Source organism: the organism of the source record quoted next, unplaced genomic scaffold, assembly GCF_019419815.1.
Source record: "Pyrus x bretschneideri cultivar Hongxiangsu unplaced genomic scaffold, Pyrus_bretschneideri_v1 Contig99, whole genome shotgun sequence".
NCBI lineage: Eukaryota > Viridiplantae > Streptophyta > Magnoliopsida > Rosales > Rosaceae > Pyrus > Pyrus x bretschneideri.
Genome location: NW_025999841.1, coordinates 498,337 through 570,425, shown reverse-complemented (window position 1 = coordinate 570,425; position 72,089 = coordinate 498,337). Strand labels below are relative to the sequence as shown.

The 72,089-nt window shown below is 38.1% G+C and overlaps 3 protein-coding genes and 1 pseudogene across 4 annotated transcripts in view; 2 read left to right on the top strand and 2 right to left on the bottom strand.

The window, feature by feature from the left end:
- The first annotated feature begins 17,271 nt into the window (after positions 1-17,271).
- On the top strand, positions 17,272-22,656 carry LOC125473811 (glycoprotein 3-alpha-L-fucosyltransferase A-like). 2 transcript variants are annotated; one of them, XM_048577106.1, is made up of 7 exons: positions 17,272-17,783; positions 18,435-18,595; positions 19,107-19,348; positions 20,939-21,046; positions 21,457-21,613; positions 21,735-21,962; positions 22,188-22,656. In XM_048577106.1, exons 1-7 carry the CDS (start codon positions 17,406-17,408, stop codon positions 22,441-22,443), a joined length of 1,530 nt encoding a protein of 509 aa, XP_048433063.1. In that variant the 5' UTR covers positions 17,272-17,405; the 3' UTR covers positions 22,444-22,656. The 2 variants fall into 2 exon arrangements, with proteins under 2 accessions (XP_048433063.1, XP_048433064.1); XM_048577107.1 differs by having other exon boundaries at positions 17,275-17,783; positions 20,942-21,046; positions 22,188-22,648.
- A 22,913-nt stretch (positions 22,657-45,569) lies between these two features.
- On the bottom strand, positions 45,570-45,680 carry LOC125473816 (annotated as a pseudogene).
- Positions 45,681-62,876: 17,196 nt separating this feature from the next.
- LOC125473814 (polyadenylate-binding protein 8-like) lies at positions 62,877-69,021 on the top strand. The gene is made up of 9 exons (XM_048577110.1): positions 62,877-63,454; positions 65,962-66,080; positions 66,196-66,852; positions 66,976-67,053; positions 67,346-67,435; positions 67,647-67,775; positions 67,901-68,074; positions 68,151-68,366; positions 68,476-69,021. Exons 1-9 carry the CDS (start codon positions 63,196-63,198, stop codon positions 68,719-68,721), a joined length of 1,968 nt encoding a protein of 655 aa, XP_048433067.1. The 5' UTR covers positions 62,877-63,195; the 3' UTR covers positions 68,722-69,021.
- A 422-nt stretch (positions 69,022-69,443) lies between these two features.
- Positions 69,444-72,089, bottom strand: part of LOC125473813 (probable E3 ubiquitin ligase SUD1) — a 5,387-nt gene continuing 2,741 nt past the window's right edge. The window contains exons 3-9 of the mRNA XM_048577109.1: positions 71,829-72,089; positions 71,528-71,739; positions 71,072-71,434; positions 70,626-70,786; positions 70,386-70,549; positions 70,148-70,294; positions 69,444-70,030 (exon numbers count right to left, since the gene is read on the bottom strand). The exon at positions 71,829-72,089 is cut by the window's right edge and continues 507 nt beyond it. Coding sequence (XP_048433066.1) covers positions 69,524-70,030; positions 70,148-70,294; positions 70,386-70,549; positions 70,626-70,786; positions 71,072-71,434; positions 71,528-71,739; positions 71,829-72,089 — 1,815 coding nt within the window. The 3' untranslated portion in view covers positions 69,444-69,523. The remainder of the gene's footprint in view (positions 70,031-70,147; positions 70,295-70,385; positions 70,550-70,625; positions 70,787-71,071; positions 71,435-71,527; positions 71,740-71,828) is intronic.

The following is a 72,089-nucleotide window of genomic DNA, read 5'->3' as shown; positions in this document are numbered from 1 at the left end:
TTGTATCTCTATTATGATGTCATGTAGGGAACTTTTGAAGAATGCTTTGGGTTGTCGTATGATGTCATCCAATCCAATAACTTAAGGAAAATCTGAGGGTTAATTAGTGATGTCACGGTTAATCTGGGGTGTTGAGGTTCATGGTTTATCGAAAAAGCAACTGGAAATCAATTTGTGTTTGAATGTATCGTGTGTGGAAAAGTATCCTCCAGCTATCTAATCATCCATTGGTTTTCCCAAATTCGTCCAAATCTCTTTTTAAGTCTTTTAGTTACTTGTTTTTTTCTCTTAAATTAGCCAAAACCCAATCCCCTTTACTTACTTGTTTAAAATCTGTTCTAAAGTGTGTTTTTGAGTCTTTTGAGTCAAAACCAATTCTATTTTCGTCCAAATTAAGTCCTAGAGTCTAAATTGAGTCTTTTTGATTGTTTTGTGTTGTTTTGAGTCTTTTAAGTTTGTTTTGAGTCATATAAGTTTAGTTGAGAGTCTTTGAGTTTGTTTAAGTGATTTTAAGCATATTTTTGTACCCTTGAGTTAGTTTTCATTAGATTAGCAATCCCTCCTAATCCCTGGCCTAGAACAATCCCTACTTATATCTATACTACAATTGTCAAAAATAGGGTTTAATTTGAGTGCTATTATTTATCACATCAATACTTTTGCTAATCTTTATGCAATTAATTGTTCCTTCAAGCAAAATTTGGAAGGTTAGATGTCATTAACTATTAGTCATAGTATACTTGTACTAGTGTCTATAATGTTTGTGGGCATCATTGCTGTAAACCCTCAGGAGAAGCAACTCCTCCTACTAGGGACACCTAGAGGTTTAAAGGCTTGTTGCATATGCCTAGTGCAATCATTTTGTCAACGAAAGTGGTTCAGTTAGATTTTATTGTTTGTGTTGTTTTCTTTTGCTTGGGGACTAGCAAAAGTTAAGTGCTGAGGAATTTGATAGGAGCATATCTATGCGATTTGCTTATCTTAGTTCTCTATGTTTACTTAGTTACTTTCCAATTGTTTAAGTGTTTTATGGTATTTTGCTGTTATTTCCTGTGCAGTTGCGAAAATTGACCAAAAAAGATTAAATTGAGTATAATGGAGCTATTTTGGATTTGGATTGGATGGCATGTGTAGACTACACTAGGGATGAGAATTTTGGAGTCTAAATGAAGTCCATAGGCTACATAAATGAAGCTCATCTTGCATTGGTAGCTATTCAGATTCGTAGTTTATGATCATCAGTTAGGTTGTAAAGTCCAAAATGTCAAGATCAAGTGCTCAAATGAAAAACAACTTCTTCATGAAAGTTACCCCAAATTGTGTCTACATTAACATATCCAAATTTTGGGATAATCTATTTAATGAAGCAGTCTAAGTGATTAAATACCAAGACCTATCTAAAGTACCTTTAGCATCTGTCCTCCAACTACTGTTATGAACGGAAAACAAGTTGAGAGCTGCAGCCTTTGTGGAAGAAATGACATGTGGTGTAAGGCCAGAGCAAAGAAGGAAAAATCTCCAACTACATACACCTGGCAGCCCCCATATTTGAATTGAAGTTGCAAAGTTTGACTTGGCCGCTATAATTTTTGACTCACTTCTACTCAACTTGATTTTCATTTCTCTTATAAAAGGAGAGGAGATGCAATATGAAATGAGTAGTGATTAGCAGGGATAGAAAAATAGAGATAGAGATACTGATAGATAGAGTTACAAATCTGTTGTGTTGTAGTTTTTCCTCTTTATTTCAATTCAATATGTATGCTATGTCTAGCTAATTTTATGTACTAAAGGCTATTTTGAAGCCCCAAACATGCTAGATTATATGTAATAACATTCAGTTTGTATTTCTTATGATTCTTGATTGAAGTATTGTCTCACTGGGCTTAATAACATGATTTCCAGTTTGTTTGTTTAGGTGGCCAACTATATAAGCATGCTAGGATTCCAATGTTAGTATCATATGTGTAATCAATAATTGTTATGCATGTGTACACTAAGTAACAACTGTTAATGGTCTTAACATGTGAAACAAACTCTAGATTCAGCAAGATTCCGTGAGTACTTGTAACCCTAGTATTGTCACTAAGTAGCAACTGTTAATGGTCTTAACATTTGAAACAAACTCTAGGTTCAACAAGATTCCATGAGCACTTGTAACCATAGTATTGTCTTAGACCCTTTTTTGTGTGCACTGATTCTGGTTTGTTAAATCTTGCGAGCTTATGTCTTGATTGCATATTTAGAAATAAATTAAGTATCGAGCTTGTGTATGCTTAACGACTAACTAAGAAAAGGGTAATAAACTACTTCAAGCTTGTGAATTAGTTTGGGATGATTTCAATCAAGTTTCTAAGGAATGTAATCTTAATATTGCATGTAATTGAATTTGTTTGGTGGTGGATAACAGGTCTTTAGTTGCATCTTTTTATAATTTCATCAAAACATTCAAAACTCCCCCTTGTCACACTTTCATTATACGTTGCAATCTTGATTTTATTTTCTTTCATTCTAAGATGTTCTTTTTGAACATTTTAGTGTATTCAGTTAGTAATTTACAACAATCCTCTGCGGGAAAGACCCTTGCTTCGATCTATGCTAAATAACGACTTAATAGTGCAAGGTAAATACCTTGTCTATTTTAGGTAAACCAGTTCTGCGACCCAACAGCCATGGTAAGGCCACCAAGCCATTGCCCAAGTAGCAGCATTGTTGCCCTTGCAGCTAGCTAACCCTCAAAACCTTGGGCAGGAGGCCCAGGTCCACTTTTGGGCCTACGGGTAGGAGGCCAGAGCTTGGCGGTTGTCACAGTAGGCCTAGGGCAGGAGGCCTGGCCCATTGCAGCAGCAAGCCTAGCTTGCTGCATAGTAGGCCCACTGAAACTCAGCAGAACTGGCTCAGCTAGCGGGAGCAGCCCACAGGCAGGCGACTCGGGTCCGGTTCGCTGCCAATCGAGCCCAGCCCATTGCAAGCCGAGCCCAAGCTCGCGATGAGCAAGCCGCGACCCAGCACGCAACGCAAGTCTAGTGTCAACTAGCCCATGTGTGACCTTAATGCACCCTCATGCACGCTCCGACCACTCAGCTGAGTTGGCCCACTGATAACTCATATATTTCACAGATTTATACCATCCATTCCTAGCCTCTTTGTGGCATTTTTGAGTTAAAATGGTTGTGTTTTACTCTCTTTTGTGTTAATGTGCAGTTAATTGTATTTTAGAGCCATTTGAGGGTAAATAAACGAAAATGGTGCTGAAAGTGGAGAATTGAATAAGGATTCTGATGTAGAGAGAGATTCAAAGTGTACAACTGAATATGGTGATGAATATGGCCCTTTAAGAGACCAATAATAGCAAAAAAAGGTCTGAAATAAATGCTCCATTACTGGGATGTCTTGGCATTCTATAACAGCCTTTTTAACCTTATAAAACTTAGAGTTTTAGCCACTTTTACAAAAAGCTTCCCCTTGGGGACGCCCATAGCTCTCTCTCTCTTCTCTTTCTTTGACCTTTCTTCTAGAAGAAAATCCTTTCTCCATTCACCATCCGCAGCCACCAAAGAAACCATGCGACCACATTGTTCTTGGAGAAGTTCAACATTAGAATTGCTTGAAGGGGGTTTCTTCTATGAACTTTAATTTCACTCATATTGTTCTTGATTTTTATATATTTTGTAATCTTGTTGGGTAATTAAATTCATAGCTGGGGAATTCGATGTAGCCTTTGATGCGAGATTTATACGCACACAAATTAAACCCTCTTTTTATCAATTGTAGTATAGGTGCAAGTAGGGATCGTTCTGGACCGGGGATTAGGAGGGATTGTTAATCACTTGGATTTGACTTAAAAACGTAAAAACATAATATAAAACACTAAACTAGACTCAAAGAATGTAAAACTAAACTTTAAAACACTAAAACAAATCAAAAGACTCAAAATGCTTTTAAAAACACAAACTAAAATGCTATACTAAACTCGAAGAATTCAAAACTAAAAATAAGAAAGATTAAGACTAAGACTTAAACGAAATATGGGGGGATTGATTTTGGACGAATTTAAACTAAAATGGATAGATTGTAAAGAAAACAAATTGTAAATATGAAATTGACGGAAATGAATGGATGGTATGGTTAGCTAAAGGGTTCATCTCCATACATGTTACACTTGCATAATAAAATGATTTCCAATTGCATTTCAATAAATCATGAATTCTCAACACCCCGGGTTAATTAGGTCCGCTTAAATTAACCGTCAAGTTTTCCTTAAGTTAATGAATTGGATGATTGCATACGACAACCCAAAGCATTCCTCACAAGTTCCCTACATGAATTGCATAATAGAGAAACAAGCAAGAATCATTAAGCATCATGAAAACTATAAGTGTTGACGAGGCATTCGTTACTATGATTGCATGAAACTTATGCCAAGAATTCGTTTAACGCGATTGTTTATAAGCAACCTCCACTACTTGTGAATATAAGTTCATAACGATTAGGTGAAACTCACTTATATTCTAGCGTCATATTCATGCATGAAAATTAAGCGCGCATTCTTAATAAACATACATAAATAAGTTATCAATCAAACGGTTAAACAAATTGAATCCACAACTTATGAAACGCAATTAGAAGTAATCAAATCAAAATGCAAGCATAAACATATATTTTGAATCCCCCCCTAGCTAAAGGGGGGTTTAGTTCCTCATACAAAACAAAGAGAATTGAAATTAAACATTGAAATCAAAGAAACGCCTAAACATTCCAACAACTCAAACTTGAATTGTATGAACGTTTAGGCCCTCTTCTCTTCCTCTTTATTGTAGCATAAGGTCTAGGGATAATTGGTTTGGGGGATGGAAGTGTGGAATGGAAAAGGAGTGGTGTTTGGATTAGTAGGGAGGGGGGACTCACGGCTAAGGAAATAATGGAAGTGTTTAAGGGGTGTTGTGTTGTGAATGAGATGGAGAGATGGAATGGGGAGTGAATGAATTTTGAGGAGTGTTGGATGCTTATTTATAGGTGAAATGGGGGGACCAAAAGAGGGAATATTGCAGCTAGGAGGGGATGAATGATTATGGGTGCATGTGTTTGGAATAATGAAGGGGGAATGTATGTAATAAAACAACTAGGAAAAGTTATGGAAAGCTGGAAATGGGAGTGGGAACTTACGGCATTGTTGGGTTGTTTATGGGAGAATAAATGTATGATAATGGCTAAATGATTAAAGGGAATGAATGGGAGTGACACTAGGTTGGTTATGCATGTGGAATGTGGCTGAATTGTTGGTGAAATGATGAAATGGAATGCTGAAAAGGTAGGGAACTCACGGCAACAAGGGGTTTGGTGCTGGAAATAAATGTGTTTGCATGAGAAATAAAGCTAATGGTGAATGAATGTGAATGCATGTGAATTAAAGAAGGAATGCTTGTTTGGAAATGAATGTGAAGACATGTGAAAGCTGGAAATGCATGTGAAAATGTTGGAAATGGGAATGAAGGTCACGGCAAAGGTTGGAGAATTGATTATGGATGCATGTGTTGAATGATTTCTTGGTGAGGGATGTGGAGTGGTTGAATGTGGTGCAATGATAATGTTTTGTGGCTGAATTGGTGGTGGAATTATAATGGGAGTGCATATGATTAAAGAGTGGGAGTGCATGTGGGTGAATGTGAAGGGAATGCATGTGTTGATGACTAGGTTAGTGGGTGGAAATCTGAAAATGGCATAAGGGAATGGGAGCTCACGGTTTTGAGTTGTTTGTTTGTGTGAAGTGTGTGTGAATGCATGTGAAGATGCTAATAAATAATGCATGTAGGGTTAGGAAATAAAATCATAACTTAAAGGGAGATGATTAAAGGGTGTTGAAAGGTTTGAAATGCATGTGTTGAATTGGTGGTTGAATGATGAAAGAATAAGATAAGTGATAAGTGAATGATTATGATAAGTGATAAGTGAATGATTATGATAAGTGTATGATATGTTAAGTGATAAATGAATGATATGTTAAGTGATAAATGAATGATATGTGGTGAGTGATAAGTGAATGGAAGTGATAAGTGATAAGTGAATGGTTTGATAAGTGAATGATATGATAAGTGAATGCTTTAAGTGTTTAAAATAGGGAACAAAGCCCTTCCTTGCATGGCAAGGAAGGGAGACACAAGGAAACACACGACAATGTCCTAAGGTTGCAAGGAATGTTGTTTTTGTGTTCTAAAATGCGTAGGAGTCTTCAATGATGCTTAAACATGAGGTCTTTTAGGATTTAACTTTCCTACTTCAAGTCTTTAATTTCGTCCATCCTCTTGGCTCCAAGCATATGATATCCATTCCAATCTCTAATTTGCTCCAAAAGGCTCCAAAAGGCATCCTTTTGCATACCTTGCCCTTAGAACCTGAAAACACACAAAAGAAGCATAAAGGACTAAAATAACTAGAGAAACATAACGTAAATGCACGAGAACAAGCCATTTAAGTCGCATGAATATGCTCCTATCAGCCTTGCAAACTTACTTTATGTTATCAAGTTAAAGTACTCAAATTACCAATCTGTGTTCTTGTTTCATTCACTGATTTATAATATAATTTGTTTGTTAATCTTAATGTTTGATCACCATTAGGGTTGTGATAGGAGCATATTTATGCAAATTAGTTAGCTTATTTCCTTGCATTTAGGTTGTTAGTTCCTAGTTATTTTAGTATTTTAAGCTATATTTGTGTGTTTGTAGGTCCAAAGGGGGCAAGAAAGTGCATTTTGGTGCATTTTGGAGTAATTTTGGGCTTGGAATGGATAGCACATGCATGGAGCAAGGTGGATTGATGAAATTGAAGTTCAAGAGACGCTAGGAATGTGCTAAAGAGATGGAAGAAATTAATTCAAGACTTGGAAGACAAGGAATCAGCTACAAGGAAGGAAACAAGAGCCAAACTACCTTATTTTGACATAGTCAATCCTAATCCTTTTCCTACTTAATTTCCAGCTACCAAGAGTATTCCTAATTATATTAGGACACTCAATTACAAGATTCTATAAGGTTAATCCCAGTCAAAGTAGGATGCCGCACCAAATCTGCAAGGAAGCACATTCCCTTTCCCTTTAGGAGCTGCCGTATATCCTTTCCCTTTATCCCTAGGATTCTGACATTTATTTCTCCTTTTCCTTGTGGATTTGGGATCAAACCTGTTTACCAAATTAAGTTAGGCCTTGTTTTTCTTAAACCTATAAATAAAGGCCCTTGCCGTAGCCTTTGGGGGAGCCATTCACTAATATTCATACTTGCAGCCATTCTTTCATACAATTCATCACTCAAACCTTCACCCATACCTTGTGCCGCAGCAAAGAAGAAGAAGAAGGACCGTGGGACGTGCCTTCCATTCAAGATTGGATTGTTGGAGCATTCTTAGGTGTAATCTATCTTAGTTCTTGTTTTGCTGTGAACATGAGAGGCTAAACTTGTTTTAGCTATGAAACCATGATTATATTTGCAATATGAATTGAATACTTCCAATTGTGATTTCATAAATCGTGAATGCAATTTACTTAACTGATTGATTAAGAACTTATTATTGTGTGTTGATTAAAAGGGCCCGCTTAGTTTGCATGCATGAATTTGATGCTAGAATATAAGGGAGTTTCACATAATCGTTACGAACTTATATTCACAAGTAGTGAAGATCGCTGGTCATGATCGTGTTAAGTTAAATTCCTGGCATGAGTATCATGATGTCATAGTTACAAATGCCTTGTCAATGCTTTTGATTTTCACGGAGCTTAATGAGCTTTGCTTGTATCTCTATTATGCAGTTCATGTAGGGAACTTGGGAAGAATAATTTGGTTGCCGATGCGTTGTCCGTCCAATTCAATGACCTAAGGAAAATCTGAGGGTGTCATATGTGGAGAAGGACCCTCTAGCTAGCTTGTCACCCATTAATTCACCAAATTCGTATTCCTTTAGTTTGTTATTCAAATTTGTTTGTTTAAATTTTAAATTCCTCAAAAACCCAATCCCCCTTACTTTGTTGTGTCAAATTAGTTAGAATCTGTCCAATTTGTGTTTTTGAGCATTTTGAGTCAAAGTTAAGTTAGAATTTGTCCAAATCACCCTTTAGTGTCTAGTTTGAGTCTATTTGATTGTTTTGTGTTGTTTTGAGTCTTTTTAGTTTGTTTTGAGTTCTTTAAGTCTAGTTAAGTGTTTTTAAGCCTAGTTTTGCGTTTTTAAGTCAGTTTAGAGAAGATTAGCAAGTCCTCCTAATCCCCCGCCTAGAACGATCCCTACTTACATCTTTACTACAATTGTCAATAAAAGGGTTTAATTTGAGTGCTAGTTTATAACACATCAGGTTGCTTACAAATTATTTGATCAAGGTTATAGTACACATCATGCTTAATCTTGATGGACATGTGAATGAATGAAGAAACTGCTATGCATACATCCTGCCATGTGATTTCTTTGGTTCTTTTAAGTTTTCTTGTTCTTAATGGATTCTTATTTGGTAATCTAAGTTGAACATCACAACTAGGTTGTAGATTAGGAGAACTTGACAGCAACCACACATCAAATGGATGATCATAAATGAGTAAAACGAACCCTAGTTGCAGATTGGAAAGTTGAATGTGTTTTGACTTAAATTTTCATGGAATTGGCTTATAATGGTGAAATCGGTATCCCTAGTTCCATTTCCATTGTTTCTGAATCATTCTATTATTCATATTTACATTTTCTTGCATTTTAAGTTACTTTACTTCTCAAAAAAAAAAAAATCTAAATTCAGTTTTCATTTTCATTGTGTAGTTTGGGTTCACATAAAGCTAGTAATTTGTAGAGTTCTAATCAGTCCCTATGGTTCGACACCTTTACTTGTACCATTATACTATCCTTATATTTGCACTTGAAAGGAACACAACACCCGCCCCACAACCCACTCGAGTGACCCGACTCGTGATCGAATCCAATCCGAGGCCACTTACAAAGATCCAAATTCCGACCACCGATATCGCGATTGACCTAGGGTTATTTTCACCCCACTTTTCTGCAGGAATGCCCACTCTTAACTTAAGCTTTGTACCTACAAGCCATTACATTTCTACCACACATGGAGACGCCCATTCTCTAGACTTTCCAATCTAAATGGTGAGCACCACCAGCCCCAGCAGGTTACTAATTTGACAAGTGCCCTTGCACATTAGACCACCTTATTGAATCAGCTTCTTGAGCGCATCGAGACGCAGCGCGCCCCAGATGAGGTGTCCCTAAGCAGGACAAGGGCAGAAGAATGTGACTCATTCTAACATGTCGCGGCAAAGAGCCACTCATCCCGTCACAAACTGTGCGTTCGAGTAATGTGCATTCTCGTATGGGTGATAGGAGCATATTTATGCTACTTAGTTATGTTATTTCCTTGTATTTAGTGAGTTAATTACTATTTATTTTAGTCTTTTAAGCTATTTTCGTATGCTTTTAGGTCCTAATGGCAAAAGGAGCAAGAAAGGGCATTTTGAGGCTATTTGGAGCAGTTTTGGGCATGGATTGGATAGCTTAACCATGGAGCAAAGAGGATGGACGAAATTGAAGTCAAGAAGAGCTAGGAAAGGCTAGAAATCTGGTGGATGAAGGCCTAATGCAAAGAAGATAAGGAAGTAGCAAGAAATAAGGAACCTTATCCAACCTTATCTTATCCTATCTTATCCAACCTTATCCTTTCATAACTCTAACATTATCCTATCTTACCCTATCTAAATCAGGTTATGCCTTAAATATAGCTATTTAGGAGGGATTAGTTACACATTTAAACACCTATGTTAGTTTCTAGAAGCCTTATCCATTTGTTTGCCGCATGTGGACCATTCCTTGTAGGTTTAAGAGTTGCAATCCTTCCTCTACACCTACATCATATGTCCTTGTCCCTTTAGGTTTAGGAATCTGTCCTAAACACTCTTTCTAGAACACCTTATCTTCCCCCCTACAAATGTGCTGCACCTATCTTTCTAGAAGACCCTTAAACCTAGCCGTGCATTACCTATACCATTCCCCTTTAGTTTCTGCCTAGACTTAACCCTTTTCCCATGGGATTGTGCAATCCTTTTCCTTCACTAAGTGTGCAATCCGGTTAATGTTTCTTAAGGCATGAATGTGATTTGCTTATCTAAGTTATTAAAACTGGTTTATATATGTGGGTTGGGGGTTGACACTTAATTTGCATGCATGAATTTGATGCTAGAATATAAAGGTGTTTCACATAATAGTTATTCACTTATATTCACGAGTAGTGGAGGTTGCTAGTCATAATCGCGTTAAGTAAATCCTTGGTATAAGTCTCATGCGTTTCATAGTGATGAATGCCTTGTCAATACTTATGGTTTTCACAAAACTTAATGACTTTTGATATGTATCTTTGTTATGCGTTTCATATAAAGAACTTGAAAAAAGATAATTTGGTTGTAATGCGTTTTCATTCAATTCAATGAAATAAGGAAAACTTAAGGGTTAGTTGTGCGATGCAACTAACTTGGGGCATTGTCATTCATAGTCTAAAGGAATAATAACTGGAAATTGGTTCGTATGGATATATCATGTGTGGAGAAGGACCCTCTAACTAGCCTTTCACCCATTTATTTCACTTAAAATCGTTTTTCCAAAGTGTTTTCTATAAAGTTTTTGTTTTAAGTTTAGAATTCGTCAAAAACAATCCCCCTTTCATTTAGTCTTGTTATTTGAGTCAAAATCTGTTTTCTTTGAGTCTTTTGAGTCAAGTCAAGTCCTATTTTCATCCAAAACACTTGTTAAGTCTAAAATTGAGTCTTTTTTTTATTGTTGGTTGATGTTTTAAGTGTCTAAAGTTAGTTTTAAGTCTATAAAGTCTAGTTTAGTGTTTTTTGAGTCTTATTTGTATTGATTAGCATCCCTAGTTAATCCCCGGTCTAGAACGATCCCTACTTACATATCTACTACAATTGTCACAAATAGGGTTTAATTTGTGTGTCAAGTTAATTTTTACATCATTGGGCCATCGGAAAAACATCTTCTCCCACCTCAGTGCTCAAAAGTCAGTATGTATTCGAGGTTGGGTCCACATTTTGATGAGCACTCAAGACATTCCAGGCGAAGCGTCCACACGAGGCCCGGAGTAGGTAGCCACATGATAAATATAGGAGAGCACGAAAGCAGTCCAGCTCAAGTTCCACTAGCAGCCCGTGCCATACGTGACGGCAAGCTGCATAGAATGAACCCCGTGCACCGCAACCATGGCACAGACCAGCAAGACATGCCGAAGAGTAATATGGATTAGCAAGTCAATACTAGGGGCAACCGGAGGCTATGTTGCCCCATCAAGCGCAAATCTAGAAGGAAGTACAAAGGCTCATAGTAGAGCAGTTGCGTGGATTCTAGCTCATTGATACTACCGACGATGCCTTTCGTAGAGACCTGGCCAACATGAGCAGGTCATCGTTTATAGACGAGATCGAGCAAATCAAACCACCACGGTTGTTTAGCCCGCCATATTTCACCTTGTTTAAATGAGATGAAGATCTGGACAGACACCTGATGCACTACCAAAACACCATGACCCTTTACGCTAACAATGACGCTTTCATATGCAAAATATTTGCCACAACGCTCCAAGACGAGGTGCAAGACTGGTTCCGCACCTTGTTGCCACGATCGATCTGGAACTTCATCGAACTTTCCTTGGTCTTCACTAAGGAATATTTGTCCTACTGCTCAATTAAGAAGAAGTTTGACCACCTATTCAACATGAAGAAAGACCCGAAAGAGTCACTCTGTGCATACATCAACAGGTTCAAGATGGAGAAGGCAAAGATCGTTGGATGTAATGACAACATTGTAAGCTCAACCTTCCGAAAAGGGTTCCCAACAGATCACCCATTTTTTGAAGAGCTGATCATAGATGAGAACTTGACCCTAGCTGATTCTTATGCTTTGGCAGAAAAGTACTCCCTTTGAGATGAGGCTAAACGCTTCCAGAAGCAGCCTGAGCAGCCGTGCAAAAAGGCAAAGCCAACTCAGAAGAAGGCGGGCGATAAACCACTCAATAACAAAAGTAAACCAGGAAGCAGTTAAAGGGACCGATCCTCGACAAAAGGAGGCACGGTGCCCAAAACATACACCAAGTTCTCACTCCTGATCAACTAGATTATTCGCGAACTTAAGGACAAACATTGGTTCAAAATGCTGCAACCTATGAGGGGGGAGACCTCCAAGATGGACAAGCCTTAGTTTAAATTCTGTGTGCTCCGACATGAACTTAAGAATAAACACCCCTTCAAAAGTTGTAGGACTAGAAAATTCAACCAAATTTGGTGTTTTGAGAGTTATCACTTGTCTCGTGTCATAAAATCCAACTTCTTTGGGAATTATTGTCTCAAGTATATCCTTTTTAATGAATTCTAGACATTCCCTAGCCACTTCTTGCTCTTGATTCTTTGGGAAGGTTTCGAAGATGCCTTTCTCACCCTCTTCTTCCTTGGATTGCATGATCCTGCAAGGAATAGGGACATTTGGTGGAACGAGGTCAAGACAAATTGAATTTGGGCTTACCTTTGTTGTAGTGGACGGCATAGAAGGCATATGTGGCTACGGCAAGGGTGTTTCTTCCTTTGCCGTGGCCTTGTTATCCTCTTCTTCATCAAGCAGCAACTGTTCATCCATCTTTTAGCTTGGTTTGGATGTCTTGGGTTTATCTTTAACCTCCATGCCACTTTCCAAGGTGATAGCTTCAGCAATTTTAACAGTTCAGTCGGATAGTTCACTTTGTTCTTGCATTTGCCCCATAAATTCCGCAATCTCTCCCATTTGATTCTTCAATTCGCTCATCACTTGGGCTTGATTTGGAATTTCTTTGTTTGATTTTGTACTTCTTGTGCCAAAGAAGTTAGTACTGGAAGAATTTTATCATAATCCAATGACGAGCCTGAATTTGGTTAGTATTGTTGTGGGGGAGGTTGTGGTAGTTGCATAGGCGTTGTATAGAACTCCTCATATGGCTGCCAATATTCTCCTTGTTGAGCCTCATTGGCTTAGTTTTGTGAGCCCTACACCAAAGAAATTAATTCAACAAGAATTTGATCATAATCTATTGACGAACCTGAGTTTGGTTGGGCATATTGTATATGATGTTATGGTGGCTGCATAGGTGTTGAATAGAACTCCTTATATGGCTGCCAATATCCTTTGTGTTGAACTTGTTGAGATTCCCACCACATAGAGTTTGAATGATCACTCCAATCTCTTTGTGGACATTGATTTGCTTGATATGCTTGCCTATAAGAAACACCAAATGTAGGGACACTTTGCATTGTGGACCCTTCGGCATACTGTGACAACTGAGAAGTAAGATTCGCTATTTGAGCTTGAAGATTAGCAATTGCCATGTCTTGCTTCTCTAGTACCTGAAATCAAATAAATAAAACTAAATCAAATATCAAAAGAAAAATAACAAACAAACAGAAGGATTAACAATTTTACTAGTCCCCGACAACGGCGCCTAAATTTGATGTGAAATATTCTAACACTCAAATTAAAACCCTATGATTGTAGTATATGAAAGTAGGGATTGTTTTAGGCCGGGGATTAGAAGGGATGCTAATCTACTCAAATTAAACTCTAAAACACTAAACTAGACTCAAAAACAGAAAACTAGACTCTAACAACTCAAAACAAACTAAAAAGACTCAAAACAGCACAAAATAATCAAATAGACTTAAACTAGACACTAAAGGATGATTTGGACGAAAATTACTTTTAACTTGACCCAAAACACTTAAAAATACAAGTTTGGACAAATTCTAACTAAAAGACACAACCAAGTAAAGGGGGATTGGATTTTGGACGAAGTTAAGGTAAAAACAAACAGATTTGAAGACTTAAATAACTTTGGATGAAATTAGCGAAAAATATGGTGATAAGCTAGCTAGAGGGTCCTTCTCCACACATGACACACTTGCATATAAATTGATTTCTAATTGCTTTTCCAATAAACCATGAACCTCAACACCCCAGATTAACCGTGAACAGCACTAATTAACCCTTAGATTTTCCGTAAGTCATTGAATTGGATGGAATACGCATCAGCAACCAAATTATTCTTCAATAGTTCCCTACATGAATAGCATAATAGAGATACAATCAAAGATCATTAAGCTTTGTGAAAATCATAAGCATTGACAAGGCATTCGTAACTATTGAAAACCATGATACTCTTGCTAGGAATTTACTTAACATGATCGTGACTAGCAACCTTCACTACTTATAAGTATAAGTTCATAACGATTAGGTGAAAGTCCCTTATATTCTAGCATCAAATTCATGCATGCAAACTAAGCGGGCCCTCTTAATCAACACACAAGAATAAGTTCTTAATCAAACAGTTAAGTAAATTGTATTCACAATTTATGAAATCACAACTGAAAGTAATCAATTCATATTGCAAATATAATCATGGTTTCAAAGTCCCCTCTAGCTAAAACAAGTTTAGCTCCTCATGTTCGCAAAACAAAGATAATTAAACTTAAACATTAAAAACAAAGATAGAATACACCTATAAACACTCCAGGTGGCTCCTCCTTCCTTCCTTGCTGCGCACAATGGGGATTTGTGTGAATTTAGGCTCTTGAGGTGTGGTGGATGGTGTGGTGTGAAATTATGGTAGAGGGTGGTGGTTTATGAGTGTTGCAGCATCATGTATTTATAGGGTGAAGGGAAGGCACGGAATTGGGCTGAAAAGGAGAGGAATTAGGACTCCAAATCACCAAAGAACAATGACACTTTCAATCAGATTCCAATGAGGACAAGGAATGGTCCTTGTGGCAGATTCTAGAACTTCTAGAAGGGTTACATGTGGCACAAACTTAGGACACAAAAATAGGGCTTCTAGAACCTGATATTTAGGTGATTTAATGTGAAAAGGAGTCCTCTTTGAAGCTGGAATTAAGGTAGGAAAAGATTAGGATAGGATAAGATAAGATAAGGTTGGATAAGGTTTGGATAAGATAAGGAAATTTGGATAATATTCCTTCTTTGTAGCTGATTCCTTATCTTCCAAGTCTTCAATTTAATTCTTCCAGATGTTAATCACATTCCTAGCCTTTCTTGATCTTCAAATTCATCCATCCACCTTGCTCCATGCATGTGCAATCCATTCCAAGCCCAAAACTGCTCTAAAATGCTCCAAATTGCACTTTCTTGCCAACTTTGTCAATTGAACCTGAAAACACACTAAAATAGCTTAAAACTCTATAACAAGTAGAAATTAGCTATGTAAATGCAAGAAAACAAGCTAACTAAGTCGCATAAATATGCTCCTATCAAAGATTAGAGCGGTGACCTCGATCCAGTATCAGAAGATCAGATTTTGCATCCCGGGAGGAGTAGTTAGAGAGATCAGCTTTCTTTCTCACGCAGCACAGCCCAAATGCCTCTGGTCCTTTATGCATGTGGCCTCTGCCACGCAGCCCAGAAAGGGAGGAGGCCTTAACCTCCTTCCTTTCTCCTCATTCGTACCCAGCGTGCTCTAGCAAGGCCCATGCCTCTTAGCCCAGGCCATCAGGACCTAAAAGCTGGCCCATGCTGGTCTCTCCTACTCTCTCTCCTCTCACATGCACAGGCCAATGCCCAGTAGCCATGGAGACCTAGCCCAAGCTGGCCTCCCCACGCCCAGCGCACCTGTCGCCTCAGCCCAAGCCGAGCCAAGCACCTAGCCCACGCCAGCCGACCCCCGTGTCCCTATGGCACCTTTGCCACGTGTTTCACACATCCTCCACCTCCACCAAGCCAATTTTTCAAGCCCCAAGATTCCCAAAAAATCAAGAAGAAGAAAATTCAAATTTTTTCTTGCCTTGGTGTAGCATGGAGAAGAAGAACAACAACGAGAGATAACTCTTTGCAAGGGTAAGAGAAGAAGAAATCTAGGGGAGGGAAAAAAATTTCCTCTAACTTCTCTTTTCCTTGCTGGAATGATGATTGTTCTCCAAATTTATTTAATCCCCTGCTTACGGCAGAATTAAATAGGTATTGGGGGCAATTGGTTTCCTTTTCCTTGAAGAAGTCTATCTCCAAATCAAAGAAGGAGATCAAGTTCAAATTGGGGAATAATTCTACAAGCCCATGCAGCTTGGGATTTCCACACCTACTGCCTTTTTTCTGCGTGCAGCCCGGTAGGTGTGGTGGCATTTGTGGAGCCTAAAATAATCTCAAAAATTCTAGAGGTGACATGTGGACTTTTGCCAAAAGAAAACAAGATTGCCCTCAATAAATGGGTAGGCTCCTTAGATACTCCCATGCGTAGCTCACAACCCTGAAGGTCTCAATAGTTGAATACGACTGCCCATAACTCACCAACCTTTGGCAAGAAAAAGTCAAAGCATTAAAGATAAGTATTAATTACCCAAATCCTATCTTTAATACATTCCCCAATTGAAGATTGACTTCAATCAAGTAAATAATCCCAATTTAAATCAATTAGGGATAATTACTCCATTATCTCTAGATATTATTTCCTATTTAATATTTTGAGAATATTTCTCCATAAACATTGGCCGATAGGATGCCGCCATGTGTAGGGTAAAACCCTAACACTATGGCTAGCCCTCCCCTCCTATATATACCCCATATTCTACCAAATTTCATAAGCTTTTGCTACCCCTAAAAGCCCTAAACACCTTACTCTTCTTAGAGAAACTAACTTATGCATCGGAGATTCATTGGCCTAACCCCCCCCTCCCCCAACCTTGTGGCTGCTTGAGGCTTAGGTCTTTGATCAAAGATGTTGATTGTTTTGTAGGTGTATTTTCGTCAAAGCTAGAGACAACAGAAATTTGCATCGAGATACATCATCAGAGGATTCAAAGTTGTAAAGAGATTGTAACCCTAAACTCATTTACACAAAACATTTATTTTGTACTTCTTTTATTTGCTACAAGATTTTAGTGTTTGCGCATGACAGACAATGCATTTTGTATGCCTGATTGCTACTCCAAAAACAAATTGAATATTCTTCATAAGTGGTGTTATTCACATTTTTATTTTTATTTTTATTTTTACACATATTTTATTAATTTCTGTCCTTTTATTTTTATTTTTTTTCAATTCATTCTAACAGTCATAATTAAAAAGATATAAAAAATTATAAATAAATGTGTAGATAACCGTGAAATGTTACGGGACTCTTCACCCTTTGTGGTTGTTTGACTTGCAACTAAAGAAAAATCAACCTCTCGGTGAGACCATCGTCATGATTAAACCCATTTCGTGATTCCCATCGAAGCCCGCACAAAACCCCCATCATGTTCCTCCGTTGAAAACCTTGTTACAAGTCCCGACTTTTCTATCACTTTCTCGGGAAAGTCAGAATATCCCCAGAAAAAACAGAGCGACCAATTCTGGTTAGTTTGATGGGCGTGATTTCCACTCAGAGAGGCTCGAGACCAGCGGCGACCCACGAAGGTGGCTTACCGGTCTCTCTTGGGGCGGGTTCGGCGGCGGCCCCCAAGAGAAAATGGTCCAATCTGATTCCTTTTTTTGTTGCCCTTGTTGTGATAGCAGAGATCGCGTTTCTGGGTAAGCTCGACATCGGAAATAACGCAGGTTTAGTAGACTCGTGGGCCGACTTGTTCGCCCGGACGCCGTTGACTCATGAAGTGGCGGTGCCGGCGGCGGAGAGTGGTGATTTGGAGTTGCTGAGTTGCGAGGAGTGGTTGGAGAGAGAGGATGCTATAGAGTACTCCAGGGATTTTGACAAAGAACCGGTTTTGGTTTCTGGTGATGAGAAGGTAATTTGCAGCTTTTTATTAGTTTCAATTGTGTTCTTAATACTGTGTAGTTTTCTAATACACACACTCATATATATATATATATATATATATATATATATATATATTTTTTTTTTATTGGGTTTTAGTTTAAAATTGAATTGTGATTGTACGTGACAATAATGTCATGACACGAGTGAGGAAAATAGTGCAAGCGAGAATTTTTGTAAGATGTTTACACTGCTTAAGCTGTTGATTCTTGTCCTTGAAAGCAGGATGTGAAATTTGATATTCGCTTTTCGACTGCCTTGTGTTAGTCACTATTTGAGCAATTGATCCTTGACATCTGAAGCTGGTTAGGAAGTTTGATGCTTTTGGCTGCATTATGTTTTTTATTGTTCAATTTTAGTCTGCATTATGTTAGTCTTGGTAGAATGTAGTCTAGCGGCGGTGGAGGACCCTTAAGTTCCATCTTCTAAATCTTGTTGAGTTAAATGAACAAGAATGATTTGTAATTGGAAGTAACTTGAATTGGATAGTCCCATTTCTTACCCTACTTTTACGATACTCTCTAGGGACTTAAACATGGAGTTTTGGGATATAACTGACACATTTCACTTTTGTCACGTCTTGCATTTGTTCATAATTATTTTTGTCTTGTCTTCCACATAGGAATGGAAATCTTGTTCTGTGGGATGCCAGTTTGGATACAATCCTGCAAAAACACCTGATGCTGCTTTTGGTTTAGCTCACCAATCTGGGACAGCCAGTGTTCTCCGATCCATGGAATCAGCTCAATACTATGCTGAGAACAATCTTGCTCATGCACGACGGTGGGTAAGCACATACAAATATGGCTTAATTGCAGTTTTTGAAGATGGCTTAATTGCAGTTTTTGAAGATTTTCTCTTTTTCATTTAATGTTGTTTGTGGACATGTTATCCCTTTATCATAGGAATTGCAATCTCGTACAAGTATTGAGTAAGGTTTTAAGATTTTTTAAGGCTTATTTTCTTGAAAAAATGGTACCCACAAATTTGAAGAGCTGAAAACAAATTATTTTATCTTTTTAACATGGTTTAGAATATCTCATATGCTGTGCTGCATATTGCATAGTACTACTTTGAATTGTGTCTATTAACTATAAGCCTAAGTGTTCTGGTGGGGCATACCAATCATTCATGCAGTCAATTGGAATTACTTAATATAATCATTTCTCAATCGCATTCCTGACGGATGGTGTTCTTCTTTTCCTTTGGGGGGAAACCCTCAGAATGCAAACTTCATCTGTTCTAAAACTTGTTTGTCATAACTAATAGTTTTAACTGCTTTCATTTGTACTAGGAGGGGATATGATATTGTTATGACAACTAGTCTCTCATCGGATGTTCCTGTTGGATATTTTTCTTGGGCTGAGTACGACATCATGGCGCCCGTACAGCCAAAGACTGAGACTGCACTTGCAGCTGCATTTATTTCCAACTGTGGTGCCCGCAACTTCCGCTTGCAAGCTCTTGAAGCACTTGAAAGTGCTAACCTCAAGATAGACTCTTATGGCGGTTGCCATAGAAATCGTGATGGAAGAGGTGTGACATTTAGATGCTTTTTTAAAGTAATAATAATGATATTTTGCTAATTTTCTGGTTCAAGGCATTACAATTGGGAGTTGTGACTCTCTTGCATGCTTTCTTAGCGTGCCGTATGAGGTTTGCAACAAACTGGGGTTCAGTTTGTGGCCTTTATTTTGTTTTTGGTTGAAAATATTCTGTGTTGGCTTCAATGTATTGAAAGGTGATGGCATAGGTGAGGCGTCCCATGGATAGCCCTGCCCAAGCGTGAGGCATGAGGCAAAGCCTCACGGTACCTAAAATTTTATTATATAATTTATATTTATAAAATAGAATACTTTGTAAAACAAATATAATTATAACTAAATCAAATATAATAACATCTTCTTCATTATTAAGTCTACTTGTACTTAGAAACTATGTCATAGTCTTAAAATGTTTTAATTATTTTATTTTACTGTAAGCAATTATAGAGAACTTCAAGAGAAATAAGATTGAGTGGCCACAATTATAGGGAATTTCAATGAAAATAAAGGCTGAATTTTGCAATTATACGCAATTTAAAGGAAATAAAGGTTGAGTGGAGCAATTATAGGGAATAAAGGCTGAATTTTGTTGGAATGTTACGAGAATATCCATAAAAATATGCTTATCTATAAATAATAAACACATAAAGATACTTATCTATCTATCTAATAAATAATATAAAAAATAAAAGTGAATAAAAAAAAGATAGTGCAATAATAAATGTGGGGACTATTAAAATTTTAAGGAGAAAAAAATATAGAAAAATGAAAAGTCAGGAGAAAAGATAGCCATCGCCATCTGTCTTCTTCATCTTCCCTGGTACGGTTTTGCAACTCAGCTTCGTCACTAGGCACGGCTTTGGTTTGGGTATTTTTACCAAAAAAACAAAAAGCAAAAAATGGGAATAAAAAGAACGCTTGGACACCCTGAGGCGCACCTTTGCCGTCTAGGCTTGCTCCAGCGATGCCTTACGCCACACCTGGAAAACAGAGGCGGCAAGCTACTCACCCAGCCTTCGAGACCGCCTAGGCGCGCTCCAAGGCGAGCCTTTTAAAACACTGGTTGGCTCTATAGTGTCTTGTAGGTAATTCAATTTGTTGGATTTTGACGGTAGGTTTAATCTTGCCTAATGTTGTATTGTTTGGTCTGAAATAGATTCACAGGCGCATAAAATTTTTCTTTCTCCCTTGCCATTTTTTCGTTTATAAGTTACTTTCCCTGGCTATAAGGATATAGAATTTGGAAGTTTGAATTGTAAGAAATTGTTTTTGATCTAATGGGCAAGGTAAGTCAGACCTTAGTTGATTATGATATCACTTAAACAAGCTGCATGTGCTTGGAATTATTATTATTTTTTCCGATCATGTCTATCAGTTCTAGACTTCTGGTTGTGCAATCAGAGAGGGACTGGATGTTTCATTATTGGCTAAATAGTTGGCATCTTGAACCAAATCCAGTATTTGAACCAAATAAACACATATAATACACTACTAAGATATATTATGGCTTGTATTCTATAGTTATAAGATATACATAACCTGTAATTGTTTAATAATTTGCTTCTGTTTTAAATGAATCTGGCAGTTGACAAAGTTGAAACTCTGAAGCGCTATAAATTCAGTTTGGCATTTGAGAATTCCAACGAGGAGGATTATGTTACCGAGAAATACTTCCAATCGCTTGTTGCTGGTATGAAACTACTCTCTCTCTCCCCCTCCCCCTCTCCTCCCTGGTGTGTTGATTATGTAGTTGTGATGCATAATATGAAAACTTCTTGTGGAGGAAAAATTCAGAATTTAGGGGCAACCAGGATTCTTTTAACCCAGATAAATGTTGTTTGAATATATGTAAAAAATCTTGGTAATAGTTCATAAACAAATTTAAGAGATTTAGTATGGATGGAAAACTATAAGTGTGGGCATTCATCTTTGAAATTGCAGTGTTTTGCCTTTTAACATCTATAAGATCTAATGGATTACATTTTCGCATTCAACATGAGGGAAAAAATTGCATTTCAGATTCCAAAAGCAAAATTGTCATCTATGTACTGAAATTCAAGAAAGATGTTGGGTATGGACGTTGATATTTTATTGTTCCAGGATCTATACCTGTGGTTGTTGGTGCTCCAAATATTGAAGAATATGCTCCTGCTCCTGGTTCAATTTTACATATTAAGGAGCTAACCGATATTGAATCAGTTGCCAAGAGAATGAAATTTCTTGCAGATAATCCTGAAGCATATAATCAGTCATTGAGGTAAATCATTAGTTGTTTGTTTCTTCTCATTTTCTTCTTTTCTGTAACATGTCAAATACTTTTCTTTTTCTATGTTTCAGTATTGTTTCTGTATGAAGATTGAATGATGTTTAATGATTAGGTGGAAGTATGAGGGTCCATCGAATTCTTTCAAGGCCCTTGTGGACATGGCAGCAGTACATTCATCATGCCGTCTTTGCATTCACCTGGCAACAATGATTCGCGAGAAAGAAGAAATGAACCAAAGGGTCAAAAACAGACCCTGCAAGTGCACCAGAGGCGAAGGAGTCGTCTATCATTTATATGTAAGAGAAAGAGGGAGGTTCAATATGGAATCTATTTTCTTAAGGTAATTTCATTTCCCTAACACCAATTACTACACTAGCAGCCAAGACTGCCGGGAATGGGATCTGTCTCTGCACATTGTTTACATCCTTACGAGTTTCATCATGCTGAAGATTTCCGTCTAAGTTTATTTTATATTTCTAGAAGAGGGAAAAATAAAACTTGTAGTGTCATTGCATGATGAAAAATTAAATAAATTTTTGTCCCCCAATATCTTTTTCTGTGACAGGTCTGGCAATTTGACTCTTGGAGCTTTTGAGTCTATGGTGCTCGCGAAATTAAAGTCCCAGAAACATGTGCCCATTTGGAAACCAGAAAGACCTGAAAGCATAAGAGGAGGAGACGAATTTAAAATATATAGAATATATCCTGTTGGCATGACGCAGAGGCAAGCGTTGTATACCTTCAGATTTAATGGGGATGCTGATTTTAGAAGACACGTTGGAAGCAACCCCTGTGCAAAGTTTGAAGTCATATTAGTTTAGACTGAAATATGCATTCTGTCAACATTGATCATGGATATGCTGATTTTAGCAGCTTACTTTTGATATATTTGTCAAGAGAGATCGAGGTGGTCTCGTTCGGGCAATTTGTTATGCCTTCTTTGTACACACTGATTTTTGGAGGAGTGAACTGCAATATCTTTAGGGAAGATGGTGCCGAGGACATGTGGATGATTGATTGTATGCCCATTGATTCAGATCTAGTCGTATTTTAGTTGTAAGATTCTGTCTTCTCGTCAGGTGAAGTTGATCAAAGCACCCGAAGTGTTCTTTTTCGTTTTAGTCCATTAACAGTCTTGGAAGGAACTGTTTCGGTTGCGAAGACTGAAATCGGGTTCATTTTGTAATTCAGAAAGAGTAGCACGAGACTAAATTTGTAGACAAAATTTCGTAAATTAAATGACCTGCAAGTTAATGATCAGATTATTCCTGAGACGATGATAAACGTCCTTAATCTTATTGGTAACACATGATTTAGCTTATAAATTTTGTCTACAAATTTATTCTTTCTAGTAGTATTCATTTAAAACATAGTTGCCTTCTTATATTTAAGGATTTGTCAAATTATAAAATTTTCGTTTACTAAACAGTGTTTATCGGGATAACTAGATTCACTATAATTCCAAAGACAGTTGGAGCAATGATCACTAAACAAAGTAAAATCAAAATCAACAATTCTTATTAATTATTTTGCTATTCTTTTATTTGCTTCATAGGTGATAGGAGCATATTTATGCTACTTAGTTATGTTGTTTCCTTGCATTTAGTTAGTTAATTACTACTTATTATAGTCTTTTAAGCTATTTTCGTATGTTTGTAGGTCCTAATGGCAAAAGGAGCAAGAAAGTGCATTTTGGAGCCATTTGGAGCAATTTTGGGCATAGATTGGGTAGCTTAACTATGGGGCAAAGTGGATGGACAAAATTAAAGTCAAGAGAGGCTAGGAAAGGCTACAAATCTAAGGAAAGAAGTTCAAATGCAAAGAAGATAAGGAAATAGCAAGAAATAAGGAACCTTATCCAACCTTATCTTACCTTATCTTAACCAACCTTATCCTATCTTATCGTATATTATCCAAATTATTTTGTGCCATAGTTCTAGCTATTTAGAAGGGATTAGATGTACAGTTAAACACATAATTCAGATTCTAAAAGCCTCATCCCTTTGTATGCCGCATAGACACCATTCCTTTAAAGTTTGGGAGTTGTAGTTCATATCCTACACCTATGCCGTGTGTTCTTATCCCTATCTTACCCGACACTTGTTTTTCTACAAATTGTAGATCAAAAGGGGTTCCCTCTAAATCATGCTCCACTACTTTAAGAACAAGGGTATGGATAGTCCTATTCTAGGCTAGGTAAGGATAATATGGCTAACAAAGAAAATAAGTTAACTAAGGCTCAAAGGGTTAAACCTACAATACATATGCAAAGGGTAGGGCTTTTTGGCTCTGGTTTTAACTAAACAACTTCATCTTGTTTTATGTTATGCACTCAATTTGATGCTTTGAATGAAATGGGCATGAGTTCTAGTATTTGGAACTATAGTGATGAAACGCATTCTAAGTAACAACCAAGCAAAGAAATAATGAGATCATGCAACGACTTTAGAAAACAAAAATATCTCAGATTAATAACTCTCCAAATAAAGTTTTGGCTCATGTCTTTCAAGGTTGTAGCGTTAGTTTGAGTTTCATCCTTCAAACATGTTATAAAAACTGAATTTTTTTTTTCTTTTGTGATTACATGTGAATTTGTAAACGACAACTACAACTATGCATAAACCAACGAGTAAATCAAACTTCCATCCATGTTTGTAACTTTCGTTAATAGTCATGCAATTAAAAACCAAATCCTCATCATTGTGTTGGAAGGTATCCTAAGACACAAACAAACATAAAAACAAAAACGACGCTAAAAACGACTTTTTTTGGTTTTCTTTTTTTAAACACTTGTTTCGATTTTTTTTTCTTTTTCAAATTTTGGATTTTCCATTTAAGACATATAAAAACACTTCCAAACACACTAAAAACACTTAAAAACAGTGAGAAACAACTTTAGAAGTGATAGGTGATAAAATCCCACGAAAATTGATAGGAGCATATTTATGCTACTTAGTTATGTTGTTTCCTTGCATTTAGTTAGTTAATTACTATTTATTTTAGTCTTTTGAGCTATTTTCGTATGTTTTTAGGTCCTAATGGCAAAAGGGGCAAGAAAGTGCATTTTGGAGCTATTTAAAGCAGTTTTGGGCATGGATTGGATAACTTAACTATGGAGCAAAGTGGATGGACGAAATTGAAGTCAAGAGAGGCTAGGAAAGGTTACAAATCTGGAGAAAGAAGTTCAAAAACAAAGAGGATAAGGAACGAGCAAGAAATAAGGAACATTATCCAACCTTATCCTATCCAATCTTATCTTATCCAACCTTATCTCATCTTATCCTATCCTAATCTTTTGCTACCTTAATTCCTGCTGCAAAAAGGACTTAATTTGACATTAGAACACCTAAATATATGGTTCTAGAAGACCCTATCTCCTCCTAAATAGGTGCCGCACCCTTTATCCCTTTTAAAAGTCCAATTTCTGCCACAAAACACATTGTTTCTAGAAACCCTACAAAAGTGGCGCCTCCCCCTTTTCTAGAAGCTCTAGAATCTGCAATCTTTTTCCCTTTCTTCCTTGGTCTTTGCCATGGAATCCTAGTCCTTTTACCCTAGGATTGTGCAAACCTTTTCCCACCTAATTTATACCACACCCTAATCTGATTTCCCTAAGGTTTAAGCCCTATAAATGCAAGTGTTTGCCGCACCATTCAAAGCATCCATTCACTCATTCATTCATTCATACATTCAACCACCCTCTACCACAATTTCACACCACACCATCCACCACACCTTAAGAGCCTAAATTCACACAAATCCCTATTGTGGGCAGCAAGGAAGGAAGGAGGAGCCACCTGGAGTGTTTCTAGGTGTATTCTATCTTTGTTTTCAATGTTTAAATTTAATTATCTTTGTTTTGCGAACATGAGGAACTAAATTCGTTTTAGTTAGAGGTGAATTCAAAGCCATGAACATATATGTGATATGAATTGATTTCATCCAATTATTGTTTCATAAATCATGAATGCGATTTACTTATTTGTTTGATTGATAACTTATTCTTGTATGTTGATTAAGGAGGCCTACTTAGTTTGCATGCATGAATTTGATGCTAGAATATAAGGGAGTTTCACGTAATAGTTATTCACTTATACTCACAAGTAGTGGAAGTCACTAGTCATGATTGTGTTAAGTGAATCCTTGGCTGGGGTCTCGTGCGTTTCATAGTGATGAATGCCTTGTCAATGCATATGATTTTCATAGAATTTAAAGATTTTTTATATGTATCTCTATCATGCGTTTCATATAGGGAGCTTGAGAAAGATAATTTGGTTGTAATGCGTATTCATTCAATTTAATGAAATAAGGAAAATCTGATGGTTGGTTGTGCAATGCAATTAACTTGGGGCATTGCCATTCATGGTTTAAAGGAATAATAACTGGAAATCGATTTGCATGCATATGTGTCATGTGTGGACTCTAGCTAGCTTATCACCCATATTTTTCCCTAATTTCATCCAAAGTTGTTTAAGTCTTGAAATCTGTTTGTTTTTACTTTAATTTCGTCCAAATCAATCTCCCCTTTAATTAAGTGTGTTAGAGTAGTTAGAAACGTGTTCAAATCAGTCCAATTTAGTGTTTTGAGTCTTAATAGTCTAAAATTCGTCCAAATCACCTTTAGAGTCTAGTTTGAGTCTTTTTGATTAGTTTGTGTGTTTTGAGTCTTTTTAATTTGTTTTGATTCATATAAGTCTAGTTAAGTGTTTTTAAGTTTTGTTTTGTGTTTTTAAGTCAGTTTAGAGTAGATTAGCATCCTTTCTAATCCCCGGCCTAAAACGATCCCTACTTTCATATACTACAATCATAGGGTTTTAATTTGAGCATCAAAAATCAATGCAAAATCATTTGTTTACCCCACCCCCCCCCCCAACACTTAAACCAAACATTGTCCTCAGTGTTTCAAACATAGACTCACAAGCAAACAATCAAACACACTACTAATAAACATGACAATTATGGCAAAGTAAAAGCAATAAAGAGTAGGTAAAAGAAAGCAAATCTGGTTGTAGGAGCCAGAGATTCCTAAGTCTTCTTTATTCGAATACATGGGTTGCCTCCAAAGAAGCGCTTGCTTTAACGTCTTGCAGCCGGACGATACCTCCTTTTAAGCTCCCCTAGGTCCCATGGCTTGGAATTGATCTTTGAATGGGAGGTGATACTTGAAATGATCCAGTAATGGTTTAATTCTAGAGTGGGTGCCTGAATTATTAACAATATATTAGTAGAAAATGATGCGAGATTTATACGCACACAAATTAAACCCTCTTTTTGACAATTGTAGTAAGTATGTAAGTAGGGATCGTTCTGGACCGGGGATTAGGAGGGATTGTTAATCACTTGGATTCGACTCAAAAACGTAAAAACACAATATAAAACACTATACTAGACTCAAAAAATGCAAAATTAAACTTTAAAACACTAAGACAAACCAAAAGACTCAAAACAAGTTCAAAAGACTCAAAACTGCCTAAAAACACTAACTAGGCAGTTTATGACCTTAAACCCAATTTTGGACGAATTTAAGATTATGGCTTGATTCAAAACATTTTAAAACATAAACTAAACAGATTCTAAGCACTAAAGAACAAGAAAGTAAAGGGGGGTTTTGATTTGACGAGATTAAATTAAAGCAGAATGTAAATATGAATGTGATGGAATTTAATGGATGGGAACCTAGCTAAGGGGTTCATCTCCACACATGTTACACTTGCATAATAAAACGATTTCCATTTGCATTTCAATAAACCATGAAACTCAACACTCCGAGTTAATTAGGTCCGCTTAAATTAACCGTCAAGTTCTCCTTAAGTTAATGAATTGGATGGGTTTGCGCAACGCAATTCACAACATTCCCCACAAGTCCTCTACATGATTGCATAATAGAGATACAAGCAAGAATCATTACGCTCTAAGAAAATTATAAGTGTTGACGAGCCATTCGTTACTATGATTGCATGAAACTTATGCCAAGAATTCGTTTAACGCGATTGTTTATAAGCAACCTCCACTACTTGTGAATATAAGTTCGTAACTATTAGGTGAAACTCACTTATATTCTAGCGTCATATTCATGCATGAAAATTAAGCGTGCACTCTCAATAAACATACATAAATAAGTTATCAATCAAACAGTTCAACAAATTGAATTCACAACTTATGAAACGCAATTAGAAGTAATCAAATCAAAATGCAAGCATAAACATATATTTCGAATCCCCCCCTAGCCAAGGGGGGTTTAGTTGAATTTAAACATTGGAATCAAAGAAACACCTAAACATTCCAACAACTCAAACTTGAATTGTATGAACGTTTAGGCCCTCTTATCTTCCATTCCTCATTCGTACAAAACAAAGAGTATTGAAATTAAACATTGAAATCAAAGAAACACCTAAACATTCCAACAACTCAAACTTGAATTGTATGAACGTTTAGGCCCTCTTATCTTCCTCTTCGTTGTAGCACAAGGTCTAAGGATAGTTTGATGGTGTGAATGGTTTGGGGAGTGGTGAAAATGGAAGGGGGATGGTGTTTGGATTAATAGGGAAGGCACGGCACAAAGGTTGTGTTTGTGTTGGTGTGAAGTGTTGTGAATGGAATGAATTGTATGAATGCATTACATGGTTTTATAGGGAGAGAATGGAGGGGAGAACATGTTAATGGCAGCTAGGATGAATGATTAAAGGGGTTGCTAGGTTGGAAATGATTAAAGAGTGAAGGGATGTATGTGAAAAACAGCTAGGAAACTTGGTGGAATGCTGGAATTGCAAGGGTGGCCACGGCATGGGTTGTTTTTGTGTGTTGTGGCTGATTTGTTTGTTGGTTAAAGATGCATGTGGATGGATTATACAATGGGAAAGTATGTGATTGACAACTAGGATGAATGGTGGCTGCAATGATGAAGTGTGATGGCTGAAAATGGCAAGGGAAGTGCACGGCATGGATGGATTTTGGTGCATATGGCTGCAATGTTGTGTAATGATGAAGGAATAAGTGCATGTGGTTGAATTGGTGGTGAATGTGCATGGCAAAGAATGGATTTGGCTGCAATGGTGTGTAATTGGGCTAGGGTTTAAGTGCATAAAATGGACCCAAATTGCTCCCCCTTGCATGGCAATGAATGGTGTTTGTGTTAAGCCCATGGCAAGGTGTTATGTAATTGGGTTAGGGCCATTGTTTTGTGTCCTCAAGTGCATACAAGGCCTTCAATTTCATCCAACACTTGGGCTCCAAGCATAAGCTATCCATCCTTAGCCCAATAGTGCTCCAAAACATTCCACAATGCATCCTTTCGTCAAACACGTCTTATTATCCTGAAAACACACAAAAGAAGCATAAAGGACTAAAATAACTAAAGAAACATAACGTAAATGTACGAGAACAAGCCATTTAAGTCGCACGAATATGCTCCTATCAAATACCCCCACACTTAGCTTTTGCTAGTCCTCGAGCAAAACAGAAAAACAAAACAAAACGAAACGAAACAAACCAAAGACAATTTTAAACCTTCCAACTTTGCCTCAGGGATTTCCAATGCACATGACATGTCAAAAATCATCATTCCCACAGATTTTGTTTATCTTGACACTTAAGTACATACTTAATCATAGTCACCACATATTAGTTCACAATTAAGCATTTAAAACCATGTTTTGAATGTAGTAACATGCCTTAGAGAATTTGCTCAATTCCTTACAAAATATGCACTCAATTTTCACTCAGATTTTCTGACTACACACCCTAATCTAGTTATATGTGAGAAGATTGTTGTAAGCATAAAAACGAACACTCACATATATGTATCATAAGGAGAGCAATTTCTGGAGTTAATAAGCATGTTTAGGTATGATCTCATGAATGGAATGCTACTACTTAGATGCGAGAACCAGTGATACCATAAGCTCAAACCCACTTTAAACTCCACATATTGAAACACATAACAATCAAGATAGAAGTCAAAGGGTTGTAACGGGGCTAGGGTATTGGCTAACAATGAAAGGTGAAGGATAAACAAACATTCTTAAAGCAATAGTGAGCAAAGTATTGAATTAGGCACTTAGAATTCCCTTAGAACGCATAAGTCAACTTTGAACACCCAAGGGGAAGTCACACAAAACTTAGGGCCATATTCAAACTTTTTGGGCCCTTTCTTCAACAATCACACTTGTGAGTCCATTCTCACTTATTTTCACTCTTTTTCTTTCTTTTCTTCTTCTTTTTCTCACATTTTTTTTTCTTTTTCCCGTGCCTTCTTTAAGACTTAGGCACATACATACACACAAAAATCCCTTCCCCCACACTTGTTTTCTGCAATAATGTCACTCAAAAAGAATTCCTTCTAAGTCATGCTCCACTATACTCAAGAACAAGGGTATGGGAAAGTCCTACTCTAAGCTAGGTAAGGGGTGATGTGGTTAACAAAGAAAATAGGCTGAATAAGGCTCAAAGGGGTTAAAACTTACAACAAATACGGAATATGGGAAGTAAGGCTATTTGGCTATGGTGGCAACTACACAACTTCATCTTGATATATGTTATGCAATTCCAATGTCATGCTTTGAATGAAACGGATATAAGTTCTAGCATTTAGTTCTATCATGATACAATTGCATTCTAAGTAGCAACCAAGCAAGGAATAATGAGATCATGCAACAACTTTAGAAAACAAAGAATCACAGAAAAATAACTCTCCAAAGAAAGTAATGGCTCGAGTCTCACAGGGTTGTAGCGTTTGTTTGAGTTCCTTCCTTCAAGCATGTTACAAAAACGAATTTTTCTTTTATGATTGTATGTGAAGTCATACATTATAACCATAACCAAGCATATACCAAGAGTAAATCAAACTTTTCTCTATGTTTATAACTCTTTTTAACAGTCATGCAATTACAAACCAAATCCTTATCATTGTGTTGGAAAGTACCCTAAGACACAAATGATGCGAGATTTATACGCACACAAATTAAACCCTCTTTTTATCAATTGTAGTATATGTATAAGTAGGGATCGTTCTGGACCGGGGATTAGGAGGGAATGCAAATCTCTTGAAAACTGACTCAAAAACGTAAAATAAAGTTTAAAACACTAAACTAGACTCAAAGAATGCAAAATTAAAGTTTAAAACACTAAGACAAACCAAAAACTCAAAATGCTTTAAAAAAAACACAAACTAAAATGATTTCTAACTAAATTGACATTAAAGTAAAGGGGGATTTAAGTTTATACGAAATTAAATTAAATGAACAAATTAAAACAGAATGTAAATATGGAATTGATGAAATGGAATGAATGGATGATAGAATAGCTAAGGGGTTCATCTCCATACATGTTACACTTGCATAATAAAAAGATTTCCAATTGCATTTCAACAAATCATTAATTCTCAACGCCCCGGGTCAATTAGGTCTGCTTAAATTAACCGTCAAGTTTTCCTTAAGTTAATGAATTGGATGGGTTAGCGCAACGCAATTCACAACATTCTCCAAAAGTCCTTTACGTGAAAAGCACAATAAAGATACAATCAAAAATCATTAAGCATCATGAAAACTTTAAGTGTTGACGAGGCATTCGTTACTATGGAATACGCATGAAACTTATGCCAAGAATTCATTTAACGCGATTGTTTATAAGCAACCTCCACTACTTGTGAATATAAGTTCGTAACTATTAGGTGAAACTCACTTATATTCTAGCGTCATATTCATGCATGAAAATTAAGTGTACACTCTCAATAAACATACATAAATAAGTTATCAATCAAACGGTTAAACAAATTGAACCACAACTTATGAAACGCAATTAGAAGTAATCAAATCAAAATGCAAGCATAAACATTTATTTCGAATCACCCCCTAGCTAAAGGGGGTTTTAGTTCCTCATTACGTTGAAATCAAAGAAACACCTAAACATTCCAACAACTCAAACTTGAATTGTATGAACGTTTAGGCACTCTTCTCTTCCATTCCTTATACGTACAAAACAAAGAGAATTAAAATGAAACATTGAAATCAAAGAATCACCTAAACATTCCAACAACTCAAACTTGAATTGTATGAACGTTTAGGTCCTCTTCTCTTCCTCGTTGTTGTAGCACAAGGTCTAAGGTGAGGTTTGGGGGATTATGGAAATGTGGAATGGAGTGAGGAGTGATGGAAATGGAAAGATGGTTTTGGATTCTAAGGGGACTCACGGCAAAGAGAAGGAATGGAAGTGTTTGTGGTGTGTTGTGTATGAAATGAGATGTGATTTTTGTGTATGAATGCATGGGTTTTTATAGGGGGAATGGGAGAATATGTGGGTGATTGTTTAAGAGTGAATGTGGTTGTTATGATTGAGAGTGCATGTGGATGAAATAATGATGGAAAAAGAGCTAGGTTGTTGGTGTGTGAATGCATGTGTTGAATTGGTGGTGCAATGATGAAAGAGTAAGTGCATGTGTGTGTGAATGGTGGTGCAATGATGAAGGAGTAAGTGCATGTGTGTGTATGTTTTGTTTGTTGGTTAAAGCTTGTGTTTGCATGTGAATGTTGTTTGTGTGAAGTGTGTGTGAATGTGCATGTGTTTTAAAGAATGAATGGTGGTATAATGATGAAGTGTGATGAGTGATAAGTGTATGATATGTTGAGTGATATGTTGAGTGGTAAGTGAATGATAAGATAAGTGATAAGTGAATGATATGTTGAGTGATAAATGAATGATATGTTGAGTGATAAGATAAGTGGTTATTGATATGTAGATGAATGAATGATATGATAAGTAATAAATGAATGATAAGTGGTTATTGATATGTAGATGAATGAATGATATGATAAGTAATAAATGAATGATAAGTGGTTATTGATATGTAGATGAATGAATGATATGATAAGTAATAAATGAAGGAGTGGAATGTTGGAATGTTATGCACGACTAAGGATATAGGAAAGGTTTAAATATCCTAAAACTAAAGGGAACAAGGTTCCAACACTTTGGTCTTCAATTAGGTTTTCAATTTCGTCCAACACTTTGGCTCCAAGCATAAGCTTTCCATCCTTAGCCCAAAAGTGCTCCAAACGTCTCCAAAATGCATCTTTTTGCTCCTTTAGCCCTTTTGGCCTATAAACACACGAAAATAGCTTAAAGTACTAAAATAACTAAAGAAACATAACGTAAATGCACGAGAACAAGCCATTTAAGTCGCATGAATATGCTCCTATCAAATACCCCCACACTTATCTTTTGCTAGTCCTCGAGCAAAACAAAACAAAAGAAACCAGAAACAAAACAAAACGAACAAGTAAAACACAACCTAAACCTTCCAACAAACGTCTCAGGGATTTCCAAAGCACATGACAAGTTAAAAATCATTATTCCCACAGATTTTAGCCATTATTACACTTAAGTACATTCTTAATCATAGTCACCACATACTAGTTCACAATTAAACATTTAAAACACATTTCGAATGCAGTAACATGCCTTAGAGAAATTGCTCAAATCCTTACAAGATATGCACTCGTTTTTCACACAGATTTTCTGACTACACACCCTACACTAGTTATATGTGAGAAGATTGATGTAAACATGTAGACGAACACTCACATATGTTATAACAAGGAAAGCATTTTCTGGATTTACGATAATGACATGAATATGATCTCATGAATGGAATGCTACTACTTAGAATGAGAACCAGTGATTCCATAAGCTCATATCAATTTCAAACTCCACATTATTGAACACATAACGATCAAGATAGAAGTCAAAGGGGTGTAACGGGGCTAAAGGTGTTGGCTAACAATGAAAGGTGAAGGATAAACAAACATTCTTAAAGCAATAGTGAGCAAAGTATTGAATTAGGTACTTAGAATTCCCTTAAGAACGCAGAAGTCAACTTTGAACACCCAAGGGAAAGTCACACAAAACTTAGGGCCATATTCAACTTTTTTGGACCCTTTCTTCAACCATCAACGCTCGTGAGTTCATTCTTACTTATTTTCACTCCTTTTTTTTTTTTTTCTTTTTTTTTTTTTTTTTTTTTTTTTTTTTCTTCTTTTTCTTTTGAATCTCAAAACATACATATAAACGTAAGAACAAACTTTTACTCCCCCACACTCATTTTCTTGCATAATGTACTCAAAAGGAATTCATTTTAGTCATGCTCACTATCAATTAAGAACAAGGGTGTGGACTGTCCTACACTAGGCTAGGTGAGGATAATGTGGGTAAACAAAGAATAAAGGCTAAACAAGGCTCAACGGGGGTAAAACTTACAACATATACGAAATATGGGAAGTAACGCTATTTGGCTATGGTGGCAACTACACAACTTCATCTTGATATATGTTATGCAATTCAATGTCATGCTTTGAATGAAATGGATATAAGTTCTAGCATTTAGTTCTATCATGATACAATTGCATTCTAAGTAGCAGCCAAGCAAGGAATAATGAGATCATGCAACAACTTTTAGAAAACAAAGAATCACAGAAAATAACTCTCCAAAGAAGGTAATGGCTCGAGTCTCACAGGGTTGTAGCGTTTGTTTGAGTTCCTTCCTTCAAGCATGTTACAAAAACGAATTTTTCTTTTATGATTGCATGTGAAGTCATACATTATAACCATAACTAAGCATAAACCAAGAGTAAATCAAACTTTTCTCTATGTTTAGTATCTTTCTTTCTTTTTCTTTTTTTTTATTTTTATTTTTTTTTATTTTATTTTTTTTTTTATTAACATAAATAAAATCAAACGGCATGGAATTTATCTTTGAATGGGCGGTGATACTTGAAATGATCCGGTAATAGTTTAAATTCCAGATTGGGTGCCTGAATCATTAACCACATGTTAGTATAAAAGAAAATTGAAATTCGGGGAGGCGGCTTACCTGTGTGCTCCAAAATGAACTCCAGAATAAACACCCCTTCGAAAGTTATGACTTGTCCCGTGTCATAAAATCCAACTTCCTTGGGAATTGTGGTTTCAAATTTGTCCTCTTTGATGCCTTCTACATCTTCTCCAGCCACTACCTTCTCTTGAATCATTCTTCTTGGTGTACAAAGTCCTTTGAAGAATTCAACACCATCTAAAACTTGCTGTGTTGCACCAAGAATTGGAATAACATTTTGCACCTTTGGGAAGGCTTCCACGATGTCCTTTTTACTCTCTTCTTGGTTGGGAATCAAAAACCTACTAGGAAAAGGGACATTGGGTGGAATAACATCAGAATAACATGGAATTGGGACGTCCTTACTGGTGGTGGGTGGTTTAGAGGGCTTAGGGGGCTGCGGCAAGGGTTGTTCTACCCTTGCCGTGTGCATGTCTTCTTCCTCCTCCTCAATTAGCAGCTCTTCATCCACTTCTAGGCTATGTTTGGACATTTTTAGGTCAGCTCCAACCTCCATAGCACTTCCCAAAGTGATAGCATTATGGATTTCAAAATCTTCCTTCAAGTTTTCAATAGTTGAGTTGGAAAGTTCACTTTGCTCTTGAATTTGTTTCATGAACTCCATAATCTGCCCAAATTGCTCGTCCAATTTACCCAACTTCTTGTCTTGATTTTGTTCGTCCTGCGTCAAAGAGGTTAGTAATTGAAAATTTTTATCATTATCCATGGACATACTTGAACTTGATTGGAAATGTTGTGGGGGAGGTTGTGGTGGCTGCATAGGTGTTGTATTGAACTCCTCATATGGTTGCCAATATGCTTCTTGTTGAGCCTCCTTGGCTTGATTTTGTGACCCCTGCGCCAAAGAATTTATTTCATTAAGAATTTGAATATAATCTACTGGCGAACTTGAATTTAATTGAGCATATTGCATATGAAGTTGTGGTGGCTGCATAGGTCTTGAATAGAACTCCTCATATGGTTGCCAATATGCTTCACGTTGAACTTGTTGATCTTCCCACCATATAGAGTTTGAATGATCCCTCCAATCTCTTTGTGGACATTGATTGGCTTGAAATCCTTGCCTATATGAAGCACCAAATGTAGGGACACTCTGCATTGTGGTCCTTTCGGCATACGGCGACAATTTAGAAGTAAGATTTGCCAATTGAGCTTGAATGCTAGCAAAATCCATATCTTACTTCTCTAGTACCTAAAATCAAAGAAAGAGAACTAAATCAAAAATCAAAAGTAACAACAAACAAAGAAAACAACACTAAGTTAGAAACTAAAACGAAAACAACTAAACCAAAAAAAAGAAAAGAACCAAGGGATTAGCAAAGTTGCTAATCCCCGGCAACGGCGCCAAAATTTGATGCGAGATTTATACGCACACAAATTAAACCCTCTTTTTATCAATTGTAGTATATGTATAAGTAGGGATCGTTCTGGACCGGGGATTAGGAGGGAATGCAAATCTCTTGAAAACTGACTCAAAAACGTAAAATAAAGTTTAAAACACTAAACTAGACTCAAAGAATGCAAAATTAAAGTTTAAAACACTAAGACAAACCAAAAACTCAAAATGCTTTAAAAAAAAAACACAAACTAAAATGATTTCTAACTAAATTGACATTAAAGTAAAGGGGGATTTAAGTTTATACGAAATTAAATTAAATGAACAAATTAAAACAGAATGTAAATATGGAATTGATGAAATGGAATGAATGGATGATAGAATAGCTAAGGGGTTCATCTCCATACATGTTACACTTGCATAATAAAAAGATTTCCAATTGCATTTCAACAAATCATTAATTCTCAACGCCCCGGGTCAATTAGGTCCGCTTAAATTAACCGTCAAGTTTTCCTTAAGTTAATGAATTGGATGGGTTAGCGCAACGCAATTCACAACATTCTCCAAAAGTCCTTTACGTGAAAAGCACAATAAAGATACAATCAAAAATCATTAAGCATCATGAAAACTTTAAGTGTTGACGAGGCATTCGTTACTATGGAATACGCATGAAACTTATGCCAAGAATTCATTTAACGCGATTGTTTATAAGCAACCTCCACTACTTGTGAATATAAGTTCGTAACTATTAGGTGAAACTCACTTACATTCTAGCGTCATATTCATGCATGAAAATTAAGTGTACACTCTCAATAAACATACATAAATAAGTTATCAATCAAACGGTTAAACAAATTGAACCACAACTTATGAAACGCAATTAGAAGTAATCAAATCAAAATGCAAGCATAAACATTTATTTCGAATCACCCCCTAGCTAAAGGGGGTTTTAGTTCCTCATTACGTTGAAATCAAAGAAACACCTAAACATTCCAACAACTCAAACTTGAATTGTATGAACGTTTAGGCACTCTTCTCTTCCATTCCTTATACGTACAAAACAAAGAGAATTAAAATGAAACATTGAAATCAAAGAATCACCTAAACATTCCAACAACTCAAACTTGAATTGTATGAACGTTTAGGTCCTCTTCTCTTCCTCGTTGTTGTAGCACAAGGTCTAAGGTGAGGTTTGGGGGATTATGGAAATGTGGAATGGAGTGAGGAGTGATGGAAATGGAAAGATGGTTTTGGATTCTAAGGGGACTCACGGCAAAGAGAAGGAATGGAAGTGTTTGTGGTGTGTTGTGTATGAAATGAGATGTGATTTTTGTGTATGAATGCATGGGTTTTTATAGGGGGAATGGGAGAATATGTGGGTGATTGTTTAAGAGTGAATGTGGTTGTTATGATTGAGAGTGCATGTGGATGAAATAATGATGGAAAAAGAGCTAGGTTGTTGGTGTGTGAATGCATGTGTTGAATTGGTGGTGCAATGATGAAAGAGTAAGTGCATGTGCGTGTGAATGGTGGTGCAATGATGAAAGAGTAAGTGCATGTGTGTGTGAATGGTGAATGGTGGTGCAATGATGAAAGAATAAGTGCATGTGTGTGTGAATGGTGGTAGCTAGGGTGAATTATGATGAATGCATGTGGAATAAAGATGGAGAAGGTGGTGTAATGATGAAGGAGTAAGTGCATGTGTGTGTGAATGGTGAATGGTGGTGCAATGATGAAAGAATAAGTGCATGTGTGTGTGAATGGTGGTAGCTAGGGTGAATTATGATGAATGCATGTGGAATAAAGATGGAGAAGGTGGTGTAATGATGAAGGAGTAAGTGCATGTGTGTGTATGTTTTGTTTGTTGGTTAAAGCTTGTGTTTGCATGTGAATGTTGTTTGTGTGAAGTGTGTGTGAATGTGCATGTGTTTTAAAGAATGAATGGTGGTATAATGATGAAGTGTGATGAGTGATAAGTGTATGATATGTTGAGTGATATGTTGAGTGGTAAGTGAATGATAAGATAAGTGATAAGTGAATGATATGTTGAGTGATAAATGAATGATATGTTGAGTGATAAGATAAGTGGTTATTGATATGTAGATGAATGAATGATATGATAAGTAATAAATGAATGATAAGTGGTTATTGATATGTAGATGAATGAATGATATGATAAGTAATAAATGAATGATAAGTGGTTATTGATATGTAGATGAATGAATGATATGATAAGTAATAAATGAAGGAGTGGAATGTTGGAATGTTATGCACGACTAAGGATATAGGAAAGGTTTAAATATCCTAAAACTAAAGGGAACAAGGTTCCAACACTTTGGTCTTCAATTAGGTTTTCAATTTCGTCCAACACTTTGGCTCCAAGCATAAGCTTTCCATCCTTAGCCCAAAAGTGCTCCAAACGTCTCCAAAATGCATCTTTTTGCTCCTTTAGCCCTTTTGGCCTACAAACACACGAAAATAGCTTAAAGTACTAAAATAACTAAAGAAACATAACGTAAATGCACGAGAACAAGCCATTTAAGTCGCATGAATATGCTCCTATCAACAAACACACAAAAACGACTCAAAACACTTTTTTTAGGCTCTTTCAAAACATGTTTTTCAAATTTTTATGTGATTTTCGGAGTTATAAAAACAAAACATACTAAAACACTCTAAAACAACTTAAAAACACCTTAAAACAGTAAGAAACAACATTTGAAGTTATGGGTGATAAAATCCCACGAATTTGCATCAAATAAACTTAGTTACCCCCCCCCCCCCCCCCCCACACTTAAATCAAACATTGTCCTCAATGTTTTAAGCATAGATTCACACAAAACATAAGTAAACACACAAAAAGCAACTAAACATACTAAACATGGCAGAATGTAACTAACAAAGAGAAGAGTTTAAGGACGCAAATCTGGTTATGGAGTGTAAATTCCATCTTCTCCTTGGTAATTGCATTGAGGCTTTGATCCAACACTTGGGCTCCAAGCATAAGCTATCCATCCTTAGCCCAATAGTGCTCCAAAACACTCCACAATGCATCCTTTCGTCAAACACGTCTTATTATCCTGAAAACACACAAAAGAAGCATAAAGGACTAAAATAACTAAAGAAACATAACGTAAATGTATGAGAACAAGCCATTTAAGTCGCACGAATATGCTCCTATCAGAAAACGAAAGTGAAATTGGAGGAGGTGGCTTACCTGTGTGCTCCGACATGAACTCAAGAATAAGCACCCCTTCGAAAGTTGTAGGACTAGGAAATTCAGCCAAATTTGGTGTTTTGAGAGTTATGACTTGTCCCGTGTCATAAAATCCAGTTTCTTTGGGAATTGTTCTCTCAAGTATATCCTCTTTGATAAATTCTAGACATTCCCCAGCCACTTCTTGCTCTTAATTCTTTGAAAAGGTTTCGAAGATGCCTTTCTCACGATTTTCTTCCTTGGATTGCATGATCCTGCAAGGAATAGGGACATTTGGTGGAATGGGGTCAAGACAAATTGAATTGGGGCTTACCTTGGTTGTAGTGGACAACATAGAGGGTATGTGGGGCTGCGACAAGGGTGGTTCTTCCCTTGCGGTGGCGCAGTAGCTGTTCATCCATGTTTTGGCTTAGTTTGGACGTCTTGGGTTCATCTCCAACCTCCATGCCACTTTCCAAGGTGATAGCTTCAGCAATTTCAACAGTTGAGTCGGATAGTTCACTTTGTTCTTGCATTTGCCCCATGAATTCTGCGATCTTTCCCATTTGATTCTTCAATTCATTCATCACTTGGGCTTGATTTTGTAATTCCTGCGTCAAATAAGTTAGTACATTAAGAATTTGAGCACAATCTATTGACGAACTTGAATTCGGTTAGAATTGTTGCAGGTCAGACTGTGGTGGCTGTATAGGCGTTGTATAGAACTACTCATATGGCTGCCAATATTCTCCTTGTTGAGCCTCCTTGGCTTGATTTTGCGAGCCTTGCACCAAAGAAACTAATTCATCAAGAATTTGATCACAATCTAATAACGAACCTGAGTTTGGTTGGGCATATTGTATATGAGGTTGTGGTGGCTGCACAAGTCTTGAATAGAACTTTTCCTATAGCTGCCAATATCCTTCGTGTTGAACTTGTTGAGATTCCCACCACATAGAGTTCGAATGATCACTCCAATCTGAATTGTACATGTTGGAAAACAAATTGTTCCCTGATTGATTATGATCTTTATAACCCCAGGAATTGACGTTCTCCCAACCTCTTTGTGGACGTTGATTTGCTTGATATTCTTGCCTATAAGAAGTACCAAATGTAGGGACACTTTGCAATGTGGACCCATCGGCATACTGTGACAACTAAGAAGTAAGATTCGCTATTTGAGCTTGAAGATTAACAATTGCCATGTCTTGCTTCTCTAGTACCTGAAATCAAGGAAATAAAACTAAATCAAATATGAAAAGAAAAATAAACAAACAAACAGAGGGATTAGCAATTTTACTAATCCCTTGGCAATGGCGCCAAAATTTGGTGTGATATATTCTAACACTCAAATTAAACCCTATAATTGTAGTATGTGTAAGTAGGGATCGTTCTAGGCCGGGGATTAGAAGGGATGCTAATCTACTCAAATTAAACTCTAAAACACAAAACTAGACTAAAAAATAGAAAACTAGACTCTTATGACTCAAAACAAACTAAACAAACTCAAAACAGCACAAAATAATCAAATAGACTCAAACTAGACAATAAAGGATCATTTGGACGAAAATTACTTTTAACTTGACTCAAAACACTTAAAAACACAAGTTTGGACAGATTCTAACTAATTTGACACAACAAAGTAAAGGGGGATTGGATTTTGGACGAAATTAAGGTAAAAACAAATAGATTTTAAAGACTCTAAACAACTTGGACGAAATTGGGTGAAATATGGGTGAATGGCTAGCTAGAGGGTTCATCTCCACACATGACACATGCATACAAATCGATTTCCAGTTATTATTCCTTTAAACCATGAATGACAATGCCCTATATTAATCGTGAAAAACACAAATTAACTTTCAGATTTTCCTAAATTCATTGAATTGGATGGAATATGCATCGACAACCAAATTATTCTTATCAAGTTCCCTACATGAATAGCATAATAGAGATACAATCAAAGATCATTAAGCTTTGTGAAAATCATAAGCATTGACATGACATTTGTAACTATGAACTGCATGATACTCCTACCATGGATTTACTTAACACGATTATGACTAGCAACCTCCACTGCTTATAAATATAAGTTCATAACTATTAGGTGAAATTCCCTTATATTCTAGCATCAAATTCATGCATGCAAACTAGGTGTGCACCCTTAATCAACATACAAGAATAAGTTATCAATCAAACAAATAAGCAAATCGCATTCATGTTTTACGAAACAATAACTGGAAGAAATCAATTCATATCACATATGTATATTCATGGCTTTGAATCCATCTCTAGCTAAAACGAGTTTAGCTCCTCATGTTCGCACTTGAACAAAGATAAATTAAACATTGAAAGCAAAAGATAGAATACATCTAGGACGTTCCAGCAATCCAAACTTGAATGTGATGGCACAGCTAAAGTTCTCCTCTCCTTTCTCCTTGCAAAGTTGTGCCACTAGAGGGAATTTTCTGAATTTAGGCTTTTGAGGTGTGGTGGATGGTGTGGTGTGAAATTGTGGTAGAGGGTGGTGTCTTATGAGTGCTGCGGCATCATGTATTTATAGGGAGAAGGGAAGGCACAAAATTGGGTTGAAAAAGAGGGGAATTAGGACTCCAAATCACCAAAGAACAAGGACACTTTCAATCAGATTCTAGGGAGGACAAGGAATGGTTGTTGTGGTAGATTCTAGAACTTCTAGAAGGGTTACATGTGGCATAAACTTAGGGCATGAAAATAGGGCTTCTAGAACCTGATATTTAGGTGATTTAATGTGAAAATGAATCCTCTTTGCAGCTGGAATTAAGGTACGAAAAGATTAGGATAGGATAAGATAAGATAAGGTTGGATAAGGTTTGGATAAGATAAGGTTGTTTGGATAATGTTCCATGTTTCTTACTCTTTCCTTATCTTCTTTGTCTTGAATTTGTTTCTCCAAATTTGTAGCATGTTCCTAGCCTCTTTTGATCTTCAAATTCGTCCATCCACCTTGCTCCATGCATGTGCAATCCATTCCAAGCCCAAAACTGCTCTAAAATGCTCCAAATTGCACCTTCTTGCCAACTTTGTCATATAAACCTACCAACATACAAAAATAGCTTAAATCACTATAATAAATAGCAACTAACTATCTAAATGCAAGAAAACAAGCTAACTAAGTCGCATAAATATACTCCTATCAAATGTCTCCAGAATGTCTTTTTCAGCCTCCTCTTTCTTAGATTGCATAAACTTGCTAGGAAAGGGCATATTTAATGGAATAGAACTAAAAAAATTCAAATTTGGACTTACCTTGGTGGTTTGGGACGGTTTTGAGGCCTGAGAGGGCTGCGGCAAGGATTGGTCTTCCCTTGTCATGGCCTTTGGTTGCTATTCTTTTTCTTGCAACAGCTCTTCATCCTGGTTAAGGCCTTGTTTGGATGGTTTTGTGTGATTTCCAAGCTCATTGGGACTTCTCAATGTAATGGCCTTGGCGGTTTCAATGCCTCCCTTTAGATTCACAACGGTTGAACTAGGAAGTTTACCTTGTTCACGAAACTACCCAAGGAACTCTGAGATCTGCCCTATTTGCTTCTTCATGTCACTCATCTCCTTGTCCTTGTTCGCTATTCTATTATTTTGATTTTGTAATCCCTACGATACAGAAGTTAGTAATTGAATAGCTTGATCATTATCAAATAGCGAACCTGAGTTTGGTTGAGCAGTTTGTGATTGAGCTTGAGATTGTGCGAATGGCCTTTGATATATCCCAGGGGGTGGATGTCGAAATCCTCCTTGTTGTTGAAGTTGTTGAGGCTCCCTCCACTTGAAATTTGGGTGATCTCTCTATCCCGGATTGTATGTATTTGAGTATGCATCATTCCTTTACTGATTTTGACCTTGATAACCTATGGCATTGGCGCTTTCCCATCCTCCATTCTCTATCAATTGGGGACACTGATCATTGAGGTGCCCTTGCATAGAGCACACGCCACACACACTTGGTGTAATTCCTTGCACTTTGCATTGTTCGGCAACCTGAGATACAAGCATAGTGAGGTTAGCTAATTGAGATTGAATTTCAGCTATTGAACTTACCTCATGGACCTGCTACCGTGGGATGCCTCTTTGCCTAACACCTTCGTATTGTTGTTCATTCAAGGCTCGGTTTGCAATTAAGATCTTGGTAGCCACCAGTGTTTTGTCAACCAAAGCACTGATAGAAGCATATTTAGGCGACTTACTTAGCTTGTTTTCGTGCATCTATGTTGTTAATTCATAGTTGTTTTAGTAGTTTAAGCCATTTTCGTGTGTTTTTAGGTTCATATGGCTAAGGAAGAAAAAAGATGCATTTTGGAGCATTTTGGAGCAAAATTGGGCTTGGAATGGATAGCATATGCTTGGAGCCAAAGTGTTGGACGAATTTGAAAGCCTTGTATGCACTTTGGACATAAAACAAAGGGCCTAGCCCAATCAAACAATCCTTTGAGCCATGCAAAACCTCTAGCCCAATCAACAACCCTTAGCCACATGCATTCACACACACATGCACTTACTCTTTCATCATTGCACCACCATTCACACACACATGCACTTACTCTTTCATCATTGCACCACCAATTCAACACATGCATTTCCACCTTCCTACTTCATCATTTCAACCACATATTCACCCACATGCACTCTAATCATTCAACACATGCATTCACACACCAACAACCTAGCTCTTTTTCCATCATTATTTCATCCACATGCACTCTCAATCATAACAACCACATTCACTCTTAAACAATCACCCACTTATTCTCCCATTCCCCCTATAAAAACCCATGCATTCATACACAAAAAACACATCTCATTTTCATACACAAGACACCACAAACACATCCAATCTTTCCCTTTTGCCGCAAATCCCCTTCCATTTCTACACAATCTCTTCTCGGCTTCATTCCATTCCATACACTCTCCCATTCGCAGAAACCATTCAACCTTAGCCGCTCCACCTTCATTTACAACACACTTGGAGCACCAACACCGAAGGCAACTCTTAAGGGATTTCGACATCAGTTTTGCTTCAAGGGTTCTTTCTTCTTAATCCTATGTTCACTCATGTTATATATTTTTATGTCAAACCTTTTGTAAACATGAAGTGTAACTAATCTCTCTCTAGGGATTCGATGTAGCCTTGCAAGATTGCTATGTAGTTAATTCAGAATTCTCATTTAATCTATCTATTTCTTGTTTCATTCTCCGATTTAATTGTGACTTAGGGTGTTGATTTTAATGCTTGATCATCATTTGAATTAACCACAGGTTGTTTAGCCAAGATTAAAGCACACATCATGCATAATCTTGGTGGATATGTGAATGAATGAAGGGAATGTTTTGCAAACATCCTGCCAAGTGTTCCCTTTGGTTTTGTGAAAGTTTCTTGTGCACTACATATTCTTGATTAGGAGCCAAAGTTGCACATCACAATTAGGCTCATGATTAGAGACATTTGATCAAATCCACACATCATATGGTTGATCATATCTAAGTGAAACAAACTCAAGAAATAGGTAGATGGATGAGTATAATCTGATTCAACAAGCATGGCCTTGGGTTAGCAATGGTAAAATCGAATCCCTAGCTTCATCTCCATTGGTACTATCTCATTTTATTAGCTGTTGATTCATTCATTTTGTGTTTACTTCATTTCTTTATGCTTTCAAGGTACAACAACAAATCTGCCTACATTGATTAGTTTTATTTCTCTAGTAAAGAGTTCTTGCAAAACAAGTGATTATATAGGTCCAATTAGTCCCTGTGGATTCGACACCCTTACTTGTGCCATTATACTAAACATATTCTAGCATGAAGAAGGAAAACATCAATCAAAATGGCGCCGTTGCCGGGGACTGATTTCAGTCCCTTATAATTGCTTGTTTTGATATTAAACCTTGTTCTTTTCATTTTAAGTAGATTTCTGATTTTTATTCAAACTTGTTTTATCTTGTTTCAGGTAGTATATGTCAAATAGACTTGCTGAATTAGGCCAAAGAATTGAACGGTTAAAGGGCAACACTTTGGAAAGCTTTGTGCCAACAAGTTCCTCCATTGTCTGTGAAGAAGAGGAAGGGAAACCGTCTAGTCCAATAAGTGAAGGATCTGAGCACTTTAATTGGGAAAGAGAAGAAGAGATGGCGGGCAACCAAGATGATCTTCGAGCTTTGGAGGATTTTGCTCAACCAATCATACCAAATTCACCTTCATGCATCTTGCTGCCCACAGAAGCTAGAAACTATGATCTTAAATCTTCACATTTCCATATGTTTCCTTCTTTTTATGGCTTACCTAATGAAGATCCTTTAGCTCATATTAAAGAATTTTACAATGTTGTGAGTGGGTTACCTTTACAGGGAGTAAGTGAAGCAAATCTGAGGATGAGAGTGTTCCCTTACACCTTGAAAGATAAGGCCAAGGGTTGGTTAATGACTCTAGTACCTGGTTCACTCACCACATGGGATGCCGTGGCTAAGAAGTTTTTGGAAAAGTTCTTTTCCACTCAAAAGACAGCCACATTAAGGGGACAAATCTTCAACTTCAAACAAGATGATGGAGAACCTTTCAATAAGTGTTGGGAGCGCTTTAAAGGCCTTTTGTTGCAATGTCCACACCATGGGTTACCTCTTCACTTACAAATGCAAATTTTCTATGATGGACTAACCCAAACATGTCAATCAACTGTTGATAATGCAGTAGGTGGAGCTTTGAAGAAAAAGAATGCTCAAGAGTCATATAACATTTATGAGATGTTGGGATCTAATGCTCAACACAAAGATGTAAGGGGTAAGAGAGTTGGAGTATATGAAACAAGCTCTAATCATGATCTTTCTTTGCAGGTAGCTAACCTAGAAAAGAAGCTTGAATCCGTGCTCAACATGGTGCCAAAAGCAAGTGAAGTGTGTGCCATTTGCAACATACCAAGCCACCTTACTCATCAATGTCCATCTAGGGAGGCTTACCCCGAGTATGTCCAAGAGCAAGTGAACCTCATGAATTCTTACAATCAAAGGCCAAGGAATGATGTGTATTCCAATACATATAACCCAAGTTGGAGAGATCATCCCAATCTTTCGTGGAAGAACAACAATCAATTCCAAAACTTCCAACCAAAACCTATTCTTGAGGATACGGTTAAATTGTTAGCCCAAAATACCTTGCAATTCCAACAAACCACCAATAGCACTCTCCAACAACATTCGGCGGCTCTAACCAAAATGGAGACACAATTGGGGCAGATTGCAGATGCCTTGAGCCAAAGAGAGGTTGGAAAGTTTCCAAGCCAACCCGTGATACTCCAAAGGAACCAAGAGCAAGCCAAAGCAATCACTACACTTAAAAGTGGTAAGGTTATCAATAATAGAGTTGGCAATGAAGTTACTAATGAATCTGATCATGTGAATGCAGGGGTTACTCAAGGAGAAAATGAGAAACCAAATGAGGAACCAAGCCATGCTACTCCCTCGTTTGAAGCACCAAATCTTCACAAGGCCGAGAAACCTTACACTCCACCAATACCATTCCCTGGAAGACTTGCCAAGAGTAAGCAGGATAAGTCATTTAAGGAAATTTTTGATATTCTAAGTAAGGTAAATGTTAACTTACCTTTGCTTGATGTCATTAGGAACATGCCAGCTTATGGGAAGTTCTTCAAAGAGTTAAACAACTACAAAAGGAAGTATGGACCACATGAGAAGGTAGTGGTGTCCGAGAATGTAAGTGCTGTGTTGCAAAGAAAACTTCCACGAAAGCTCAAGGATCTAGGAAGTTTTTCTATCAACATCACCATAGGGGACAAGAAGGTAGAGAAGGCGATGCTTGACTTAGGTGCTAGCATCAACTTAATGCCTTATTCCGTGTACCTTCAACTAGGTTTGGGGGAATTGAAAGCCACCACCATCTCATTACAACTTGCGGACAGATCCGTGAAATATCCAAGAGGTATAGTAGAGGATATTCTAGTTCAAATTGATAAACTAATCTTGCCTGCAGATTTTGTAGTGTTGGACATGGAAGAAGCTCCTATACATAACCGAGAGTTGCCTATTTTGCTTGGGAGACCGTTTATGGCCACGGCCAAGACCATCATTGATGTGCAAAATGGACTCCTCACTATGACAGTGCTAGGAGAGACCGTTCAATTCAAAGTGTTTGAGTCTCTTTCACATCCTTCTTCATCTCTTGATTGTTATGCCATTGATGTGCTTGATTCGCTTGTTTTCGCTAAGTTCTTGCAGGCACAATCTAATGAACCATTACAAACTGTTTTGAGTCAATCTCAAGATGAGTTTGATGAAGAAGATGCACTCATGGAAGAGGTAGCTGCCTTGGAAGCATTGGCACCGTATCCTTTGAATATTTTACCTCTTTTAGAGCCTTTAGAACCATCGAGGTCACATTTAACCCCTTCCACTATTAAGGCACCAAAACTTGAACTTAAACCACTTCCACCACATCTAAAGTATGCATATCTAGCTGAATTTGAAACTCTTCCAGTTATCATAACTTCTGACCTCACCCCAAATGAAGAAGATAAACTAATTAGGGTGTTAAAAGAGTTCAAATCAGTTATTGGTTGGTCTATTGCAGATATCAAGGGAATAAGCCCTACCATGTGCATACATAGGATTCTTTTGGAAGAGGGAGCAAAGTCAACCCGTGAACCACAAAGGAGGCTCAATCCACACATGAAGGAAGTTGTGAGGAATGAAGTGTTGAAGTTGTTAGATGTGGGGATCATATATCCCATTTCTGATAACAAATGGGTGAGTGCTATTCAGGTGGTACCTAAGAAGGTGGGAATCACGGTGATGAAGAATGAAAACAAAGAGCTTGTGCCCACAAAGCACACGGCTAGTTGGCGTGTTTGCACCGATTACAGGAAGTTGAATTCTAGCACTAGAAAAGATTACTTTCCTATGCCTTTCATAGATCAAATGCTTGAGAGATTGGCAGGTTACTCACACTATTGTTTTCTTGATGGTTACTCAGGTTACAATCAAATTGCAATTGCTCCGGAGGATCAAGAGAAAACTACCTTTACTTACCCGTTTGGCACATTTGCATATAGGAGAATGCCTTTTGGACTTTGCAATGCTCCAGCAACATTCCAAAGATGCATATTGGCAATCTTTTCTGACATGGTAGAAAGATTCATTGAGGTATTTATGGATGACTTTTCAGTGTTTGGTTCCTCTTTTGATGAATGTCTTAACCATCTCTCTTTAGTACTTCAAAGATGTCAGGAAACAAATTTGGTTCTCAATTGGGAAAAGTGCCAATTTATGGTGAAACAAGGAATTGTGTTGGGGCATGTAATCTCTAGCCAAGGAATGGAGGTGGACAAAGCCAAAATTGACATCATCACCAATATGGCAGCTCCCACAACCGTGAAGGGAGTAAGAAGTTTTTTGGGACATGCGGGTTTTTATCGTCGTTTCATTAAGAACTTTTCAATGATCACTCGTCCATTATGCAATCTGTTAGCTAAAGATGTTGTATTTCATTTTGATAAAGCTTGTATGGATGCATTCAATACTTTGAAACATGAATTAACCTCAACCCCTATTATTATGGCACCAGATTGGTCTTTACCTTTTGAATTAATGTGTGATGCCTCTGACTATGCTATTGGTGCAGTTTTAGGGCAAAGGGTGAACAAGCTCCCACACGTGATCTACTATGCAAGCCGGACTCTAAATGATGCTCAACTTAACTATTCCACAACTGAAAAGGAGTTGCTTGCTATTGTTTTTGCCTTAGAGAAGTTTCGGTCATATCTTGTTGGATCAAAAGTTATTGTGTTTTCTGATCATGCAGCCCTTAGGTACTTGATGACAAAAAAGGATGCTAAGCCACGCTTAATTAGATGGATACTCTTACTACAAGAGTTTGACTTGGAAATTCGAGATAAGAAGGGAAGTGATAATGTTGTGGCTGACCATTTGTCACGGCTCAATGAAAACCATGGAGTTGGACAACCTTTGCTTCTAAATGAATCATTTCCTGATGAACAACTCCTTGTTATTCAAGAAAAAGAACCATGGTATGCTGATTTTGTTAATTATCTTGTTTGTGGTATAATTAGAAATGACCTTTCTTTTCAGGAAAGAAAGAAGTTCCTTGCCATGGTAAAGCACTACGTTTGGGACGAACCATATTTGTTTAAATATTGCCCTGACCAAATCATTAGGAGGTGTGTCCCAGAGAGTGAGCAACAAAGCATTCTAACGTTCAGCCATACATTGGCATGTGGAGGACATTTTGGTGCCAAAAAGACATCTCTAAAGGTTTTACAATCTGGTTTCTTTTGGCCTACGTTATTCAAAGATGCTTTTGATTTTTGTTCTAAGTGTGATAGGTGCCAGAAAATGGGGAACATTAGCCGAAGAAATGAGATGCCATTGAACAACATTTTGGTGGTGGAGCTCTTTGATGTTTGGGGAATCGATTTCATGGGACCATTTCCATCCTCTTTTGGTTACTTATACATATTAGTGGCAGTAGATTATGTATCCAAATGGGTTGAAGCCATTGCTACAATAACTAATGATCATAAGGTTGTTTTGAATTTTCTTAAAGATGTGATTTTTTGTAGGTTTGGAACCCCAAGAGCTATTATTAGTGATGGTGGCAGCCATTTCTGCAACAAACCCTTTGAATCCTTGATGAAGAAGTACAACATCAACCACAAAGTGGCAACCCCGTACCATCCTCAAACCTCAGGACAAGTGGAGATTAGCAATAGGGAGATCAAGAACATTTTGATGAAGACCGTAAGCCCTACAAGGAAGGATTGGTCACTGAGGTTGAATGATGCACTATGGGCATATAGAACAGCAGATAAGACCCCCATTAGCATGAGCCCTTATCGCCTTGTGTTTGGGAAAGCTTGTCATTTGCCAATGGAGCTTGAACACCGTGCATATTGGGCCATCAAGAAGTTCAACTTTGATTACAAGGATGCTGGAATAGCAAGGAAGCTCCAACTTAATGAGTTGGAAGAACTCAGAAATGAAGCATATGAGAATGCCAAAATCTACAAGGAACAGACTAAGCTCTATCATGACAAGGCCATCCTACGGAAGGTGTTTCACCAAGGTATGAAAGTATTGTTGTATGACTCACGTTTGAGACTTTTTTCAGGTAAATTGAAGTCTAGGTGGGTGGGACCATTTAAGGTGCTGCAAACATTTCCCCACGGAGTTGTGGAGATAGAGAACATGAAGAATGGCACCTCTTTTAAAGTCAATGGGCAGCGATTGAAACCATATTTGGAGAAAGTGGAGGAAGAGCAAGTTTATCAAGTTGTAGATTTTCTTAAGTTTACAACACCGTGAACAAGCTACCATGTCTTGCCTAGACATTAAATAAAGCGCTTACTAGGAGGCAACCTAGTGTGGTTTGTGTTCTTTCCTCATTTTGTGTTTATGTTGTCACCATTCCATATTCTTTGCCTACTTGCATTACATACAATTTTAAGCATCGAGGACAATGCTTTGGTTAGGTTTGGGTGTGGGATTGAAGGTTTGTGTTTTTTTGTGTTAGTTGTGTTAGTTTTGGTTAAGTGTGTTTTTGCTTACTAAGTGTGTTTTTGCTTACTAATACGAATGTATATGAGGGCTATATTTGTAGACAAACTATTGGGTTGCTATGAAAAAGGGTTTTATGACACGGGACATGTCATAACTTTCGAAGGGGTGTTTATTTTTAAGTTCATGTCGGAGCTCAAAGGTAAGCCGCCTTCCCGAATTTCAATTTTCTTTTATACTAATATGTTGTTAATGATTCAGGCATCCACTCTAGAATTTAAACCATTACCGGATCATTTCAAGTATCACCCTCCATTCAAAGATCAATTCCATGCCGGTTGATTTGATTAAAAATAAAAAATAAAAAAATAAAAAATAAAAAATAAAAAAAAATAAACATGGTAGAAAGATGAGCCTTCACAAAGGATGTTTACGTGAAGCCCCACTACGAGGCGTCGGAGCAGAAGGCGTCGAAGCGGGAGGCATCGGAGCGGGAGCATTCCAGGCCTCAATACTTGGCCAAACGCTGGATGACCCAGGAAAAAGGTGCCTCTGGAGATAAGCCGCAAGCCTTTGACGGTCACTGTGAATTCGACCCTCAGATTCTTGCAGTTCATCAAGCTTCCTCTTCATGCCCGACGAATAGTTATTTGCAAGCACATGCAAACTTCTATTCTCGTACTTAAGCTGTTTGATCTCCTGCTTAAGACTTTCCACCTCTGCCATCAACGATTCCACTTAGCGGGACCGAGCAAGCAGGCGTTGGCCCATGTTGGACACAGAGCCTGCACATTGAACGCTGAGAGCGAGAGACTCTTGAACGGCCAACTCATCGGACCGTCCTGAAAGCAGCCTACTGTCCTTAGGAGTAAGGAGGTTCCTAGCTACTATCGTAGCTGTTGTTGCATCGGTCATCATGGAGTCTTCACCTGAAAGAGGACCATTAGAAGATAAAAAAGAAGGGCGCCATACATTACCTTGACGGGGCGCAACCGGATCGCTGCTGAGACTCAAATCTAAGCTAAGGTTCGATGAGTTAGTTATTTTTCAAAAGTGTTCAATGAGAAGGGGTGGATGAAGTTAAATTTCGAAAGGCCGGAGACGATTTTCAAGAATGGGAAATCTTCAGAGTGTGTATGTTGGCAGTGATCGATAGCTCTATAAAAAGCCAAAGCGACGCGTCCACCGATTCAAAGAGCCGGATTTTCCGGCGTAAGTTAGGCGACGCTCCCTCAGCTTTTCAGAAAACGCGTTCAACTTTGTCAAAAGATTTCTGACAAAGCTGAAAACACGTGGAGGCCATCATCGCAACTACACATCTTTAGCCGACAAGCGCAAAGTTCGGCGACGCTTTCTCTGCTTTTCAGAAGACGCGTGCAGCTTTGTCAAAAGGAGCCGCATCTGCACTACCACGTGTCATTCAGAAAGCGAAGGGGCGTCGTTCAGAAATCGAAGGGGCGCCTGCTCAGAAATCGAAGAGGCGTCTTCAAAGATCGAAGAGGCGCCAATATTTCAAAAAGCCGGATTTGCGGGATCAAAACGTCTGTCGACAAGGGTAAAAGAATGGTACCACCACTTGTTATTATCTCTATATATGTCGACCTTCATCTTTTATGGCAAGGAAAACCTGAAGAAAATGCCCAACTCTCCCTCACCTCTGAGGGCGCACTCCCAGCAAAGCCTTTCGAAATACTCAATTCTTTCTTCTTCCCCAAAGATGATACCAGATGCCTGGAGTACAGATGACCTAGGAGGAAACGACGGATTGAAGTGTGCTGATTCATTCACCGCTTCTTCAAAAGCAAAGGTATCTCATATCATCAAGGTCAAAAGCAAAAGTATCTCATATCATGCTCTTTCCCTGTCTTTTTCTTTGTCCTTGTTCTTACTCACATGGCAAAGTGAAAGAAGCAATCAGCCAGCATTTGGAGTCAGTCTTCTGTTCTGGAGCCAACTGCCTGGAATCTATTCCTGATTGCTTACCTAGCATTGCTCTCGAGTAGTCATCTTCAACGGTTGATACACTTCCAGAGAAGGGACCACTCCTGCAAAGATTGAACAAAGAAACAGATAAAAGGGGTAAGCTCAGACCTTCGGGGAAGACCAAAAGAATCCTGCTGCCCAGTTCAAGATTATGTAGCACAAAGGAAAATCAACGATGGGCGGAAACCAGTTCAAGAGTAAGCTTGTGGAATCACAAAGATAAAAGCCTCAATGCAATCACCAAGGAGAAGAGGGAATTTACACTCCATAACCAGATTTGCGTCCCTAAACTCTTCTCTTTGTTAATTACATTTTGCCATGTTTAGTATGTTTAAGTGCTTTTTGTGTGTTTACTTATGTTTTGTGTGAATCTATGCTTAAAACATTGAGGACAATGTTTGATTTAAGTGTGGGGGGGGGGGGGGGGGGTAACTAATGTTGTTAATGCAAATTCTTGGGATTTTATCACCCATAACTTCAAATGTTGTTCCTTGCTGTTTTAAGGTGTTTTTAAATTGTTTTAGAGTGTTTTAGTGTGTTTTGTTTTATAACTCCGAAAATCACATAAAAATTTGAAAAAAATGTTTTGAAAAGCCTAAAAAGAGTGTTTTAAGTGCTTTTTGTGTGTTTGTGTCTTAGGGTACCTTCCAACACAATGATAAGGATTTGGTTTGTAATTGCATGACGGTTAAAAAGAGTTATAAACATGGATGAAAGTTTGATTTACTCTTGGTATATGCTTGGTTATGGTTATAATGTATGACTTCACATGCAATCATAAAAGAAAAATTCGTTTTTGTAACATGCTTGAAGGAAGGAACTCAAACAAACGCTACAACCCTGTGAGACTCGAGCCATTACCTTCTTTGGAGAGTTATTTTCTGTGATTCTTTGTTTTCTAAAGTTGTTGCATGATCTCATTATTCCTTGCTTGGTTGCTACTTAGAATGCAATTGTATCATGATAGAACTAAATGCTAGAACTTATATCCATTTCATTCAAAGCATGACATTGAATTGCATAACATATATCAAGATAAAGTTGTGTAGTTGCCACCATAGCCAAATAGCCTTACTTCCCATATTTCGTATTTGTTGTAAGTTTTAACCCCTTTTGAGCCTTGTTTAGCCTATGTTCTTTGTTAACCCATGTTATCCTTACCTAGCCTAGAATAGGACCATCCATGCCTTTGTTCTTAAAGCATAGTAAGCATGACGGAAAATGAATTCCTTTTTGATTAATATGTTGCAGAAAATAAGTGTGGGGGAAGGATTATTGATGAGAGTTGTTGTGCCATAGGCACGGCTAAAAAAAAAAAAAAAAAAAAAAAAGAAGAAAAATAAGAGTTGTTTGAATTTCCCCTATTAGTCTAAAATTTGTTTTCCGCGCTCTAAAGGGAATTCTAAGTGCCTAATTCAATACTTTGCTCACTATTGCTTTAAGAATGTTTGTTTATCCTTCACCTTTCATTGTTAACCAATACCCTAGCCCCGTTACACCCCTTTGACTTCTATCTTGATCGTTATGTGTTCAATAATGTGGAGTTTGGATTTGATATGAGCTTATGGAATCACTGGTTCTCATTCTAAGTAGTAGCATTCCATTCATGAGATCATATTCATGTCATTATCGTAAATCCAGAAAATGCTTTCTTTGTTATAACATATGTGAGATACTAGTCTTTCATGTTTACATCAATCTCTCACATATAACTAGTGTAGGGTGTGTAGTCAGAAAATCTGTGTGAAAATAGAGTGCATTCTAGTAAGGAATTGAGTAAATTCTCTAAAGCATGTTACTACATTTGAAATGTGTTTTAATTGCTTAATTGTGAACTAGTATGTGGTGACTATGATTAAGAATGTACTTAAGTGTAAAGATGGCTAAAATCTGTGAGAATAATGATTTTTAACTTGTCATGTGCATTGGAAATCCCTAAGACGGTTGTTGGAAGGTTTAGGTTGTGTTTTACTTGTTTAGTGTCGTTTTGTTTATTTGTTATTATTTTGTTTTGCTCGAGGACTAGCAAAAGCTAAGTGTGGGGGAATTTGATAGGAGCATATTTAGGCGACTTACTTAGCTTGTTTTCGTGCATCTATGTTGTTAATTCATAGTTGTTTTAGTAGTTTAAGCCATTTTCGTGTGTTTTTAGGTTCATATGGCTAAGGAAGCAAAAAGATGCATTTTGGAGCATTTTGGAGCAAAATTGGGCTTGGAATGGATAGCATATGCTTGGAGCCAAAGTGTTGGACGAATTTGAAAGCCTTGTATGCACTTTGGACATAAAACAAAGGGCCTAGCCCAATCAAACAATCCTTTGAGCCATGCAAAACCTCTAGCCCAATCAACAACCCTTAGCCACATGCATTCACACACACATGCACTTACTCTTTCATCATTGCACCACCATTCACACACATATGCACTTACTCTTTCATCATTGCACCACCAATTCAACACATGCATTTCCACCTTCCTACTTCATCATTTCAACCACATATTCACCCACATGCACTCTAATCATTCAACACATGCATTCACACACCAACAACCTAGCTCTTTTTCCATCATTATTTCATCCACATGCACTCTCAATCATAACAACCACATTCACTCTTAAACAATCACCCACTTATTCTCCCATTCCCCCTATAAAAACCCATGCATTCATACACAAAAAACACATCTCATTTTCATACACAAGACACCACAAACACATCCAATCTTTCCCTTTTGCCGCAAATCCCCTTCCATTTCTACACAATCTCTTCTCGGCTTCATTCCATTCCATACACTCTCCCATTCGCAGAAACCATTCAACCTTAGCCGCTCCACCTTCATTTACAACACACTTGGAGCACCAACACCGAAGGCAACTCTTAAGGGATTTCGACATCAGTTTTGCTTCAAGGGTTCTTTCTTCTTAATCCTATGTTCACTCATGTTATATATGTTTATGTCAAACCTTTTGTAAACATGAAGTGTAACTAATCTCTCTCTAGGGATTCGATGTAGCCTTGCAAGATTGCCATGTAGTTAATTCAGAATTCTCATTTAATCTATCTATTTCTTGTTTCATTCTCCGATTTAATTGTGACTTAGCGTGTTGATTTTAATGCTTGATCATCATTTGAATTAACCACAGGTTGTTTAGCCAAGATTAAAGCACACATCATGCATAATCTTGGTGGATATGTGAATGAATGAAGGGAATGTTTTGCAAACATCCTGCCAAGTGTTCCCTTTGGTTTTGTGAAAGTTTCTTGTGCACTACATATTCTTGATTAGGAACCAAAGTTGCACATCACAATTAGGCTCATGATTAGAGACATTTGATCAAATCCACACATCATATGGTTGATCATATCTAAGTGAAACAAACTCAAGAAATAGGTAGATGGATGAGTATAATCTGATTCAACAAGCATGGCCTTGGGTTAGCAATGGTAAAATTGAATCCCTAGCTTCATCTCCATTGGTACTATCTCATTTTATTAGCTGTTGATTCATTCATTTTGTGTTTACTTCATTTCTTTATGCTTTCAAGGTACAACAACAAATCTGCCTACATTGATTAGTTTTATTTCTCTAGTAAAGAGTTCTTGCAAAACAAGTGATTATATAGGTCCAATTAGTCCCTATGGATTCGACACCCTTACTTGTGCCATTATACTAAACATATTCTAGCATGAAGAAGGAAAACATCAATCAAGCACCACCTGCGAGGCATCTAGCATTTGTCTCTCAATGGGAAGAAGTCCCTCGTAGAAATATTGAATTAGAAGCTCTTCCTCCATTTGATGTTGTAGGCATGATGCAACTAAAGTCTTGAAACACTCCTAATATGCTGGAAAAGATTCTCCTTGACTTTGTTGAATTCCACTAATCTTCTTCCTCAAAAGAATGACTCTCGAAGTTGGGAAAAATTTCTCTAAGAAAGCTCTCTTCATGCTTTCCCAAGAAGTGACGGTTCCAAGTGCTGGTTCATAGATCCAATCCTTAGCATTTTCCACAAGAGAGAATGGAAAAGCTTTCATCTTCAAAATATTCCCATCCACATTAATGGGTGTCATACTCGAACATACCACTTCAAATTCCTTCAAATGCTTGTTTGGATCTTCCATGGACAACCCATGGTATTTAGGAATGTGATGCAACAAGCTAGACTTCAATGCAAACTCATCTCTCCCCTCCTTTTTCCATCCCCTTCCCTTCCCTCCTCTCACATTCTCTCTTTTGTCTTTCTCTTTCTATATAAAATTAATATAAGATATTGACGTGGTTTAACCATAACCGTTTATAGACAAGGGGAAGGAAGGGAAGGAGAAAAAAGAGAGGAGAGAAGCCTACTCTCTTTTAGTGCGCCTTTAATCCGAAAGCCAAAAATATCTTGTTACCTTATATGTACACTGTAACATCCCACATCGCCCAGGGTGTGGATCTTGTAAGCCTTATACGTATATTCCTATCTCTAACTAGCACAAGGCCTTTTGGGAGCTCACTGGCTTCGGTTTCCATAAGAACTATGAAGTTAAGTGAGTAGCGTGCGAGAGCAATCCCATGATAGGTGATCCATTGGGAAATTCTCGTATGAGTTCCCAGAAACAAAACCGTGAGGGTGTGGTAAGGGCCCAAAGAGGACAATATCGTGCTACAGTGGAGTCGAGCTCGGAATGTGGTGGGGGCCCAAGGCGGGATGTGACAATTTGGTATCAGAGCCAATTCCTGGCCAGAAGTGTGCCGACGAGGACGTCGGACCCCTAAGGGGGGGTGGATTGTAACATCCCACATCGCCCAGGGTGTGGATCCTGTAAGCCTTATATGTATATTCTCATCTCTACTTAGCATGAGGCCTTTTGGGAGCTCACTGGCTTCGGGTTTCATAGGAACTCTGAAGTTTAAGCGAGTAGCGTGTGAGAGCAATCTCATGATGAGTGACCCACTGGGAAGTTCTCGTGTGAGTTCCCAGAAACAAAACCTTAAGGGTGTGGTAAGGGCCCAAAGCGAACAATATCGTGCTACGGTGGAGTCGAGCCCGGAATGTAGTGGGGGCCCAAGTCGGGATGTGACACACTGACTTCGTCTTCTTGTGTAATGAATACTTTCTATACTAATAAACAATTGCAATTAATTACAAGAAATTTTTAATCGTAATTAATTACATAAAAAAAAAAAATTTACTTAAGAAAAAACACAAATAAGTGTCTCTTTTTTGTCAAAATATGTGTCTTTACTTATGGTCAAGTATATGTGTATGAAAATATTGAATAAACGATATTATCTGCATTAAAAGAATGGAACAGAAGAATGGGCTAAGTCATCATAATGAGTAAGCAATAATATGGTTCAAATTCGCTTTTGCGCGAGAATCAAACGTAAGACCTTTTGGAAGATTTTTTTTTTTTTTTTTTTTTTGGTTTTTTTCAACAAACGATATTATCTACATTAAGGAAGTGAATGAGTGGGCTAATGTGACAGCCCGTCCCGAAAATATCAAAAACGTACGTGTGAAAAGACACTTTTACCCCTAGTTCGTTCCCTTTACGTTATTGGTTGTTTTGTGTGGTGTTGGCATGTGTTGGGCCACACACTCACACTGTCACTCTCCCTAACCCTCTGTCCCTTTCCCTGGGATTTGTCCCGAGCCCTGTTTCCCTTCCCTTTCACCATATACGTACGGACACCACCCAAAACCCATCAAACACCCACAGATCGAGGCAACCAAGGTCACATTCGAGCTCGTGAGACTGGGAGGAGTGCAGCTGTACCATTTTCAGGTAAGAAAACCACCGTTTTCACGTCGATTTCACGAAGTCCGTTTTGGGGTACTATTCATGCAAACGTGAATTCTCACGTTTTAGGGAAAATGAAGCTTGTAGGTAGCTTGGTGGGGTCCCAAGGAGTCTCGGAGTGGTTCATTTGAAGAAATTGGACGTCGGGATAGCCGTTTTTGAAGTTGGCCGGAATTGGAGTGTGGTGACAGGTAAGATCTCGTAATTTTTAACCCTTAAAAGTGGTGTATTGGTGTTCTCCTAGGTTTAAGCTTTAATTTGGTAGTAATTTCGTGAAATTTGGGTGAAAAACGGACGAGATATCAACGTTTGAAGTTTTTCCAGTTTTCCGGCGCCGGAGGTTCGCCGGGGAAGGAGACGGAATATTCCGTCAAGTCTGACGGAATATTCCTGACGCCGTTAACGGAATCCGTTAGAACTAACGGAATATTCCTTACGGCGTCAGTTGACGCCGTCAGCGTGCCAGGCACGTGCCTACGCGTGGCCGGCGCGTGTGGCCGTACCTTGGCCGGCGCGTGCGGCGGTGGAAAATTTTTCTAAAAATTTGGGTGTGATCCTGAGGTTGTGTAGAGCACGTTGGTATATTCATTTGTCCAATTTGAGCAATGTATGAGAAGTTATTACGAGAAGTTGGTTATATGCTTTAAAATTAACGTTTTTATAGTTGTTTCGCATATAGGTGATACGTATCCCGAGGACGAGCGTGGTCACTCGAGGCAGGGGGGCTACGACCCTTCCACATACCAGTGAGTGGGCTTTTGGTTTTCCGTATATACCTATATACTATATTTTTTTCCCAGAAATTGATTAAATGGTTATCAGTTATATGCCATGCATTACATTATCGTTAGTCATGCATCGTTGGTTGCATTAGTAGTTGCATATATATATACATATGCATATTTGGGTGTTGTGGGCGCACAGGTAAGTGCCAGGTAAGTGTTATTCATATTTACATTCAGTAGTTGTTTGAGATGCTTAGAGAGCTTATAACCTGCACCCCCGGTGTTAGTGCTCCCGCCCAGAGTAGGGCACAATCCTTCACGTGATGTTCACCTTCCGCACCACACGCTCAGCTTGGATCCAAGTTAGGTGCACAGTCCTGTCGTACAGACCACATTAGGTGGTTCCGACTCGTAGGTTGATAGGAGCATATTTATGCGACTTAAATGGCTTGTTCTCGTACATTTACGTTATGTTTCTTTAGTTATTTTAGTACTTTAAGCTATTTTCGTGTGTTTGTAGGTCCAAAGGGCTAAAGGAGCAAAAAGATGCATTTTGGAGACTTTTGGAGCACTTTTGGGCTAAGGACGGATAGCTTATGCTTGAAGCCAAAGTGTTGGACGAAATTGAAGACCTAATTGGAGCCAAAGTGTTGGAACCTTGTTCTCTTTAGTTTTAGGACATTTAAACCTTTCCTAATCCCAATCATGCCATGCATAACACACATCCATTCTAACACATTGTCATTGCACATGCATTTCCTTCATTAGTTAACCCACATGCACTTATCACTTATCATCACCACATATCATATCACTTAATCACTTATCACTTATCATCACCACTTAACCACTTATCATATCATAACCACATATCATATCACTTATCACTTATCACTTAAAATATCATCCACCTACTTCACCTACAACATCCACCTACTTCACCTACAACATCCACTTACTTCACCTACAACATCCACTTCACCTACAACATCCACCTACTTCACCTACAACATCCACTTCACCTACAACATCCACCTACTTCACCTACAACATCCACCTACTTCACCTACAAATGACATAGCCATATGTTCCCTCCACTACTCCTATAAATACCCTTGCATTCATTCATTCATAAACATCTCATTTCATACACAACACATTACAAACACATTCTCCCTTCCCTAGCCTTGAGCTTCCCATCTCTCCCCTTATAATCCAAACACCATTTTTCCATTCCCCTTCCACTTCTCCACCACTCCTCTTCCATTCCACACTTCCATCCCCCAAACCAATTATCCCTAGACCTTATGCTACAATAAAGAGGAAGAGAAGAGAGCCTAAACGTTCATACAATTCAAGTTTGAGTTGTTGGAATGTTTAGGCGTTTCTTTGATTTCAATGTTTAATTTCAATTCTCTTTGTTTTGTATGAGGAACTAAACCCCCCCCCCTTTAGCTAGGGGGTGATTCGAAATATATGTTTATGCTTGCATTTTGATTTGATTACTTCTAATTACGTTTCATAAGTTGTGAATTCAATTTGTTTAACTGTTTTATTGATAACCTATTTATGTATGTTTATTGAGAGTGCACACTTAATTTTCATGCATGAATTTGACGCTAGAATATAAGTGAATTTCACCTAATCGTTATGAACTTATATTCACAAGTAGTGGAGGTTGCTTATAAACAATCGCGTTAAACGAATTCTTGGCATAAGTTTCATGCAATCATAGTAACAAATGCCTCGTCAACACTTATAGTTTTCAAAGAACTTAATGATTCTTGCTTGTATCTCTATTATGCAATTCATGTAGGGAACTTGTGAGGAATGCTTTGGGTTGTCGTATGCAATCATCCAATTCATTAACTTAAGGAAAACTTGACGGTTAATTTAAGCGGACCTAATTAACTTGGAGTGTTGAGAATTAATGATTTATTGAAATGCAATTGGAAATCATTTTATTATGCAAGTGTAACCTGTGTGGAGATGAACCCCTTAGCTATTCTATCATCCATTCATTCCATTTTATCATTTTCATATTTACATTCTGCTTTAATTTGCAATTTGTTCATTTAGTTTAATTTCGTTAAAATCTAAATCCCCCTTTACTTTAATGTCAAATTAGTTAAAAATCAATTTAGTTTGTGTTTTTAAGAGTTTTGAGTCTTTTGAACTTGTTTGAATCTTTTGGTTTGTTTTAGTGTTTTAAAGTTTAGTTTTGCAATATTTGAGTCTAGTATAGTATTTTATTTTGTGTTTTTTTTTTTAGTCAAATCCAAGTGATTAACAATCCCTCCTAATCCCCGGTCCAGAACGATCCCTACTTGCACTTATACTACAAATTGACAAAAAGAGGGTTTAATTTGTGTGCGTATAAATCCCGCATCATAGGTGACCCGCGATTATTCGCACAGCCTTCACGTGATCGTAGCACTAGAGCGTATATATGTATTAAACCCAAGCCTGTCGTACAGACCACTTTAGGTGGTTCCGACTCGTGGGCAGGTTCAGTTATTGAGTTTGAGATTTGAGCTCTACATGTAGCCGTACAGGTCACGTTAGGTGACTCCGGCTGCCAGATTATATGTTATTGATATGATTTATACCTGAGCACTTGCATTTCATTCTGAGGTTTCGACATGGTATACTCTTGAGCATGTTTGGCATATCTATATACATACGTATATATGTTATTTTCTGGGAAGTATACAGGTTTTACGGCGAGGGGTTAGAATGTATTTTTCTCAATGGTTTTCGAAAAGCTTTGTTTTTGCCCACTCACGCTTTTGTTTTGCGCCCCTCCAGGTTCTAGTTGCTTAGCAAATTCGGTGGTTTCCCAGAGGGCTTTCCCGGCATTTCTGACAGACGCTCATCAGCGTAGGGTCACCTTCGGGTGTACTATTGTCGAATCATTTTTCTTTGGACTGCTGTAGACTTAATGCTCTGAACTTAGCATCTAACTCACGCTAGCACTTGTTTTTAGTACTTTGTATGCTAGTTTTTAATTATTCGTACTTTTTATATTACTATTTTATTAGCTTCCGCATGTGCACATGGTTACGTCACCTCCGTGTGACGGCCAGCACGCCCTGATCTCGGTCGGGGTGTGTCAGCTAAGACCCATATTGGGTTAGCCATAATAATGTGATTTAAATCCGTCTTTGGTAATAATCGAATCTAAGACCTTTCAATTATAAGTGAAGTAAAATGCCACTAGATCGAGTACTAAGTGGCAATGAAAGTTAAAACTTCATGTTTACCAACGTGTTGCATTTTGACTCCACAGTAAACATGTATTTGATGCGCTCACATGCCATGTGGCAACAATCCAAGACAGCTTGACGGCCCCCACACCAACCCCACAAAGACAAAACCGGAAAGGATCTTATCCAGATCCCTTTCCTTCTAATTCACCAAATTAGTAGATTCGTGTCATTGAAATTTGATCCAACTGTTGAAGTTATTATAACTTTTAAAGTGGGCCCCTATTTTTAGTCGTTGGATCAAATTTTAATGGCACAGATCTACTGATTTAATGGATTAAGAGGAAGGAATTCGGAGATGATCATTTTCCGAAAAAACCTACCTTATCTAAAAATCTGTCATTACCAGTAGTTGTACCTCACAACTCCCCTTCCACGCGTCCCAGCCGTTGATCTCGCACAAACGACTGGTCATCGCGGGCCCACCCTCCAAACCAACGTTCCAGATCGGATCCTCCGGATCAGCCAAGGGCTCACGCAAGCCCTCCCGCTATATCAACTCTCACAGCCGCGTGTCCGACTCCTCTTTCTCGCTCCACGTCTCTCTCTCCTCCCCCACACTCCTATCTCACGCGTCGCCACCCACCGGCTGCTCAGCCCCCTCCGTCGGATCTCCGACTATCTATCCCTCCACTCCCTTTCCTCTCCTCCCTACCCAAAAACCTAAAAAGAGTTGAGTCTTTTATTTTATTTTATTTTTCTCAGCGGAATTTTATCGAGCAGTTGGCGAGCGTTGAATAGAAAGAGGAGAGGGAGGATTATCGAAAAAACAAAAGTAAAAAAAATTCAAATATTTGAAAAAAGAACAAAAAAATTTAGGGTTTTTTTTGTCTGTTGAAGATGGCGCAAGTTCAGCAGGTTCCGGCTCAGAATGCGAACGCGGCAGCAGCGGCAGCTGTGGCGAACGGTGCCGGAGGAGCTAACCAGTTCGTGACGACGTCGCTTTACGTTGGCGATCTTGACCCGAACGTCACCGATTCGCAGCTCTACGACCTGTTCAACCAGCTGGGTCAGGTAGTTTCGGTTAGGGTTTGCAGGGATTTGTCCACTCGGAGGTCGCTTGGCTATGGCTATGTCAATTTTGCCAACCCGCAAGATGGTTAGTGGTTTTAATTCACTTTCTTATGGATTTTTAAGCTCAATTATGTAATTTAGATCATGGGTTATCTTATTTTTAGCTGATTTAGGATGCTTAATTAAGAAATATTTGTGCATGCGATGTAGGCACTGTGGATGCCAATTGAGCTCTCCATAATACTGTATTTTGTTGTGCGAAAGTTACAATTTTTAGGTGCGGTCGGTGGATCCAATTCTGTTTAACTGTGTTTGCGCAAATAATTGTAGAAAGAAACCGTAGAAAAAACATGAACTAAGTGATCGGTCATTCGTTAAGCGCAGGTGTTGCTTGTTATGAGAGGCCTCGTTTGGCAGCTTGGATTGTACTGACTATTTCTGTCGGATATGATAAATAGCTATCGGATAATATTGACTAAATTAGTCAGGCGTTTGATGTAGTATCGGATTAATGATCGTATTATTTATATTGTGTTTGGTACTGGATAAGAAAAGGGAAAAAAAAATTTGACAAATCATTTTTTGTTTGATGAACTTTTCTCTCTCCCCTCCCCAGATTGCCGATCTTCTCCCCAGATTTCCGATCGTCTCCTCCCCTCACTCCCTCCTCCTCCATCACTCTCCCTAGATTTTTGGGGTTCTAGGGGTGTTTGATTCGGACAAAAAGGGGTTCGTAGGCCCAAAAACGGCTTCGTTTCGAGGATAGAGGTTGGGCTCATGGTGGCCATCGGATTCAAAGACGGCTTTTGAGGTGAAACTGGTGAACAATCTCGGATTCACGAAGAAAGAAGTGAGTTTTGTGTGTTTTTCACTGGGAGAGAGAAGAGAGCTGTTTTGCCGTTGGAGCTCTCTCACTCGCTTGCTCTGGTTCTTGAAAAATCCTATAAAAATAAAATCCTTCTGCAAAACAAGAAAACTAACTACTAAATGCATCCAAAATTTAAAACTTGAATGTGATTTCCACCCAGTAAATTACTCACAAGCTTTGAAAAGCTCTGTTGTGTTAGATAACGGCGGATGAAAAAACCCAGAAATCAGAAATTGCAGAAAAATTCCATGAAATAGAGGGAGGGGTGGAACTTGGGAAGAAGAGGAAGATGAATGAGAAGATGAACTAGGATTCAGTTGAAGAAGAAGATGAATGAAGGATGGGCAGAACCTAGGAGGATCGACAGTGCGTTCGGAGAGGACGGAGTTAGCGAGCCCGACTAAATTGTCCTGTGGTTTTAGACGGGATAAATAGCCGGGTGTGAAGGGTATAAGATAAGTGGGCCCAGATTAAATAGTATGGTGCTTATTTCATACGAAGCTCACCAAACACCCGCTTCGTATTATTAGTACTATCCGGTGGTACTAATCGGTGTGCCAAACAAGGCCTTAGTGTTTGCAAAAAGGAATTGTTGTTAGGTGGGGAGAGTGAATACAAGCATGTGCAATTTTTTGGTTAATTGTTATGGGCTATGAACGGATGTTTCAAATTTGGGCAATGTGCGACTTTTTCTTGATTTACTTCCTGCCGATGCATTATATGATTATGAATTGCTGTCTATTGGTGAGGTTTGTAATGTTGAGATTGTGGCTGTGGTGTTGGACTCTTGTACGAGTTTTCTGGTCATGTTTTACGACTTTCAGTTGGTCTCTTCGGTAAAGGCTCCAATTTTGGTTTGAACAAGAAAGAAACGTGCACCAAATTGAATTAAGCTACTGTTGTATTAGGATTCATTCTAGCAAAGGGCAGGATTAAGGTTGTTCATATTTAGGCTTATTCTCAACTGAAAAAAGGCTTATATGTTAAAAGTGTGTCTATATTTTCCATCTCATACTACTCTTTGAATAATCTGATTGGTGTTACGTGGAAACAAATTTGGAAGCTGTTTTGTTACCTTTTGTTATTAGATGATAATATGTCCCCTTACCTATCGTTTATGAAATAATAAAGTTTTCAATTCTTTGTCTTTATTTCATGGTTTTTTTGTTCTGTTCCACACAAAGATCAGTTTAGATGGATACTTTAAGGCCTCTCTTAAAATGTTAAGTTGAAACTTTCTTGTCATCTGAAGGCCGTCGTTGAGATTAGAAACCGAAAAAAGGAGGATATTTTGCTTTCCTGTAAACAATTGTGCCAATGAACCATTAAATTTAAGAAGTACTTGCTGGAAAGATGTTTGTATTGTATCTTATTCAAGAAGAAAAAGTTGAATTACAGCTTGAAAATATGGGTCAGTTGGGATGCCTTGCTCTAATTGGTTCAGCAATGTGTCATTTTTCTTTGGATCTTGAGTTATTTTTGTTTTGTCTTATGATTTTTATCATGGCAATGATTGCGTTGAAGGGTTTGACAGAACTCTTTTACAGTAACATGTGCCTCATAAGTATTTGGATACATACATGCAATCTTGTGTTTTGTTCTTGAAATAGAGCTCAGAGATGCCTAGTATTTTTCGCCTTCCTTTGTTTTGCACTGTGTTGGATTAGTCAGTACTCTTTTTTCTTTTGAATCTTACTTACATCTTTAGTTGGAATTGATGGCAGCTGCTAGGGCTTTGGATATGTTGAACTTTACTCCTGTGAATGGAAGGCCCATTAGGATTATGTACTCTCATCGTGATCCTACTATTCGCAAAAGTGGGGCTGGAAACATATTTATTAAGGTATTTCCATTTTTAATTTTTATGCAGCACCGTTCTACTTTCATGTCATGGTTGTCCTCAGTTTTTACTTGTTTTATATCCTTCCTGACACCTCTACTTGTATTAATTTTTCCAGAATTTGGACAAAGCTATTGATCACAAAGCCTTGCATGATACATTTTCTGCATTTGGAGACATCCTTTCTTGCAAGGTGGCTACTGATCCTGCTGGCCAGTCAAAAGGCTATGGCTTTGTACAATTTGACAAAGAAGAAGCTGCCCAAAAGGCTATAGAGAAGTTGAATGGTATGCTTTTAAATGATAAGCAAGTTTATGTTGGTCCTTTCCTCCGGAAACAGGAAAGAGACAGTACTGCTGACAAGTCAAGATTCAACAATGTTTATGTAAAGAATCTGTCAGAGTCAACTACCGAGGAAGATTTGAAAAAAGTTTTTTCTGAATTTGGGATAACCACTAGTGAAGTGGTGATGAGGGATGGAGATGGAAAATCAAAGTGCTTTGGGTTTGTCAATTTTGAAAAGGCTGATGATGCTGCTAGAGCTGTTGAGGCTCTGAATGGAAAGAAATTTGATGATAAGGAGTGGTATGTTGGGAAGGCCCAGAAGAAATCTGAAAGGGAAAATGAGTTGAAACAACGATTTGAACAGAGTATGAAAGAGGCAGCAGACAAGTATCAAGGCGCGAACTTGTATGTTAAAAATTTGGATGATACCATTGCTGATGATAAACTTCACGAGCTTTTCTCTCCATTTGGGACTATTACCTCATGCAAGGTGTGTATTGTGTAGCCCCTGTTTTAAATTGCAAAGTGCAATGTATTTGTGTCATAATCTTCAGTCATTTTGTATTGGTATGGCCTAACGTAGTTTTCTCTTTTTTTGTTGGCATGTGTTCAGGTCATGCGAGATCCTAGTGGAATAAGTAGGGGATCAGGTTTTGTTGCATTCTCAACTCCTGAAGAGGCAAATAGAGCTGTGAGTTGATTTCCTATATGGATTAATATAGTGCTTCTATGGTCTCATTCCGACTTCCCTCATTTCAGTTTTGTAGGACAAAATTTAATCTTGCTACCATGATCAACCATGGGTAGTGAGATTCATGGCTGCCTCATCTATAACCCAAAAAAATTAGGGTTAGGATTTATGAATATTGTAGAATATGGGGGCTCTTGTGGGTAATGTATGTCTGTGAGCGTGTGCATGTGTGTTTTATTCCTCAAATAATAGTGTCTAGTGAAAATAATTTATTTTTTGTTATTGTGTATAGCTATTGGAGATGAATGGAAAGATGATTGTAAGTAAACCTCTCTATGTTGCACTTGCACAAAGAAAAGAAGATAGAAGAGCAAGGCTACAGGTATGTCTTTTATTTGTCCTACAACAAACTAACTTTGAGTGTACCTAACGTCAATTGATAAATAGTTTTTCTGTGTACATCAAGTTATTTTCCTGCAAGATCTTTAAAGTGAGTTGTAGACTAAAAGGATCTCAAAGATACGTATCCTGTTGAACTTGGTGCCACTCTTTTTGTATTGTTGTTATGTTATGGACATTAACTGCTTGCCCAGGCTCAGTTTTCTCAAATGCGGCCTGTTGCAATGGCACCTTCTCGTATGCCAATGTACCCTCCTGGTGGTCCAGGTCTTGGACAACAAATATTCTACGGTCAAGGCCCACCTGCTATCATTCCCTCTCAGGTAACCAGGAATTTCATTCTTTTGGTATTTAAAATTGTTATATTTTATTTTTACTTAATTGTTATATCAAGAGTTCAGTAATGTTGCCCTATTACCTGACTTTATATTTTATTTTTCCTTTGTAGCCTGGATTCGGGTATCAGCAGCAGCTTGTTCCTGGTATGAGGCCTGGTGGGGCACCAATGCCAAATTTCTTTGTGCCAATGGTTCAGCAGGGGCAGCAAGGGCAGCGTCCTGGTGGCAGACGTGTGGGCTCTGTCCAGCAAAACCAACAACCGGTTCCGATAATGCAACAGCAGGTTGGATGCATGTTGTCCTGAAGTAGTCTTTAGTATTTATTTGTTGACATACATTCTGATGGCCTTTTACTGACAGATGCTACCAAGGGGACGTGTCTACCGCTACCCATCTGGTCGCGGAATACCTGATGGTCCTATGCCTGGTGTTGCTGGAGGCATGTTTTCTGTACCATATGACATGGGCGGCGGTGGCGGCATGCCTATCCGTGATGCAGCACTGTCCCAGCCAACAATTCCAATAGGGGCTTTGGCTACTGCTCTTGCAAATGCTACACCAGAGCAGCAAAGAACGGTATGCTTTTTTGTTTCTTTGTCCATTCATTGTTCTAAGATGGAAATTAATTTCTGTAAATTTTGTTCTTAATGTTTTTCATACGTTCTCTTTGGGTGAAAATTTGCAGATGTTGGGTGAGAATCTTTACCCGCTCGTGGAACAGCTGGAACCTGACAATGCAGCGAAGGTTACAGGCATGCTTCTGGAGATGGATCAGACTGAGGTTCTTCATTTGCTCGAGTCGCCTGAAGCTTTGAAGGCAAAGGTAGCTGAGGCTATGGATGTTCTGAGGAACGTTGCTCAGCAACAGCAAGTTGGCAATGCAGCCGATCAACTTGGCTCATTGTCACTCAATGGGAACCTTGTTTCATGAGAGTTTTCATCTTTGGATTTGATGGATTGAGACACTTGTAGGGTGTGGTCTGGATTGGTTTGAGAAGTTTCTTGCGTAGGTGGAAACTGGTTTTGGTCAATTTTCCGTGAGCTTTCGGAGTTTATTCAGATTGTGAATTTGTGATGTTTATGCATAAATATTTCTATGCACATGTTGCTTTCCGCAGCACTAAGACGGTCTAAGTGTTTATTTTTTTTCATTTGCAAAACTTTCCTCGGCTGTAACATTTTCAACTCTGAAGAGTACATTTACATTGAAGAATTTGCTGTGGGTTTGAAACGTAAAATTGTTCAGAAAACACGCACTTGTGTTTGGCGTTGATGAATCGGCGCGATAATTTTTATTTTAAATAAAATCTAAATTGCGAGCCGAGGTTTCTTGATTTTTGCTGTAAATATAGACTAACCATATGTAAGGGAGAGCTTCTTGTCTACCGCGGATGCACTTTCATGCCAGTGACACAATGACACGTGAAAACAAACTAACACAGGTCTCTGTATGGTTAGCATAATACACTTGTATGACATTCACGTGAATCATGAATTCAGCCATCTTCGTTTTCTCGGATCAGTTTTCGGTACATTGTGTTATAGTTTCCGAGCAAGGAACAAGCGGCAATGCATATTTATCGACAATTTTGCATTCATGTACGCTAATTACCATTTTAGACGAGCTATTATATGCACAAACTCAAAGACAACTCTAATAACAGCATACTTGGATACCCTTTCTTACCATCCACATCCCACGGAGGTGAAGTACAAAAACCACTACTAAAAAATTAGTCATCGACTTGGTTAACACGCCTTAGTCGGAGTCCTATGTCAACTTCTCGATCGTATCGGATTAACCTGTTGGTCTCGTAGTTAGAGTCCTGCACTTCCGAGGATGTCCCTGCTTCGTTTTGCTTCTCTTCGACGGCTTCCCCAAAGTTATGAAGCCTTCGACCAATTAGGTACCGGTCGTCACGTATTGAGTTGTGAAGGTTTGTGAACCAGACATGGAATCCCCTGGCGCAAAAGCACAACAGGCTAAAGCAAAGGCATCCCAGCCAGGCAAACCGATAAACTGCTGAGTTCACCACTAATGGGTAACCGAGAACAGGAAATAGCCCTCTGGCAAGTACATAAGGCACGCACAGGGCAGTCAACAACTTTATAATGATTGGGAATACAATTTCACGAAGCACCCAAAGACCTTGCAGCCTGGAGAACCCGTCTTCCCTCACCCTTGCAAACTTTGCTCGCCAGGTTTCATCCATCAGTGGCATCATGTGATCCAACATAACCTGCAGAAGTACGTAACAAGCAGCAACAATAAAAACCTCGGTCTTTTGTGAACAGAAAATCCCCAACATAATGAAGTCCAAACACATATGCTAATGATTATTTATAAGACCACTCACCAGTCTGGTCCATATCTTGAGAAAAATAAGGCCTAAAGCCCAGTCCTGGTAAAGCAGGAATACCGGGCTCTCATCAACAGGCACACGCATTGGAACGATCACCAGAAGCTCAAAGAGCAGCCCAATCAATACTGGAATGACAAAAATCTGGAACATAACACGAGACAGTGGTATTAGAGCATAAAACATATACAAACCTCATATAGAACACCACTTATAAAAACCAAATGATTTGTACCCATATTGACAAAAGCGCAGAACTCTTGACAACAATGGCACACCACTTCCAGATCTGGCCCAACAGAACTGCAACCCTTTTGGTTCTAATATGCTCGATGGAATATCTAATTCCAGCTACAGCAGTCCATATTATGTAGCTTCCAATGATGAAAGCATACAAATCTAAGACAAGAAATGGGAAAAGGTTCAGCATTCTGATTTTAGAAGTAAGAAACATAACAATTAGAAGGGAAATTACCATTACACTTGATTCCATGTGTTATAGGGAGAAAAGGAATGACATTGAAAATTGCCCTTCCAAGTGAGGTTGGTACGACTATCAAGGCAGAGTTGAAGACAAGTAACGTCATCCAAGCCACCGCCAACAAAAGTACAATGCGAAGCACAAAGCTGTACCTTCTGAAAAAAAAGAAAGAAAGAGATACTAGTAACCAAAAAAAGTAAAACCAGTTAAGATGATAAACTAACACAACATACTGTTCAAAAATGCAACGGGGAATAGAAAAAGAGGAATGTCGTGACTTCAAATTGTGAAGTAAAAACATCTGCATTATGAATTTTCTATCTGAAAGTAGGAATGCAGCCCAAGAAAATTTGAAAAAAAAAAAAAAAAAAAAAAAACCCTGTGATAGCAAAAGATACGATCCACTCGTGTATCAATTTGTACGGATTCTCTAAACTTACTCAGAATCAGATTGTTCATCTGTATCATACTCTTCTGCAACATTTGAGTCTCCTGATGCAAGAATAACTCCATTTGGATCATCAGCACCTGGAAGTGCCACCAAAGCCTGATCCTGTACCCCCAGTTGAACATGTACTCTATCCTGTCTTCCTGGCTCTGCATTTCCATTTTCCTGTGCACCATTGTCCTCAGATCTGGGCAGTAAGAAATCAGTTAAACCAAGAGCCCAGCCAACTGCCGTAAACCAATAACAGAGGAGGGATTTAATTGTTGTCCGTAATTTGAAATGCTCAGTGGCGAATGGAATGCATATTTGAAAAAGAAGCATGTCCGCAGGAATTTCAGTAAACGGGTCGGATACCCTGCCAATAGGGAAAAATGATATGCATCTTAGCGAACATTAAAAGATACCAGGAACATAATAAGTGAAAATGAAACACAGAGGGTCAATTTACGAGATGTCAAGAGGGAAAATGGAAGGTGCCATCCGCATAGCTAGTTTAACCGGTAAAAACACCAGCATCACAATTAAACTCCCATACACCACAACAGATAAGAGGACCCTGCGAGCATGTTTGTGCACCGGATCATCAATAAGATCACGGAATGGATTGTAGTTAGGATCAGCTGGATCTCTAAGGAAATAAAGAACTCCATTACGCAGAACCTGCAGGCAGAACATAGGACAAAAGATACATGGAAATTTGGTGTTTGAAAAGCAAATTAGCCAAAACATAAGATGGCAAAGAACAGTACCCCTCGAAGAAGACTGACAAATATGCTTATTTGTAGCATGTATATAATTCCAACCACCCAATGGACCAATGAACTGGCTAAGGGAGAAGCTGAGAAGAATTGAACCCTGTGAGACATGGACTTCCCGAACATCCTTATAGTACAAACATCTAGCCACCATCCACACATCAAGGGAAATACCCCCAGTTCAATGACTAGAAGAAAAGCAACCTTAATCATAGTCATCATATGCCTCATTGCTGCCAGGAACTGCCTGAAGAG

Excerpts from the sequence above, each read along its gene's own strand:
- LOC125473811 (XM_048577106.1), top strand. The coding sequence starts at position 17,406 with ATGGGCGTGATTTCCACTCAGAGAGGCTCGAGACCAGCGGCGACCCAC. Across the intron at positions 21,047-21,456 it reads CTTCCAATCGCTTGTTGCTG|GATCTATACCTGTGGTTGTT; the intron begins GTATGAAACTAC and ends TTATTGTTCCAG. Across the intron at positions 21,614-21,734 it reads GCATATAATCAGTCATTGAG|GTGGAAGTATGAGGGTCCAT; the intron begins GTAAATCATTAG and ends TTTAATGATTAG.
- LOC125473814 (XM_048577110.1), top strand. The coding sequence starts at position 63,196 with ATGGCGCAAGTTCAGCAGGTTCCGGCTCAGAATGCGAACGCGGCAGCA. Across the intron at positions 67,776-67,900 it reads CTGCTATCATTCCCTCTCAG|CCTGGATTCGGGTATCAGCA; the intron begins GTAACCAGGAAT and ends TTTCCTTTGTAG. Across the intron at positions 68,075-68,150 it reads TTCCGATAATGCAACAGCAG|ATGCTACCAAGGGGACGTGT; the intron begins GTTGGATGCATG and ends TTTTACTGACAG.